General features: G+C 37.8%; 2 protein-coding genes across 2 annotated transcripts; one reads left to right on the top strand and one right to left on the bottom strand.

Annotated features, from left to right (window-relative positions):
* Positions 1 to 15122: 15122 nt before the first annotated feature.
* On the bottom strand, positions 15123 to 26787 carry LOC121388635 (E3 ubiquitin-protein ligase ZNRF2-like). Its single transcript, XM_041520057.1, has 4 exons — positions 26336 to 26787; positions 21319 to 21414; positions 18256 to 18361; positions 15123 to 16678 (listed from the first exon to the last, which is right to left on the bottom strand). Exons 1-4 carry the CDS (start codon positions 26637 to 26639, stop codon positions 16621 to 16623), a joined length of 564 nt encoding a protein of 187 aa, XP_041375991.1. The 5' UTR covers positions 26640 to 26787; the 3' UTR covers positions 15123 to 16620.
* A 2199-nt stretch (positions 26788 to 28986) lies between these two features.
* On the top strand, positions 28987 to 44873 carry LOC121388657 (putative sodium-coupled neutral amino acid transporter 7). Its single transcript, XM_041520096.1, has 9 exons — positions 28987 to 29172; positions 32299 to 32420; positions 33290 to 33488; positions 35555 to 35696; positions 36535 to 36627; positions 38467 to 38524; positions 39039 to 39298; positions 41718 to 41917; positions 43139 to 44873. Exons 1-9 carry the CDS (start codon positions 29064 to 29066, stop codon positions 43336 to 43338), a joined length of 1383 nt encoding a protein of 460 aa, XP_041376030.1. The 5' UTR covers positions 28987 to 29063; the 3' UTR covers positions 43339 to 44873.
* The last annotated feature ends 27216 nt before the right edge of the window (positions 44874 to 72089 follow it).

Here is a 72089-nt window from a genome sequence, read left to right as displayed (position 1 = left end):
CAGTATCTGGAGTAAAAATCCAATGCCTAGACTGGGATCTGAACCCAGTACCTACCAGCCTGTAGACCAATGGCCTAACCACGACACCACCGAGGACGGTAAACTTATGTGTGAATGCCGATTCACAGTTTGTGGATGATTTTTGGGGGGTTCATATACCCCGATGAATGTAAAAGAAATAACAAACAATTCTTAAATAGATAGATAATTTTTCCAGCTACCCCTGCGTGTGCTGTAACCTCACCGTGGTACAGGGGTGTAACAGTCTCTTCGAGAATGGCCAATACAGCACAAATTGAAGTTTAGAATAAAAGTCAGTATCTGTCTGTGATATTTGTATTTTTATTTTTGCACAGTTCTTTACACTGTTTTTATTTATATCTTGAATTTTTCTATTGATGTTGATCATCACCTTGTTTGTTTCCATTACCCTAGTTTGACACCCAATAGCTGATTTATTTTTCGTGCTGGGGTGTCGTTAAACATTCATTCATTCATTCATTCATTTTTCCAGCTAGGTCATAGCCCAATACCGTACTCTCCATGAAAGAATTGAATATAACTTACTGCTTTAACACACAGCCAATAATTAAAACTGCACATGCACATAGAATACAAAACAGCAGTCAATAATTCATATTTTCGTCATCTGTTATGGTATAGAATAATTTCACAGCCTGTAGTTATAGTGATGTAGTTTTTCATATAATACACACATGCTTCATGTGTGTACAGTAGTATCTTTGCATGCTTAAACAAATGTAACTTTATTAAATTAATGATTTTGTTAGTGTAACAGAGGCCCTAATTTTGGGATACTTTGGAATTTTTTTATTAAGATGTCAGATTTTTGGGGGGACAAGAATGTATTTATGAAATAGTGACTAAAATGCAAACCGTATACATGTGTAGGTGGTGGTGGTGGTGGTGGTATGTGTGTGTGTTGTGTGTGTGGCAGGGGTGGTGGTGGTGGTGGTGGTGGTGGTGGTGATGGTGGTGGGGTTTGTCATTTATATCATATCTATTTTGTTTCCAGTGACTTGTAATGTATGCAAATTTTCTCAAGTTAGTCACCGTCTGTGTATTGAAGACTGTTCTGGTGTAGAGAACTTGTGACGAGAATGGCTAGTTTGTGACTTCAGGGGGGGGGGGGGAATAACGAACATTCCTAGCCCTGATGTAGAGTTGAATTGTGGCAGCAACAATAGGTGACGGCCTATTTTCTAATGGGGGGGGGGGGGGGGGGGGGGGGGGGGAGGTTGGTGGCTTAGGAAGGAAGAAGGGATGTTTTATTTAACGACGCACTCAACACATTTTAATTACGGTTATATGGCATTAAACATATGGCTAAGGACCACTCAGATAACGAGAGAGGAAACCCACTGTCGCCACGCAATGGGCTACTCTTTCCGATTAGCAGCAAGGATCTCTTATATGCACCATACCACAGACAGCGTAGCACATATCACAGCCTTTGATATACCAGTCATGGTGCACTAGTTAGAATGAGAAATAGCTCATTGGGCTAACCGACAGGGATCAATCTCAAACCGACCATGCATCAAGCGAATGCTTTTCCACTAGGCTAGTCCTTCCACTGGTGGCTTAGGTGCACAAATCTACAACTTTATTTGATTTTCTTGGCTTCTACAACAAATATCCTTCAGTTATTGTTGGTTAATACTATGCCAATGATGTAAGCCTTTATTATGTTGTTCAAACAATCCTTGCTAACAATGACATACATACCGAAAATATACCTTAGGCTCTTGGGTGGTCAGAACAACAAACTTCATAAATTTCTTTCTCCATTTGCCAAGGAAACTTCTCACAAAATTTGGCTGGAATTGGTAAAAGTAGAGAAGTTGAAGATGTGAAATTTACACACAACTGACTGTTGGTCAAAGTAGATTTGGAGAAGATGAAGATGTGAAATTTACACACAACTGACTATTGGTCAAAGTAGATTTGGAGAAGTTGAAGATGTGAAATTTACACACAACTGACTGTTGGTCAAAGTAGATTTGGAGAAGATGAAGATGTGAAATTTACACACAACTGACTATTGGTCAAAGTAGATTTGGAGAAGTTGAAGATGTGAAATTTACACACAACTAACTGACTATTGGTCAAAGTAGATTGGGAGAAGTTGAAGATGTGAACTTTACACACAACTGACTATGACAGATCGCAATAGATCATGAACCTTCGGCTAAGGTGATCTAACAAGGCTGGATATTTTCAACTACACTGTACCATGTAATAAATCTTCAGCTTTTTTATGATGACTGAACTATGCAACAAACTGACAGTTAACTAAGAATGGTAGCCTACCCCTGGTACCAAAGCCTGCTTTTATGATCATGTCCTGGCTGCTTGTTATATGCACCAAATTTTTAAAATGTTATCTTTTACAGATTTTGCATTAGGTAACTGTTGAAAGGCTTGTTATAATTATTATAAATACTGCCAAGATTGAGTATGGTAAACAATGAACGTTCAAAATTGCACACAGCTGAAGTTGTAATACTCATCTCATTTAATGTTTCACAGTCTGGTTAAGGTCTGTGTCCATGTCCTGTTGCACACATTGTGAAACAGCAAGTAAACACAGTGTTCAGCTAATCAACTTACTCCACCTTCGCTGTGAACACTGCTAGATAGCGTTCACCATCTATCAATCACAGCTAATCACCTTACTCCACCTTGGCTGTAAACACTGGTGGAAAGTGTTTGCTGTCTATCAACTTACTCCACCTTGACAGTAAACCTGGTGGATAGCGTTCACTGTCTATCAATTTACTCCACCTTGACAGTAAACACTGGTGGATAGAGTTCGCTGTCTATCAACTTACTCCACCTTGACAGTAAACACTGGTGGATAGCGTTCACCATCTATCAATCACAGCTGATCAACTTACTCCACCTTGGCTGTAAACACTGGTTGATAGCGTTCACGGTCTATCAATCACAACTGATCAACTTACTCCACCTTGGCTGTAAACACTGGTGGGTAGCGTTCACGGTCTATCAATCACAGCTGATCAACTTACTCCACCTTGACAGTAAACACTGATGGATAGTGTTCGCTGTCTATCAATCAAGCTGATCAACTTACTCCACCTTGACAGTAAACACTGGTGGATAGTGTTCATGGTCTATCAATCACAGCTGATCAACTTACTCCACCTTGGCTGTAAACACTAGATAGTGTTCGCGGTCTATCAATCACAACTGATCAACTTACTCCACCTTGGCTGTAAACACTGGTGGGTAGCGTTCACGGTCTATCAATCACAGCTGATCAACTTACTCCACCTTGACAGTAAACACTGATGGATAGTGTTCGCTGTCTATCAATCAAGCTGATCAACTTACTCCACCTTGACAGTAAACACTGGTGGATAGTGTTCATGGTCTATCAATCACAGCTGATCAACTTACTCCACCTTGGCTGTAAACACTAGATAGTGTTCGCGGTCTATCAATCACAACTGATCAACTTACTCCACCTTGGCTGTAAACACTGGTGGGTAGCGTTCACGGTCTATCAATCACAGCTGATCAACTTACTCCACCTTGACAGTAAACACTGATGGATAGTGTTCGTTGTCTATCAATCAAGCTGATCAACTTACTCCACCTTGACAGTAAACACTGGTGGATAGTGTTCATGGTCTATCAATCACAGCTGATCAACTTACTCCACCTTGGCTGTAAACACTAGATAGTGTTCGCGGTCTATCAATCACAACTGATCAACTTACTCCACCTTGGCTGTAAACACTGGTGGGTAGCGTTCACGGTCTATCAATCACAGCTGATCAACTTACTCCACCTTGACAGTAAACACTGGTGGATAGTGTTCGCTGTCTATCAATCAAGCTGATCAACTTACTCCACCTTGACAGTAAACACTGGTGGATAGTGTTCATGGTCTATCAATCACAGCTGATCAACTTACTCCACCTTGGCTGTAAACACTAGATAGTGTTCGCGGTCTATCAATCACAACTGATCAACTTACTCCACCTTGGCTGTAAACACTGGTGGGTAGCGTTCACGGTCTATCAATCACAGCTGATCAACTTACTCCACCTTGACAGTAAACACTGATGGATAGTGTTCGCTGTCTATCAATCAAGCTGATCAACTTACTCCACCTTGACAGTAAACACTGGTGGATAGTGTTCATGGTCTATCAATCACAGCTGATCAACTTACTCCACCTTGGCTGTAAACACTAGATAGTGTTCGCGGTCTATCAATCACAACTGATCAACTTACTCCACCTTGGCTGTAAACACTGGTGGGTAGCGTTCACGGTCTATCAATCACAGCTGATCAACTTACTCCACCTTGACAGTAAACACTGGTGGATAGTGTTCGCTGTCTATCAATCAAGCTGATCAACTTACTCCACCTTGACAGTAAACACTGGTGGATAGTGTTCGCTGTCTATCAATCAAGCTGATCAACTTACTCCACCTTGACAGTAAACACTGATGGATAGTGTTCGCTGTCTATCAATCAAGCTGATCAACTTACTCCACCTTGACAGTAAACACTGGTGGATAGTGTTCGCTGTCTATCAATCAAGCTGATCAACTTACTCCACCTTGACAGTAAACACTGGTGGATAGTGTTCGCTGTCTATCAATCAAGCTGATCAACTTACTCCACCTTGACAGTAAACACTGATGGATAGTGTTCGCTGTCTATCAATCAAGCTGATCAACTTACTCCACCTTGACAGTAAACACTGGTGGATAGCGTTCACCATCTATCAATCACAGCTGATCAACTTACTCCACCTTGGCTGTAAACACTGGTTGATAGCGTTCACGGTCTATCAATCACAACTGATCAACTTACTCCACCTTGGCTGTAAACACTGGTGGGTAGCGTTCACGGTCTATCAATCACAGCTGATCAACTTACTCCACCTTGACAGTAAACACTGATGGATAGTGTTCGCTGTCTATCAATCAAGCTGATCAACTTACTCCACCTTGACAGTAAACACTGGTGGATAGTGTTCATGGTCTATCAATCACAGCTGATCAACTTACTCCACCTTGGCTGTAAACACTAGATAGTGTTCGCGGTCTATCAATCACAACTGATCAACTTACTCCACCTTGGCTGTAAACACTGGTGGGTAGCGTTCACGGTCTATCAATCACAGCTGATCAACTTACTCCACCTTGACAGTAAACACTGATGGATAGTGTTCGCTGTCTATCAATCAAGCTGATCAACTTACTCCACCTTGACAGTAAACACTGGTGGATAGTGTTCATGGTCTATCAATCACAGCTGATCAACTTACTCCACCTTGGCTGTAAACACTAGATAGTGTTCGCGGTCTATCAATCACAACTGATCAACTTACTCCACCTTGGCTGTAAACACTGGTGGGTAGCGTTCACGGTCTATCAATCACAGCTGATCAACTTACTCCACCTTGACAGTAAACACTGGTGGATAGTGTTCGCTGTCTATCAATCAAGCTGATCAACTTACTCCACCTTGACAGTAAACACTGGTGGATAGTGTTCGCTGTCTATCAATCAAGCTGATCAACTTACTCCACCTTGACAGTAAACACTGATGGATAGTGTTCGCTGTCTATCAATCAAGCTGATCAACTTACTCCACCTTGACAGTAAACACTGGTGGATAGTGTTCGCTGTCTATCAATCAAGCTGATCAACTTACTCCACCTTGACAGTAAACACTGGTGGATAGTGTTCGCTGTCTATCAATCAAGCTGATCAACTTACTCCACCTTGACAGTAAACACTGATGGATAGTGTTCGCTGTCTATCAATCAAGCTGATCAACTTACTCCACCTTGACAGTAAACACTGATGGATAGTGTTCGCTGTCTATCAATCAAGCTGATCAACTTACTCCACCTTGACAGTAAACACTGGTGGATAGTGTTCGCGGTCTATCAATCACAGCTGATCAACTTACTCCACCTTGGCTGTAAACACTAGCTGGTGAATAGCATTCACTGTCTATCAACTTACACCAACTTGGCTGTAAACACTGGTAGATAGTGTTCACGGTCTATCAATCACAGCTGATCAACTTACTCCACCATGGCTGTAAACACTGGTAGATAGCATTCACCATCTATCAATCACCTGACTCGAAACACAGGAATCCTATTGGCTGAACAAAGAGAGTATGCTAGGTGAAACACACTAAAATGGTACCCCACCCCAACCCCCACACATTCAAAGCATTTCTTGCTACAGTGGCAGGGCATTTTTGTAATGCCATGCTGTAGAGAAATTTTATTGTAAATTTCCCAACAGCAAATGAAGTGTTTTCCCCCAACACATTTTATGTAGGTTGAAAACAGTACAAAACACTTACATGTAAGTGGGAAAACAGTATGAAACACTTAAGTGGAAACAGACTTTTACAAAGAGAAATGCACATAAAGTCAACTCTTCACGTGGATATACATTGTATTTACAGCATCATAACATCACAGCATAACACAAATATTAGCTCGTACATTATTAATAATAATAATAACAAAACAAGAGATATAATTATTTACAAGACGATTTACTAATAATATTGTTGAAAGACATAGTTAAGTCACAGTTCTGGTTACCGACTGGCAATGACAACTGCTCAATTTTCTATCAATACAAGATTAATGTGACTAGCTAATAGCAAACTGCATGCAGACCTGGATTTCACCCTTATAAATTGGTCCATGACACAATGTGGTAATACCACTGAGACTAACAAATTGTAGGTAACTAATAACAATGTACTTATACAAGTTCAGAGTTAACACATTTGGTTTCCTAACAGTGGTGAACGAGGTCGAAAATATGTATCGTGAAAGCATCTTAACATATATAAACCTTGCACATTTCTTTTTCAGAGTTAACACATTTGGTTTTCTAAGACAGTGGTGAACGAGGTCAAAATATATATTGTTAAAGCATTATCACATATACAAACCTTGCAAATTTCTTTTTCAGTTAACACATTTGGTTTCCTAAGACAGCAGTGAACGAGGTCAAAAATATACATTGTGAAAGCATCTTAACATATATAAACCTTGTAAATTTCTTTTCTTTTAATATTTATTTTTTAAACAAGTCCACTGTCTATTTTAACTTCCACTAAAAAAATACATTTTTTTTTTTAATGTCAAGAGTCTGAAAAGGTCCATTTATTGTAAAATAAATCAATGACATTTTTTTTAAAGACCAATTTTTGCATGTGTATCTTAGTAATGAAAAACTATTGCTAACTCCCACTTGTAATATAATCTTTATGATAACACCCACTGGTATTTCTAGCATTACAAGTGTATCACTACGTTTCCTTGGTGACCTGAGGCCTAATTCACAAAGATCTCTTAGGCTCTGTTAAACAAAACATCCTCTTTGCAAGTCTTTCAGCATTGCACTGCGAGATCGCAAAGTTACCAGAGTTTAGTGAATCAGGCTCCAGGATGTATATCACAGGCATCTACCACTGACATAGCCAAGATGTTATACTAGAGGGAGGAAACCAATCACACTATCTAAGTGTTGTGTTGTGGCATGACACACACAATATAAAAGGTGGGGCTGAGGCTGGGGATTGTGGAGAAGTAGAGGTGTGATTGGGTGCTCAATGCCCGTCCCCACTCATGGCTATGCCAGTGCATTCTGTATCAGAACCAACATATTCACATTCCATCAGTTTTGAATTTTCAGTTTTTAGTATTTAACATACATCTTGAACAGACATACATGCATACTAAATATTAGCCACACATGTATATCACTGGAAATAAATATTGTCTACCAGTTAAATATTAGCCACACATGTATATCACTGGAAATAAGGAACAAAATATTGTCTTCCAGTTATACAGCTTAAAGAGTTACAATTTCATAAAAAACACTAATGGGGGGTGGGGGGTCAATTCAAATCAGCTGAAAGATAATTATAGTAATGGTCCTATCATGTACAAATTTGATTTCATTGAGATAAATTAACCAACTAATTTTATAATAGTGCCAAACCTAAGAACATCGATCATGAATTCCCATTTTTTACAATTGAAATTAAAAATCTTGAGGTAATGTAATTTTTGATTAATATGGTACATGATATATGGTGTATCATGTTAGAACAGTATACATCATTCTTAAAATGGGATTTCTGCAGTATGTGTCCAGTAAAAACAATCTAAATGTTAAAAATACATTACAACTCAAGCATACATATTACTTTGCACTGTAACCAACATCAAAACATTATTGCTATTCAAAGGCAAGATGATCTTGATCAACATTAAATACATACACTAACTATACTGCCAACTGAAATAGGACTGGCGAAGCAAAGGATCTAAACGATACGGCAACTTCCAACCATACAGATACTTCTACAGCTACAAGTCTAAACCAGATCACACAGAGGACGTAATCTTTATCCGATGTAGACAGGATCTGGGGCTTAATTCACAAAGGTCTCTAAAGCTGTATCCTAACCGGATGCGAGCGATTATTTTAGAAATCGTTGATTTCAATCACCGTATCCTAACCGCACACGTATGGCGCGACAAATAATTATGTCGCGTCGCACACGTGCGGTTAGGATACAGCTTTACGCTGTTAGACAACAAAGCATCCTCTTTGCAAGTCTTTTAGAACTGCCTGTGAGATCGCAAAGTTGCGAGAGTTTAGTGAATTAGGCCCCTGGTGTTTAGAGGGTAGTGTTTTAAAAGTTTATAAAATTCAACACCATTTAACTTGGCTGGTTTTGACAGGATTCCTGTTTATCAGGGTCTGGTTTAGACTGCATTCCAGTTGTTCAGGACTTGGTTTAGACAGGTTTTACTATATAACAATATTATCACTTCATTAAGCTTCTGGTTTATACAATAATACAAGTTTCTTTCTTATTCTCTAATATTACACGTTTTTGACAAGAACATTTAAAAAAATAGTAAAGACTGGTATAATATTGATTTAGTATTAAAAACTGAGATTGAACTTCAGAATTTGTTGCATAAGGTACTTTTGAAAAGCTATTGTCATGGGTAAAATGCTTACCTACAGAATTTAAAACCAGTAATGTCTAACAAATAAACACATTAAAAACCAAAAATTATTAGTGACGACAACTAACGGCAATCATTTTTATTCAGCGGCAAAAACCCCAAACTACCATTGGTAATAAAGTTTGTTTTGTTTAACGACACCACTAGAGGACATTGATTAATTAATCATCAGCTATTGGATGTCAAAACCATAGTAAAGTCTCCCCCCCCCCCCACCCTGCAATTCATAAAGCAGTAGAGCATTTGACGTCAGTGCTCCGCCATCAAGTTCAAGCCCTAGAAATTGAATGGCCAGACTGTGGGCGAGCTCTTTACTGTAAAGATGTTTGTGCTACTACAAACATTTGGCTGGTGTGACATGATACACCAGCCTTCAGGTCACGTCAAAAGGCTTACGGTTCAGAGCAAGCCGTTGTAGTGCACGCCTGTCATGGGCACAGGTTGTCCCAGGACAGGATCCACCGTTCAAATAACAAATTATAGTAACTCGCATTGACAGGTGTGAAATTTTTTATTTATTAATTTATTTATTTGTTGAATGTTTTACATTTTGTCTTGGAAGAGGATGAATATGCACAAATAGAGGATAAAGAATTTGAGTAATTCTATTACAATCTTGTACTTGAACAATTACAATAATTAATATATTACCACTGGCAAATCTACATCTATTATGTAGATTCTTGGAGTACAGAAGTCAGTGGCGTATCTCGGGTATATCAGGTATGGCACGTGCCCATCACACCACTTGAAGGGGGGGCGCCACTGAGCAGTTTCTATTGAAGTCGGACATTGTCTAAAAGATGGGTGTCAGATGTTTGGACAGGGGTGCAATTTCAGTGTTTGCCATACATCCTATTTTCCGTAGATACGCCACTGACAGAAGTAAATAGTTATCATGGGTCCTAGAGGGTATAACTTTGACGTAGGTCAGTAAGAAAATTTGGACAGGGAATCTTTAATGACCCTAGAAACTTCAAGAGCTGATTTTACCAATTCTAAACAAGGTGGGCCGAAGGACGAAAGGAATCGGAGTGCAATATTATATAAGTTAGAGATTTTTTTCTCATATTTTCTGCCTCCACCCCACTAGGTAGTGTCCTGATATTCATACATATTTGTCTATCTCATGGTCCATTCCTTGACGTGGTGAGGTAGTTTGCATGTCTCAATGACTCAGAGAACCATGCCAGCTGGAGCATCAGCTCCTGGTAGGGTCACCCAAGCTGGACTGGTCAAAGGGTAGAGACTAGACTGGACAGACAGAGGACGTGAGTCAAGAAAGACAACTGTCTAGGAGAAGCAAACTCCAAAATCAAAACTGGGCTGGAGAGGCTCAGAATCAGAGTAAGGAAACTCTCCCAGGAGAAGGAAAACTCCAAACTGAAACCAAGTCCACTGAAGTCAGAGTACAGAAGCTATGTATCAGCATTAGCATGGAAACCGAAAGAAAATGTCTGTACATGCACCAAGCTCTATGATCATCATTGATCATATATATATATTTGTGTAATCAGAGTCATCTGTAAACTCTTTACAACAACTTTATGTGTTTGTAATCTCTACATCCATGGCTGTTAGTAGCACAAGCAGCTGTCAGTGAGCAGACACTACATTACTAGTCACCACATTTAAACCTGAATACATGCATTACTGTGTGAAATAAAACTAAATAACAAGAGCTGGTGCCTCACACAATTAACACTTTCATGACATGCAACACCTGTTCCGACAACACCTGTTCCGACATCTATGCCAACATCGCCTGTTCCGACATCTATGCCAACAGATAAAGTTCTCTATACATGCATAATTTCAGATATTTACTACTGTTACCATATGGTACATGTGGTTCCATACAGATATGCATATATAAAATTATATATACCAAACCACAAAAGAAACACGTTAATTTAATCTTCTTGGTTTAAAACTATATACTTTGGTTTAAACAATATTTATTTCTGTTTATATTAACAGATGGGGTTGATCAACAGGCATAGCCTATATAAAGACCTTTCCCTACATGATACAACTGAAATATTAACTAGTCAACATGGACATTTTAGAATGTATTTACTTTGAAACACATTGGTTTTGTATCTATAAAAAGAAGGAAATGTTTTATTGAATGACGCACTCAACACATTTTATTTACAGTTACATGTCGTTGGACATATGGTTACGGATCACACAGATATTGAGAGAGGAAACCCACTGTCGCCACTTCATGGGCTACTCTTTTCAATTAGCAGCAAGGGATCTTTTATATGCACTATCCCAGACAGGATAGTACATACCTCAGCCTTTGTTACACCAGTTGTATCTATAACAACTAAGAATGTGTTGTGAACATCTTAGGCCAATATTGTCAGTCTTTTTATTGCATTGAGTTTATTATGACAAAATACTGTAGATCCTGACATTAATACAATCATAACATTAATGCGAAAAATGCTAGTTCATGTTATTCACATTAATAATATGACTCATTTATTTCTCTGTTTTGTCTGTTTGATGTTATTAAAACAAAATAGAGATTAAAATTATAATATATTTATAAAACACAACTGGAAAACAATTCTTTGTAGGCGAAACAGACAAATGGTTGAATAGTCCAGAAAGCTACGAGTTGATCTCACCAAAAACACTGGGAACTAAACAGGTTAATTGATGTGTATGCAGACTTGTTAGCGAGTTGATCTCATTAAAGATGCCAGTAACTCAAAATTTATACAGACGTATGTTGTTAGGAAAGTAATATTTCAAAACAGGGCTAGCTCTGGGTGAGCAAAACATTTTGCCAAATTATCTAAAGAAAATGCAAAACCTAGTTAGTAGTTATTTTTCTACAAATCAGCAATTATTACATGAAATTTGTTCGCCAAATTAAAATAAAATTTGCGAACTGTTCCTAAAATTCACAACTGGCGAATATGGCGAGTGGCAGAGCTTGCCCTCGCATTAATTTCATGTCGCATTTTAGTCTGCCCACCGTCGTTCACAATAATTTAGGGACGCGTTAATTTCAGGATCTACAGTATATATATATATATATATATATATATATATATATATATATATATATATATATATATATATATATAAAATATATAAAAATAAAAGGGACAGACCCTAGTTTCAACCCGTGAAAATTAACATTAAGTTTCATAAATCTACAAACCTGTAACACATTTGGATAAAGTCAGAATTGAGTGAAACACGAGTCTGTGATTTCAAAATGGTGAAATACCCTCTAAAAATAGACTAAAACTCGAATCCATAACTGTTATTTCTCAGACGCACATGCGTTTTAAAAAATATGAGAAATGCATTTTGTGATATTAAAAACACCAGGATGACCAAAAACACTTCGAATGTACGGAAATTGATAAGCTAAACCATAAAATCTAAATAAAGTATGATTTCAGTTATCAAAAACGGCTATAATAGTAAAAAAGATGCCTTAGTGTTTAAAAACTAGGGTATGTCCCTTTAAAATGTGTTTCTTTTGTTGTGGAGTATCTGTTACAATGTTCACAATACAGGTCAACAGCAGGTACTGACAGATACCGAAGAGTGCAATAAAATCTTCCCAAACATCACAGTAGGTATTTGTTATTTACATGTACATGTATGTGCTAATTTTAACCCCATTAAATGTTCAGTAAATCATTTGTTAGTACAATATTCTAACAGCTTAAAGAAGCTGACCTTAGGTATAGGGCAGTGTAAGATATTTTCGACTATTACAGGTTTTTTTTTTTACAATTATATGGACATTCCTGAGTTTGCTGCATTGTAAGATGTTTCCGACTATTAAAATACTTCTACGATTAAACTTACATATTAAATATATTTTCTTATTTAGAATATCAGTGTCTGTATATTCAATATATTCATCTTAATATTTGTAAGAAGCCCAAACTCGATTTTGTCTTCAAATAATTTTGTACGTACGAAAAAATCTTTTTTAGGAAATAAAATGAAATTTAACAGAGTACAAATACTAGAATGATCTGAAAAACGTTTAATATACAGCCACTAATATGTTATGCAGAAAAATATATTTGATATGTAATTACAGTCGTCAAAAGTCTCAGTTAGACGATATCATCTTAAGAATTGCAGCAAACTCAGGAATGTCCCTTTAACATACATGTACATATTAGCCTACTCACAATTTTTTACTGAACTAATAAATTCTGGCATATTCAATGAGTTTGTGGTTGTCCTAGTGTTTCTGGTAGCTCAAAATGAATTGTGTGTGAAAGAGAAAAGTTCAAGTTAAAGTTTGTTTTGTTTAACGACACCACTAGAGCACACTGATTTATTAATCATTGGCTATTGGATGTCAAACATTTGATTAATTTTGACATATAGCCTTAAAGAGGAAACCTGCTACATTTGTCCATTAATAGCAAGGTATCTTTTATATGCACAATTCTTTTTGTTGTTAACGACACCACTAGAGCACTCCGATTTATTAATCTTCGGCTATTGAATATCAAACATTTGGTAATTTTGAAATTTAGTCTTAAAGAGGAAACCTGCTACATTTGTCCATTAATAGCAAGGGATCTTTTACATGCACCATCCCACAGACAGGATAGCACATAACACAGCCTTTGATATACCAGTCGTGGTGCTCTGGCTGGAGTAAGGAAAACACCAGAACAGATACCTTGAGAACCACCCACTATAAACAGGTCTTGGTCTTGGATTCTGTGGTGACATATTCTACATTAATTATTGCAATAACTGAAAACAATAATTTTCCAAGCTTTTAAGATAATTTATTGGGATATGTGTAACATGATTATCTGCCATGATTAGATATCAATTATCAAAGGTTATTTGCCATGAATTATCAGGTAACTGACAAATATGTGATATCATCACGTTTCAGACATTATGTACATCACAGATCACAGGTGAACTGACAAGGTAACATACAGGTAGCAGCATCAAGTCAAAAAGGTAAAATAGTCACATTCATGTACCAGGTACTTGTGTTCTTTAACAACTGCTTTGTTTTCCAAATGTCTTGTTAATGAAACGGAATACGTAAATGTAGGATTGTACCGAAATTGAAAGACAATAACGAAAATTCAACCAATGCCATTATGGCCTGAATTAATATTTGTTAACTTGGTAATGTCACATACGGTACAACAGGCATGGCAGAAACAAGTAGAAATTTTGGGTGGGGTGGGCTGATTGAGATTGATGGCACAAAAAAAGGGGTTTCGGGGGTATGCTCCCCGTAAAAAATTTGAAAACTTAGATGTCTTGAAATGCAATTTCCTGCATTCTACAAGTAAAATTCATCTCTGCCTTAACATTTACTACCAATAATATTTTTGATTCAGAATTATCAGGGGGGCTAGAGTTTCCCCCAGCCCCGCTGTGCCTGTACAACTGAAAGCATTAAATGTTTGTACATATTACTGTAAATATTATCTACGATTCATGTAATAATTTTAAAACATGGTAAAATTAAACATTACTAAGAGACTGTACAAAATGATGGTCATTCAACTGATCAGTTCATAGCTGGCTAATTTAATGTAAACATCAGGTGATGTCTAAAAAAGGTATAATAAAAGTCCGTAACAATCTTTTTTAGTGTAAAATTTATTCTGTGAATTAGTGTTAATAAAAGAGCACTGGCTGCTCTCTGTACGGAGAGACTATGTGTATGTATGTGGTGAGTGGTTTTCTTCACCTCCGTAACACACTGAATGACAGTGGTTTTCTTCACCTCCATAACACACTGAAAGACAGTGGTTTCCTTCACCTCCGTAAAAAAACTGAATGACAGTGGTTTTGTTCACCTCCGTAACCCACTGAATGACAGTGGTTTTGTTCACCTCCATAACACACTGAATGACACAGTTGCAGTGTCTGGCATATAATTTCTGGTGTTTAACAAAAGGTTTTATATATATATATATATATATATATATATATATATATATATTCATTCATTCTGCCATTAGCATACAAGTGCTAACAGTTTGTCTGTTAAAAATAAAAAGTCTTTATTAATAGCACTATTCTACACATGGTTTTCATGAAACATCACACTCCTATTGTACATACAGTAGAGTTAATTTTTTAGTTGTACTGCTACAATAAAACATTTACAGCATTTCATTGTAAGTGATAAAACAATCAACAATAAACATATTACAATATGTACACCACAGAAGTACAACTAAACATATGGCAATATACATATATCTCAATATATTTAAATGATTATACACAGACACTCATTCTCCTCTCTCTCTCTCTCTCTCTCTCTCTCTCTCTCTCTCTCTCTCTCTCTCTCTCTCTCTCTCTCTCTCTCTCACAAAATCATATCAACCTTGTGCAAAGTACAAGCTAATATCCTTGTAGCCGACACAAAAGATGCCATTCATGAAGTCTATAAAAGTTCTCTATTGTCATCACGTAGTGATTATTAGCATTTCATGAACAGCCCAGCACTGAATAAAGAGTCACATTTATCACATTTCTACAGTGGCAACTTGAAAGAATGCAGCCATCTTGGGTTAATTGCTCCACTGCCAATGATTGAAGAAATAAAAAACCCACTCCTACACTACTTGTGGTATATGCATAGAGTTGTATTCCACACCTCACACAGGGCTAGCTCTGGCACTTGCCAAATTGGCCAATTGCGAATTTTGAAAGCAGTTGGCAAATTTTATTTTAGTTTGGTGAAATAATTTCATGTAATAATTGACTTTTTTTTGGAAAATAATTGACAATTTCTGCAGTTTTTTTAAGTTTATTAGACAATTTGGCAAATTGTTTTGCTCACCCAGAGCTAGCCCCGCTCACACCAAAATTGAAACTACCAGCAATCTGTACTTTTTTTAAGTTTAATAGACAATTTGGCGAATTGTTTTGCTCACCCAGAGCTAGCCCCTGTACTTTTTTTAATCCATGGAAGAAATTACATCTATTTAATTAAATCTGAGAAAAAATAATTTGTTACAATTTATGTTTTCTTTGCAGTATGTGATCATTTCTCAAACCGTGTGACTACATACATGCAAATAACTTGCTCCTGGGTCAGACCCCGTGTGTCATAGTGCTGAAATGAAAAACGATCACTTGCAAACACAATCAACAGCAACTTCTTAACTGATCATAGATAAAACCATATACACGTTCTCAGTGTTCAATTAGCAGCAAAGTGTCTTTTATAATATACATTCTTTCTTTTATCAAATTGACGATGTTACTGCAAGAAAACAGCATATTTTCGTATTTAATTCATGACCACATCCAATGCTATGCATATACCCTAGATAATGTAGGAGTGCTTCAGAAATAATAACGCCATTTGCCTCTCATCGCAAATAAAGGGCCATTCTTCAATAAAACATTCTGTCATTGCTCGGAAAGAAAACACAGCGTTTCTCAGCAAGGGAAAGCACTCTGGCCCTCTCTCTCAACAAAGGAAATAAGCACACTTCCCCCATTTGAGTGTTTGTGATCACAGTTTGCTATTCTGCGGGGTGCTCTGGACACGACCGATTCACCTCGAACCACTTGTCAATGCATCTGAAAATAACACCACCTCACAGCTCGTTACAACATACTTGCTGCAGTTTATACCGGGAACAAATTAAAAAGATCTTCTGTCCGACGCCCAGCGACTGGCCCTGCCAGAGATTGGACATGGGATGCACGTGCCTGAACCTCTTTTGGATATAGACGTGTTAATAAAAAAAAGTACAGTGAAGTAAAAAGATTCATGGATTTTATTGCTAAAACAATTACAAGCATAAATAGTTATTAGATTCCTTATTTTCATGAATTCCAGTTCATAAAAAAAACTAAATACCTTTTGCATATTTTATATTGTACAACTGTTTAAATTGTCATTCCTACATTCTTTTTGTTCTGTTTTTGTAATTCAACCAAAGTTACATTTTGAAAGAGCATCAATGATTTATTTTCAATATAGATAATGTATACAGAAACTGTATTGGGCTAATTAGAAACTACAATTGGGTTAATAATTCTCTGGTAGAAACTGTTAGAAAAGATGAACTACCGTATATCTTCGCCTGTAAGTCGATCTCGGCTATAAGTCGAGTCCCTAATTTCAAGCCCTGAAAACGTATTTTTTTATTGACCCGTTTATAAGTCGACCCATGAAAAACGACTTATATATATTGAAATATTTCTTATTTTCAGCACATGAGAACAATAAATTTGAACAAAAGAAAATTATTTTACAAACTTCGGTTTTCACGTTTTGTACATTGCAATATGATCAGACTATTCCAATCAAACTATCATTATTACATAGCATCAAAACGAAATATTCCCTTAGTAGAGAGTGAAAGCTGTTTGACTGTTACTGTATAGTACTGTACAGATGGTTTTGTGCACAGACAACACTTTATTTATAAACACTGACAACAGATCACTACGATAAAACTGAAAGTATCACGTTTTGCCGCCATATTAATACATGTAAGGAGGATAACTCTGGAAAGTACACTGGTTTTTTTGTACCAAATGATGTGTGTCCTATTGCTCTAGATAAGTGAACTGCAGAGATCAGTCTATTTTAAGGGAAAGCTTAGTATATTCATGAAGTTAATCACCGCCAAAACATTGTTTGAACAACCATTAATGCCAGTGACCAGATTTCAAAATAAACTCAGGCAACAGGTAGTTAGTATTGTTTACATTTTTTTACTATTAGTTATGACTGTTAATTTAACTAAGTGGACTGTTGTCTTGGCATGTGAGAGATCGTACGCCTTTTCGCATAACCAAAACCGTTCTAATGCCAAAAAAAATAGGTTATAAAAAATAAATGTGTCAAATTAACATATTTGAGTATAAATACATGGCATACTTCAGCAATAAAACTTGTAAAATAATCCCCAAAACAGTAATATTTTTTGGTGAAATTTTTTTACCCTCTTATAAGTCGACCCCCCAAGTTATAAAATAATTTTTGGGTGAAAAAAATTCGACTTATAGGCGAAGATATACGGTACCTTGGTTTTAAACTTCCAACAAACATTTTGCCAACCAATAATTGAACTGAACAAGTTTGCTGTAAAATTACATGTGCAATCATTTAAGATAATAGTAGATGAAACGTGCCCGATACGTACGATTTGTGATATATACACAAACAAGGTAGCCTTGCTATGACATTCCCTTTGTCAAGATCCTCAAAACAAATGACGCATTCACCTTTCTCTTCTTCCAAGATATCCTCTGAAACAGAAAAATATATTTATTTATTATATACATAGCTATGATGGGGTTCGAATTTCATGGCACCGACTGCAATTGCCGTAATTGCCCTCCTTACTTGCCGTTATGCCCCGAAAATCTTAGTGACGACAGCAAGAAAAATTCTGCGGTGCCGTACCTGGTTAGCCACTATGCCCTTACCATACATTCCATGTTGTACGCGTATCCTTCCTTGTCCCATAGCATTGCATACATGTGTAACTGACCATGTCAAATAAAAAGTGTAAAAACACCCATATTTCTAGGAAATGTTCTTTCTAGGAAATTTACTTTACAGCTTCTGCCAACAATCACCCAGCAGACTACGCTGCTGAAGACCACATCATGGACGCACCAGTATGTGTGATGACATGACCGTGAAATGAAGTCTATGCTTTATGTTAATTAGGCACTGCCTTTATAGTCTTCTTCTAATAACTTGATTGAAACAGTCCCGACATACTACCCAAACACTAAAAGAAACTAACCCCAATTCAATTGAAAGTGCAATTATCCCAAATAAAAATGAAACGTCAGATTATACAAAAATTATAATTAAATTATACTCCCGATATATTGCAAAGTCTACCGAATCCCACATGCATGCACCAGGATTCAGTTACGTATTTCTTTGCTGAACATCGAAATGCCCCGGCAAGGGAGAATTAGAAAAAGAAAAGAACAGGAGCTTAGCCTGGCAGCAGCCAAATGTGTGAAGCTGTCCAACTTGTTTAGGTATCATGGGTATGCGTGCTTCAACAAAACTTAGTGATAATATTAACTGTGGAATTGCAGAGCGCCCGACCAGAAGACATTCGAGCTACTGTCCAGTCAGTACAAATGCGTGACAATCACATCAACACATATGACCCTTTAAAGAATTAGAAGCCCAATTCATGTTAATATTAAACCAATAATTACTCCTATTTGCACTAAATAAAAGTAAATTGCCCCAGGTCAATAAGTTAAAGAAAGCAGAAATAATGGTCAAAAGTGATCAATCCAAACCAGTCTGCAACACTATTCACTAGTTGGTACCATACTTAACGTGTAAGTATTTCGTAAAGTGCTATGCTCAACTGTAAATAGTAATTCTAATTCAACAACTTTGTAAGAACTAATTTAATTGGATCTCTACTGTAGAACTACATTTTCAGGTGGAAAACCGGTATTTTTATTGGCCGCCACATATTTTCAAGTTGAAATATGTACATGTACATTTATCAACAAACTGCTAGGCATCAATGAAACTCACAATACTTTCTGCAAAGCTGTAAGTCCCTGTGCCACAATACGACATTACACTGGTCAGTATATGTGATTGAAAGGTGTAACATGTATATCTAGTTTACAGATACCCAAACAAAAGGGCACTTACCAGAATCAGCTCCAACTAATCAGTTTCTATTTCAACAATCCATAAAGATAATTTCAGGGCTTCTAGATTATGGTAGCCCCACTCCCATAGCTAGTGATATTCAATGTTGGGCCAGTGAATAACTGCTATTGCTATGCCCGATGGCTAGTGAAAGTTTTGAGTCGAATGCTGCAGTTAAGTCTATTTTGTAAGTATGAACATCCTGTCCACACCACCACCACTCAATGTTAGTGTTTTTAGCTCCATCTCCCTCTTTAGGTGACATATCCGATTATTACTATTAATTAGTACAATTGTATTCAATTAAAGTAAAGTAGGGCTAATTAATTTTTAATCATGGCTATTAAATTTGTAAAATCACTGATCCCATGGCTAGTGGATTTTATAAAAATTCTAGAATCCCTATATTTATTACCCACCTGGTGAACATCTGGGTGTGTCGTATATAGACAAATCCACATACCAGTTGCTTTGCCATACTATTTATTGCAAGAGTTTATAGTGCACAACAATATTATACCACAAGACCACCTAGCGGTTGAGTGGTATAAATGTTATGCACCATAAACACATGCAATAAATAACATGGAAAAACACTTGGTATGTGGTTCTGTATTTATTACATGTACATACCACCTGTCTATAATATGATTAAGAAAAGTTGAATTAAATAATACAACTTACTTTGACTGGAAAGTTGGAATGAATGACTGAATATTTAACGACACCCCTGCTCGGTCTGGCTGAACATGGCCCAGGTTAGTTTTCGAAGATTGCTCATTCGTAAACAGCGCATGGGATACTTTTGCCGATGTATTTTGTGCATTGGTTCAATGTTTGTATGGATATTACAGAAGTACATTTCCGCTACTGACAAAACGATTTATTGATTAAAAAGAGCAGGTAATTCAAGGTTAGGAACATAATATCAGTGAACTAACATAGAAATGTTTGATGTGTTACTAAAAGTGGCACACTACTGTCTATTGTTATTATGTAAGAACTGAGCAAACATGTTCCTTTCGGCTTTCTTCGTTGGCAATTTGGTTCATACAAATGGACCAACCACCACTTGGCTCCAGGCCAGACTATTCTCGATAAACCTCTATGTTTGCTATGTATGCTATGCTTTTGAAGCCAGTTTAAACTGAAGCTTGATAACCAGGCTATTTTATTTTATTTTTTTAATTCTGTAACGTTTTACTCACTGATTATTCAATTTAATAAATTTGTGGAAATATTTCATGGGAATCCAAATAGATTTGGATGTTTTATGCTTGTGTGAATCCTGGCACGAATCGGATTCGGAGATTCGCGCAAATTTTTATCCCCGACTACTTTATAACATCACGTTTTTAATCAAACATACAACTGTTTTGTTTCACTTTGCCTTTTTTTAAAATCAAACTTCTCCCCTTTCTTCTCAGAAGGGAGAAGTCACTTCTACTTTTTCAATTCTAGATTAGGGCCTGAGGTTTACACTGATCACTGAATCTTCAATACAGGTAGAAAGGTGTATGGTACACAAACGTTACAGATTTATACACAATATGATTCTTACCATTGTATGTTATTCTGGGTTTTGTGAGACACATTACAAGGTGACACTCAAGGTCCTCTGGAGGAATAAACTTCGAACACACGGGACACTTGATACCTGTATGAAAATTTTATATATATTTTACATGTACATTATTACAGGACACAATTTTATTCTTTGGATAATGCAATAAAAGAAAAACGGGGTAGCACTGTGATTTTTCTAAACAGCAATATTCTCAAACATATACAAAATGTTAGAACCCATTGAAATGTTTGTCTGTTTTGTGTGTGTGTGTGTGTGTGTGTGTGTGTGGGGGGTTGTGGGTGTTTTTTTTTTTTGGGGGGGGGGCAATTTGGTTTTGTTTTATTCACCAGTGGTTGGTTAACTTGCTCCAGTGCTTGGCTAAGTTCACCCCAATCTGTGTAGTCCATTTGCTCCAGTGCTTAGTCCACTCACCTCAAAATATGTAGTTTATTTGCCCCAGTGCTTGGTGAACTCACCCTTAGCACTTGGTCAATTTGTGTCAATTTGTTCCGTCAACTTGCCCCAATCCCACACTACATATATTACAAGTAATTAACGACAAAGGTATCATTTTTTACTCAGGTTCCTTGCAAGCAACCAGTGCACATTATAAACAGTAAACATTTTGTTCAGTATCGCGTCGCAATTCACTACGCAAATTTCAGAGATCGCAACAATTGTAAAACATTAAACAATTAACTGAAAAAATCGCTAATCAAGATATTGAAAACAAAATGTTCCCCGATAAATAACATTATTGTACTGCATTGATTTTGTACATCCATTTATCACAGTTGTTGTAGAGCCCACCAAACAAGATCACCTCAATCCAAATATTAATACAAGATCACTGAAACAGGATGTCTCTTAATGTACATGTATTCATTATTAAAATAAAATTATTAAAAGGTTCGTATCTGTGTGCAACCTACTTGTAATCATCACACAAAGATATCAAAATGCTTATCAAATTTTGTATTATTTTTGAGGAAATGGTAATGCCACGAGACATTCATTTTTTATTGAACATAGTGAAGCAGGATTGGGAAATTGGTAACTTAAGGGGTAAGTTGATAGTTCAGAATGGGAAGAGTTGGCTAACCACTGGTGTCAGCTAATAGGAGCCATGTTGGTTTTGGGGTGAACCGATGGTACGTTTCACCACCATGCCAGTTCACCCCAATAAAATGCTGGTACATGTACCAAAATTTTGCCCAGTTTGCCACAAAACCATTTCTAATTTCTAACTTTGATATACATGTATATCTTTTAACTCTCATAATTCAGTAACTGGCGCCTCAGTGAAAGTGTATTTTTGGTTCTGTGTTCACATGCATGAAAACAAACACCAGCAATATAGGTTACGTCAATTCCATTAAATCTAAAGTGGAGGAACAATTACAGTTACACACACATTTTCGCACACAACCTATCATAGATTTATAAAAATGAAACATCTGCGGGCATCCAATCTGATTAAAATTAGCACTACTGGTCTACCAGTAGATCTAACAGCATTGCATTGACTCCCATGTCCAGGTGACATTTCATCTATAAATATCAATTTAAATATCAACCAATTACAATTCGCCTTTTATAGCGTCATTCGGGAACATACAAATTCTAAAAATATTGAGCGAGACTATTTATGCAATAGGCAAACTTGTTGGTCTATTTCAACATTAAAAAAAGGGGAAAATTGCAATAAACTCTGGATTGTATACTTGAAACAAATTTTATATATACTTTGTAATTCATCAGAATCATTTTGTATAACCTCGGCATAATCCCGAATGTATTCAAATTCTTTTAAAATCACTGGCATGATTTTGCAAGTAAGGTTTTAATTGGTTGAATGAAAAGTCAACTGGACATGAGCTCCAACTGGGTGCTGTTAGATCCACAGGTAATAGTAATTAACCAGTGGAGCTAATTTTAATTAGATTGGTGGGCATCAAATAGACAATAACACCCACAAATCTAAATACTCCATATTGTTATGTCCATTGTATACTGAATAGTTTTTTTACGGAACTAACTGTATATGGTATTTCTTGAAAAAAATACCTGGCTACAATCTAACTGTTGACCTTGAACTGTCAACTTAGCCTGTTCCAATTGCTAATGACGTCACTTTCTAATGACATCATTAGCTTTCTGGGTGTTATTTTCATTTGATCCCACAAAAAGAATGTAATTAACAAATCATAATTAACAGAACACACTCGCCATCAGTTTACAATAATGCGTAACTGATCAATTTTTATAATCAATCACTGGAACATCACTACAATATACTGTGCAAAAAAATTAAAAAATTAAATAAAAATTAACTATCTATCCACCCCCCCCCAAATATATATATTTCGTTATTATGTGTTCTCCATAAACAAATTGTGTTGTCATGTCAATGATAGAGATTGCAGTTTAGTCTGTAAATTCTATAACTTAACAAGAGTATATTTTTTACTTAGAATAGTTTTGGAGACCTTGTGATCAAGAACTGCTGATCAATTTCTAGTATTTCCCTCTAGATTATCATTAAAATGTGATAAGCAGAGATCGTCTCCCATTTTATAAATCAATTCTGAGCCTTGAAAAGTTCTAAAAACAATTTTCCCTAGGGAACCTACCCCAGAAGCTTGGGTAGGGTTTTCCCTAGCTTATTTTAGAATGGTACAGCACCATGCCTCAATAGTCTAGCACCATCTTGTCGTAATCAGTGCCATGCTGCCCTGAGATTAAACAAGTATTTTTCAATGATTAATAAAAAAAATTGCCTTTATAAAACACTCAGAAAATGTATTATTAATTAATAAAATATCCCATTCATTTATTGAGCAAGCACATTAATTACATAAATATTTTAAAAAATTATGTTTTAATTAAAAGATTCATACAATAAAATTAACTATTATGATATCACAAGACACGAGGAGGGTATTCTTTTTATCATCCATTATCATTCTTTTCATTTGTGATAGTTGTCAACAATGTCAGTAATGTGGGTTGAGTGTCTGGTAGACTCGTTAACTAGCAGAACGGCAGTAGCGTGATGTCACTAATGGTAGGTTTAGCGCTGAAACAAACACAGTGACGTAACAAAACATTGTCTTGTGATTGAAATTTGACCAATCATGATTATAAGAAGCAATATCTCCTGCGGAAATATCGCAAATTATAGTGCCAGCAATATCTCCTACAAAAGCCTTTAATGGATAATAATATATTTTATATTTAAGAAGTTTCAAAATATATATGAGCCATCACATGCGAAAACCTACCATTTAGCATGACGTCAGAAACCTAGTAAACGTGGCTCAAAGTTTAACGTCACATGTAAATGTGGAAGTAAAGGTTTACATGCTGTTTGCGTCGTTTGTTTTGAAGAATTTAGAAGATGACATCTTCTTTACATGAAGATCAGTTTGAAGTAAACATATATATATATCTGCATGTACAATAGTGTTTGGTTACTATTTTGTACCTGAGAATATTGGTCGAGATTGTTAGCGATACCATCAGTACTTTGATACACATTTACAAGCATAGGGAGAAGTCCTATATATCAATATGGTATGCAAGTATCATGCGTTTTTATAACGTACATGATTATACATAACATAAAGTTCAGCAACTTTTCCAGAGTGGTAGACCCATGTAACCCGATACAATCATAATTTGATGTTTGGTCTAACTTATGAACTTATCAATTGCGAGCGCTAAAGGCGCAGAGCCATAGACGGGAGGGGGTTTCCCCAGATAGATAGATATATATATATATATCTATAGAACCCCTTGCCAAACAATGAGATGATGCCAGTTACTCGAGAATAATACACAAACTTTTGTTGTGAAATATACGTTAACAAGTTGCATTAAGATGTGGTATGCATGTAAAATGACTTGGTCACAGAGCCACGACAAGAAACTATTTGTTTTCAGTCGTACCAATGTATTTATAATAAATGATACATGGCATACTTCTCGCATCCCACAAACGGCATAACATACATGATGTCCTTTAATGGATCATTGGTTGGGATGGGAAATAAACAGGCCCACTGAGGAGGATCGAACATTCAGCAAATGGAACCTCGATCCCTGTCATTTGGCGCAAGGACTTTTTTTTAATGTAAAAACCAATTTATTTTGTTTTATTTTAGCAGAACTCTCAATCATGCGTGGGGGGGATCATCCAATACCCCAATCCTCCCTGACTGCGGGCCTGACATGGTACTTTAACTTAATGTTTGCTTCAAACATTCAAACAAAATACAGTATGACTGGTACCTTATGACTGTGCATAATAAACCCTCATGAGTTTATAATAAAGAGACCATCTTGAGTTTGTAGCTATATTATCGAGCCGTCGGCTAGTCTAATCTGCTATAAATAAAACTTACATCTTTCTTAGGTTAAATAGTCTTGCTTCGAATTTGTATTGTATATATGCAATACAGTTACATTTCTGACCATTCTCAGGTCGGTAGCAACCGATAAGTCTGAGGGGGGACTATAGCCCCACTTTTATAAACCTGGTTTAAAATATGGCTTTTGCCCCCCCTCCTCCACCAACTTGACTGTGTCCCTCCACTACAGATTGTGCCCTCCATCCCTCAATTCCAGATATCGTTCCTACGTGCCTGATTCTAATGTTGTATATACCATAGCTCAAATTTTTTATGTATCATTTACTTTTATTCCAAATACCGAACAAAATTTTAAATAACTTGATGGAAAGAAATCCCGACAAGAGTACTGAATGTATTTAGGTAGGACTTTCCTTTGGCACTGTCATGTATAAAGAACATTATAAAATTTTAATACTTATCATTAATAGTTAGGGTTAGTGACAGTGCCAAAGGAAAGTCCTTCCTGTATTTATCTGTATAATGCTTCATAAATATTTAAATAATGTTAAATACAATAAATATCTGCATACATACATGCACATACACATAATCATGAGAAACCTGCTGAATATACCAATACCCAGAGCAACACACACCTTGTAAGGCAAACAGATGAACAGGCAGGGAATGAGCGAATGTCCTCGACAAAGGCATATCGTCGGGTGTACTTGCTTCTGAATCGGGAGAATTACTCCGGTGCGCTCCACCATTAGCCGTGGGTATCCCTAGTGTAGGGGAGTGTCCTGCCTGAAAACTACCCAGGCTGCGGGCGCGCGTCCTCGCATTAGACGCCTCAGCTCGCGCAATTGCAATTCCTGCATTCCCACCGCTCGTTCCTGGACTACTGGTAGAGTAAGTCCTCATTCGAGGAGGATTGTTTGAACTCAATTTGAGTCCCATATTATCTATATAATCACGCAGTTAGCGTTTTTAAATTGCCATGTTCCCCCTTATTTCCGTAACTGCCACCAAGAGAATCAAAATGTAAACAAAGCGAACAACAACAATTCATTTTCTTCTTCCGCCATTTTCTTTCCTTGTTTGCGTAGGGAAACCAACACAAATCTGTAGCGAATACTAAAATGCAGACTTCTATTTTCTATACGTCCTATAAGAGACGAACGACTATACACAGTTACGGGACGTTTCGTACCCGATTTGTTTCGTCCCTGGATATTTCGTACTTACTACCGTTAAAAAAACAAACAACACACACACACACAAATGGCCCCAATATATATATATAGGATTGTAGGAAAAACGTCATGGAAAAAAAGTCAAACTATATTTTTTTTTTTAAAAGAAGAAGATATAAAACAATAAAATGGAACAAAAGTGTAAATATGTGTTTATTAATTTAAGCACAGCATGTGTCCTACTTCGTCTACCCTTATCTGAGTCATGTTTACGTTGTAATAAAATTCCTCCTGTGGTCCTTCTGGTACACTTCATTCCCAGTCTGGTGCTCGACGAGTAAGACGTGTCTGTTTCGCTTGTGTATACTGCACGTGCTTTCGTGTGCTGGACTTGGGAATCCTCCATTTTGTATTTTATACAGAGAGAGTAAGACATGCTATATATAACATCATGTCTTAATTAGTGAACTTAGTGTTGGCTGAAACGTACGTATCAAAATATATGGCTAAAACGGAACCCAAAAAATAAATAAAAAAATAATAATAATGTATGGCTAAAACGGTACCAGAAACATTTCAATTTGTGAGCAATAATATTTTCAATAAAACAATTTCAGCTACATTGATAATTTATTACTTTATTTTATTTTTATGCCCATGTTGGAGAGATAAAATATAAATAATAGCAACTAGCTAGCTGGACCTCCGCGAAATGTAGACAATCGTAATCAAGCTACCACTGCAACAAACAACCCATTGTTATGCGCAAATTGTATATCCTAGTGACCTGATAATACGTGCACATAGCACCGCCAAAATGGTCATACTAGCAACGAAAGTGTTATCAGACAAAGGGTATCAATTGGGTTATAGGGCTATAGCGAAAACGAAAGCGTGCCAAAACGCCCTCAGGCGAAAACGGAATCAAATTAGACAAAACGAAACCTAACGTTGGTTCAAACGGCCCCAAATCTATGGCTATATGGCTAAAACGGAGCCAGACATTTAAATATTTATGACTAAAATAGTACCAGGATCATTACAAGTTGTGAACCGTTCAACGATGATATCTTCAATCAACCAACAGCTATATTAACCAATTAAATTACTTTGCTTTATTTTTATGTCCATGCAGGGGAGAAAGAATAGTAGCTAGCTAGACGTCGGAGAAATGCAGACTGTTGTAATAAAGCTGCCACTGCAAACATTTGTTTTGTTATCTAAAATATACAGTCCATGTGTGTTTTTAGAAAACATGCGTTGTTTACAATTATTCAATATTTAATAAAGTTGCATAATAAATATATAGCTTTAATATATACATGTTGTACTTTGGAAAAAGCCTATTGTTACTGTTACTGTTATTGTTACCGCGGGAGCCTATTTTTGACGTCGCATCCCTTCCCTAGTAACATTCAAGGGGCCGCGGAACATGAAGTACGGGGCCCATGCCCCCTTGCCCCGCCCCCAATTTTATCTGTTATTTTGCTCTGAAGGCTGGAAATGCAGTGTTTGAATACATGGAATTTATTAAAATAAAAATCATCGGGGTGTGTGTGTGGGGGGGGGGGGTGGGCAGATGGATATGGGGGAACATGCCCCCATCCACCTCTAATAGGTTCAAACCCTTCGGGCCATCAAATTTCCACCCTCGGACCATGGTACTGAAAGTGCCCCCTCCCCACTATTAAATACATTCCGCGGGTTTTCTCTGATCACTAAGAGTCAGAATTACCAATAGCCGATGATTAATTAATCAATGTGCTCCAGTGGTGTCGTTAAACAAAATAATTTATACACTTTCCATCTGTGTCGACTCATCGTGGTAGCCATACATATACAAATTTGCATTTGGTTTATAGTACAAACTATTCTTGATGAGCGTAAAAACATGTGATCAAAATAAAGTCTGAACGTCATACAATATGATAAAGGTTATTTATTCAAAGCAGTTTAAATCTAATAGAATGAATAAAATAATATGCAATACTAATGGCATTATAATTACAATAACAGTTTAATTACGGTTTTATTATTTATTATTGTCACCCATTAATAACAATATAATTTTTTTTATTATCGAATGGTTTTTAGGTCACATGATGCAAACATGGCGGAAGCTGTATGTGAGAAACAGCTGACTTTTATATTTAATTTTTAACAAGATTGTAATAGATTGTTTCCAAACATGTCTATTCAGGCACGCGATGATGATGGATCTGATGAAGTTATTATTGAAGACGAGGAACAGATTCAGTTTTTGACCAAGTCTAGGTTGACACCGCAACATGTCAAAGGTAAATTGGTAAATATCGTCAACGTCCCTAACTGCGTTATGCTTCAAATTCCGTTCACTTTGTTTTCCCGCGCAATCAACACCCGATTTTGTTGTCATCGGCATGTCGTTCATTTATGTGCGTGTCACATGACCACACACGTGCCAGATCAACAAGGCCAAAGAATTTAATTTTTACGATTTTTAAGACCCCTGTTGTTAGAATTTGTTTTCAATTATTATATTCGATCTGCAAAAGGTATGCTACATTTGTGTGCCTCTATTATAGTGAATAGTATTGATAATCCATTCATAACAGTTGTAAATAATTTGGAGTATATCATTGTGTTAATTTTAATAAATTCATTAAATTTTTTATATTTAACAAACTATTCGCATGGTATGAACATAATGCCTATCAGTACTGACATCAAGTGTGAGTGATGTGTGTTGATAAAACGCGGACTGGACCAGAACGCTTGACAAACTGAATTTTTCCTTTAAATTTAAAAAAATAAATTAAGTGTTCAGCAACTGTGCATAATTAAGAAACATTTATTTTTTCATGTAGTTACCTTAAAAATGGAAAATGGTGAACAGGACATGCGCAGTATGATACTTTTTGCAAACGCATGCACCTGAACGCAGTTAGAAACGTCGCACCCTTTCCTGTTTACCTGAGGGTGTTTCACTTTTATTTATTAGAATGGATTTGTTTTACGTCCACATTGTTGATTTTATACGTCACTTGTTTCACATATTGTAGCTGAAAAATGTAGAATAGTATTTCCGTAAATATCGTATTCGTGTTTTTGTCGTTAGGTGAACGCTGTTTGGGACGTCGATGGTACTATACCATCCCATACTCCTAAAAAAAATATGGATTTTTTTGTTAATAATTTCAGTTTGGTTTGACATAAGATAAAAAGTAAAAGTGTTTTGGAAATAACAAAACATACTATTTTTGTGTGAAAGTTACAACACAATCGGCTCAGAGATGAATAACTTGCAGTACATTTCGTAATGCTAGCATAAAGAACACTATACATGTATTAATGTTTAATAATATTGTAATATACACCGTCTGCCCATCAGATGTATATATTATAACAAAAATATTATTAAGGACACTTGGTAAGTGATCAACATCAATTGGCAAATGAAATCAAGCCCCAAACCTTGAAATATTCTAATAAAAAAACCCAAAGCTTCTCAAAGTTCTTTTATATAAATTGACAAAATAAAAAAAAAAATATATATATATATACTGTCAGTCAGAAAAAGACAAATCGTCCGTCGGACTGGTAGTTGAATTTTTTAACTCATCTGTGAACTTTTTTACTCACATTTGGCAAGTGGAAGAGTACTTTCTGCACCCCTGTATATATCGTCTGATTGATCACGAAAATTAATCAATGGAAAAAAGTCTTATATATACCACTGGGGCATGAGTTGAGCAGAACCTTTTCCAATGGGTTTACTACAACATAATTGTATAACATAGCTTGAACTTTACATGTAGAAAGTAAAATATGATCTGCTGTTAATTTGTGAAGATAGCAGGCTAATAGAAATATGTTCTGCTAAGAAGAAAATATGACCTGCTGGAAATAAAGACATCACCGGCTTTGGGGAAACTTTGGAATAATGTGTGAAAATTTAGAACCTCTGACATGTATTTTAGGACATTTCGAGCCCTGAATACATGTAAGGCCAAAATATACATTTGCTGGTCTCTGGTCACCGCATGTGTGGATATTTACCCTCATGAGTTAACATTTAAAATAAAAATTGCTGTACCGGTAGTTATAACAGCGCCATCTATACCAGAAATATAATTCTGCATTACCTCATACAATAGTATTGTGACACACCATCTCTAAAAACAAGTTCTGTTGTTCTGAATGAGTAGCATGGCTTGTTTTTAAAACATTTGTGGGCAAAGTCGAGAAAGAAAGAAAGAAGTGTTTTTATTTAATGACGCACCCAACACATTTTATTTACGGTTATATGGCGTCAGACATATGGTTAAGGACCACACATATTTTTTTAGAGGAAACCCGCTGTCGCCACATAGGCTACTCTTTTACGACAGGCAGCAAGGGATCTTTTATTTGTGCTTCCCACAGGCAGGATAGCACAAACCATGGCCTTTGTTGAACCAGTTATGGATCACTGGTCGGTGCAAGTGGTTTACACCTACCCATTGAGCCTTGCGGAGCACTCACTCAGGGTTTGGAGTCGGTATCTGGATTAAAAATTCCATGCCTCGACTGGGATCCGAACCCAGTACCTACCAGCCTGTAGACCGATGGCCTAACCACGACGCCAACGGGCAAAGTCGAAGTCATAAAAGTTGCCTTGGCTACACATACATGTATGTATAGAAAATGTGAAGGAAAGCATTTATGGTACAATCTCAAATGATGGGACACCCTGGCTAATGAAGAGGGACCAAGGCAAGGAGGAAAAGTAAAAAGTAAAGTTTGTTTTATTTAATGACGCCACTAGAGCACATTGATTTTTATCTTATCATCAGCTATTGGACGTCAAACATATGGTCATTCTGACACTGTTTTTTAAAGGAAACCTGCTGTCGCCACATAGGCTACTCTTTTATGACAGGCAGCAAGGGATCTTTTATTTGCGCTTCCCACAGGCAGGATAGCACAAACCATGGCCTTTGTTGAACCAGTTATGGATCACTGGTCGGTGCAAGTGGTTTACACCTACCCACTGAACCTTGCGGAGCACTCACTCAGGGTTTGGAGTCGGTATCTGGATTAAAAATTCCATGCCTCGACTGGGATCCGAACCCAGTACCTACCAGCCTGTAGACCGATGGCCTAACCACGATGCCATCCGAGGCCGGTCAAGGCAAGGAGGAGGACATACAATAATCTATGTAGCAATTTAACAAAATATACCATCCTTTTCTCTGTAAGCCATGCTTTAAAAAAAAAGAAAAAAAAAGCCACATAAATTCTGAAACTTTAATATCACCAGAGACTTACTGGTGACACTGACTATATATTTGTTTTTTCACCTAATATATATAGACTTTTTTTTATTTATTTTTATTTTTTTTGCTTTGGAAAAGTGAATTTTGTTTTGTGTTCCTCACTTACAAGTATTTAAAACATTTCAGGGTCGTCGTGGTTTTCTTCAGCATTTCTGGTGGTGAATGCAGCTCTCGGTGCCGGGCTCCTCAACTTCCCAGCAGCCTATGACTTGGCAGGCGGGGTGGTTGTGGCTGTCACCATACAAACAGTGAGTCGGGTTAAGTCATACTTACTGGGATCAATACTAGGTGTACACTGATATTGTCATCTGTACACCAGTGTAGTGATTTTCACTTGTTGAAAACAGCGCTTCTAGATTATGGTAGCCCCACTCCCATGGCTAGTGATATTCAATGTTGGGCTAGTAAATAACTACTATTGCCATGCCCGACGGCTAGTGAAAAAAAAAATCAAATGTTACAGTTACATTTATTTTGTAAATATGAATATCCTGCATCACCCCAACCCCGCTCTATTTCCCTCTTTAGGTGACATATTTGATTATTGCTATTATTTAGTCAAATTGTACTAACTTAAAGTAAAGTAGGGCTAGTGAATTTTTAATCGTGGCTAGTACATTTTTAAAATCACTGATCCCATGGCTAGTGGATTTTTATAAAATTCTAGAAGCCCTGCTGAAAATGACAAGGACAACACTTAGTCGACTCCCATCCTCTAATTGTTTTTAAATCCAGACAAAGTATAACAACCCATATTCTCTCAACAGTAATTAACATTTAAGTGCTATAAACATTCCTTTTTTTTCCATCTTCATTTTTGATGAATCTAGGTTCTGTGTGTTCCTTGCAGATGGTGAACTCTGACTTATATGTTGACAGAAGGCACAGGACTGATTCAATGGTGCTTGTAGTTGTATGTGTGTCTGTATGTGTTAGAGAGGGGGAGGGAGGTAGGGAGAGAAACAGAGACAGAGAGAGAGGGACAGATTTAGCAATACATGTATCTCTTTCAAACTAATTTTATTTTGTTTGAATAACAATTATATAAAAGTAGCATTTTTAATTTGTGAGATTGTCTGAACACTTCAGTTATTACTGATGTTTCTGCATTTTGCAGATTTTTCTTGTGTTTATTGTGGCAGCCATCATGATCCTAGCTTACTGTTCGGACATCAAGCAATCGACTACATACCAGGATGTGGTGTATTCGGTGTGCGGCAAGTGGGCGCATACGGCCAGTGCTGTCACGTTGCTGATCTACTGCTACGGAACCTGCATCACGTTCCTCATCATCATCGGGGACCAGTGGGAGGAGTGTAAGTCGTGATGGATGAATGAATTGGTGAACAAATTAATGAATGGATGAAAGAATGGATGGATGAATGGGTGAATAAATTAATGAATGAAAGAATGGATGGATGAATGAATGGATGAACAGATGAACAAACTAATGAATAAAAGAATGAATAGATGAATGAATGAATGGATGAACAAATTAATGAATGAAAAAAGAAATGGATGAATGAACAAACTAATGAAAGAATGAATAAATAAATAAATTATTCCAATCTGTAAATACTTTTTTGTTATAAATGCATGGATTGGTCCAAATGATATGTGACTTAAAAATCCTGCATACAAGAAGCTCAGTTTTGTACTACATGTGTATGTGCTGTTGGCAGTGCTAAAAAAAACCCCTAAATATATCATATCAGCTCTTTTCTTTATTGTTTAAAATTAATAAAGTAACTTTATATTTTCTGTTAATTAATGTTGTATGTCCATCTGTCCCGCATACAGTTTTTCCTACATTTTTTTCCACTCTGCCTCAAGATATTGAGCTGAAATTTTGTGTATACTGTAACAGTTATAGATCGAGTTTTACTTTCATGGCAATTTACCCTTTTTTGACAGAGTTATGGCCCTTGAACTTCAGAGAATCAAACATTTGTTTTCTGGACTTTTTTCGCAGTGCTAAGCTGTAATTTTGTGTATAGATTTATTTTGTCCTGTTATAGATGAAGTTTGAATTTAATGGTGATTTACCACTTTTTCAGAGTTATGGCCCTTAAACTTAGGAGATACGAAAATGTGTTGGGCCCGGCAAGGGGCATGTATTGCTTTAGCAGTACTCTCAGAATGCTTGCTTTTATTGGAATTGAGTGTGTGGTGTGTGTGTGTATGGTGTTTGTGTGTGTATGTGTGTGTATTTTAACATTATTGTTAGATGCAGTGTATATTTAGAAAAAAAACCCATGAACAATTAAAGAAAAAGCAATAAAAAAATTAATGTATTACTATAACAGTACTTTAAAAAAATAATAACAGTAAGTAACCATTAAGTACATGTGTCAATTTTTGATTTGTGAAGAGATTGTTCTGAAATATAATTAAAAAAAAAAATCATGACAGACTGAGTCCACATTCTATAAAATTTGAAGAATCATAGTCACTTCGTACCTAAGTCATATCGTACCATCCATTTCATACAATACTGCCTGTTCATTTCATACCCCAGTCATTTCGTACCTTGGTCATTTCGTACTATTGCAAAAAGTAATTTCGTACCCTAGTCATTTCGTACCCTAGTCATTTCGTACCATTGTGAAAAGTAATTTCGTACCCCAGTCATTTCATACCCCAGTCATTTCGTACCTTAGTCATTTCATACCAGTATATAAAAAACGAATCAACTATAGCATAAAAGCAGTGGGTTTTTTAAACTTTATTTGGACAGTTTGAAATTCAAAACACGTTAGTGTGCAGCATATCGTTATTGATACCCATAATACATGTCAACAGTCCAGTGGTTTTCAGTTATGGTACTATTGGTCTGAAAATTATTCAATATTTTTTACAGCTTACAAAAGAAGATTTTGATGTAAATTATTGCACAGAGTATAGACCCTACACTAGGCCTACCATAACAAGGACAAAAATAGACAACCAATGAAACTATCGAAAAAAACATATGACGATACATAAACAGTTTAAGTAATATATTTATTTGTAATATTCTTTTTCTTATTTTTTTCAAATTGTTATGCTGTGGTACGATATGACTTTCAGTTATGGTACTAACTGACCAAGGTACATGTATGAAATGACTAGGGTAAGAAATGACTTTTTGCAATGGTACGAAATGACCAGGGTACAAATGACCAAGGTACGAAATGACCTTTTGCAATGGTACGAAATGACCAGGGTACGAAATGACCAAATTAGGTACAGAATGACTATGGTACAAAATGACCATGGTACAAAGTGACTAGCAACCAAATTTGACCATGAGCTCTATGTTACGTTCTGTTATTTGACTGAATGCTGTGACACGAATGTACAGTGAATCTGTAATACTGTAACAGTTTTATTTTTCTTGCAGTTTTCCTCTTTGTGGATAAGACAAAGTTTTGTAATGACCCTCCTATCTACATGGACCGTTCCTTCACTATCGTGGTTTCATCTCTCATACTCATACTGCCCATGTGCTTTCCAAAGAGAATAGATTTTCTCAAATATGCTAGGTAAAGTCACACATTATTTGCCAGCCGGATATATACACTGGTGGCACCTAAGTCTGTGCACCTAAGCATTTGTGTTATATTTTAAAGTTAAAATCTTTCTTTAAAAATATTTGTTTCACCGCCACAGTACAATGGAACAATAAACGTGTTACTACTGAAAGTTATTTTATTTTAATTCTATTTTAAACTGAAGTAATGAACACATTTATAGTGGCACCCCCCTTTATTTACTGGCCTGCATAACGACACACAAGTCTGCGCAGCAAACATTAAAACAACCACTTTTGTCGCTAATGTTCACAGAAACAACAATATATAATGGAACTGACTTTTTGTAAGTTTTAGACAACAAACGTTTCCTATTATAGTTTGTTTCAGGAAATTTTTATTATGCAAATGAGATAAATATAAAGGGTGTTCCATGCTCCTTAGTTTGGATAACAGAAAATGATAATATAAAAAAGTCCATGTCAAAATGTATGATCAGTATTCATTTATTTTGTCCTGTTATACATGTAGATAAAGTTTGACTTTAATGGTGTTTTACCCATTTTTCACAGAGTTATGACCCTTAAACTTAGTAGATACGAAAATTTGTTGTGCCTGGTAGCCGATGTACTTTTCGCGCTGGGGTGTCGTTAAAACATTCATTCATTAATTGCAGATCTTACAGTAAATGGTAAAAAGCATCATATCTTAGCATTTTTCACAAGTTTAGTGAAACTTGATTTGATTGTGTTGAGTATAGGCACACATCTATAGCAGTGATATGATCATGCTACTTCCTGATGGTAGTGTCAGACAGGTCAAAGGTTTAGTCTTTCTTATTCTCTTTCAGTTTTGTTGGTGTGATAGGCATCCTGTATGTAGTTTTGTTAGTAACAGTCAAGTATTTCAGCCCACACCCCACACCAAAACTGATAAAAACCAAGTAAGTATTTTTAAATATTAAACTTTAAGGGTTTACATGTGTTCTAGAATTTGTTTGCAATCACTTGCCTTTGGGCCAGTGGATTTGAAAATTCAATGGCCATGCTTAAAAATTCACTTGCCCAGTTTTAACTGTTAATAAATTAAGAACCAATATTTAATGAAAATAAATAACTTTTCTGTGTACAGCTAGTTTGTCATACTCATGTCTGATCAGTTTGTTTGTCATTTTACACAACAGATAGGCCAATTAGGCCAAATACTTTAAAGGTTGGTCTAGAAAAATATTCTAAAAATATTCATCAGTTTAGTAGTTATGTAGTTCAGTAATTAACAGTCGTAAACAAATGAATGCTCTGTCATTTATATATGAGTACATATAAATTATATAATATTTATTGAAATAATTTACAAGCGAATGGGAACTCCTCCCACCCGCCTCCCGAAAAAACCAACAACAACCCCCCCCCCCCCAAGGCCCCGTTCTACAAAGTGATCTTAGTGCTAAGATCATCTTAAGTGCATAAGGTGGCTGTGCACTTAAGATGATCTTAGCATTAAGATAGCTTCGTAAAAATGGGACTCAACTTTATTATTGAAAATTGTGCATATATTACAGTTTTGTGCATATATTACAGTTTTGTGCATATATTACATACTCTCACCTACAAATGAGTAATAAAGTGACAATCAACATTGGAACCAATGTTTTATTATGCAGGTACTTTGTTAAATTCATGATATAGTGTACTTTTTTTTTTTTTTTTTTTTTTTAAGTCTTGCAATTTTAGTGATATTTTAAAAATAAAATAAATAATTTACTCACTTAAAATTTCGCAAAAATAAATAGTGACATGAAAAGAGTGGTTACCATTTCAACTGGATTACAATTACAATTAGAGTAACAACTCTTTGGGTGCCAGTGTCAAAAAAATAGAAAAAAGTAGGGACAAAGGAACGTTTTGTGTTTATAATGTTTACACTTTATAATTTGAATAAAATAACACGATGTCATGAATGGGTTACAGATCATTGGTGGCAAACTATTTGAAGGAATGTTTTGTGTTTATAATGTTTACACTTTATAATTTGAATAAAATAACACGATGTCATGAATGGGTTACAGATCATTGGTGGCAAACTATTTGTTAGTAAAATGTTGCATGTGTATAAGCAAAAAAAAAAAAAATTGACTTGTTGATCTGTTTGCAGTTTTTCTTTTGTTTTCGTACAATTATACTTGTAGTCATGGTAGTGCTGGATTTTTTGTTTTTCATAAATTGCCATTGGGCTGGCTCAGAGTAATTATTTGGTGGCCCGAGTCTTAAAAACTACCGGCCTCGTGCATTGAGTCACCGTATTCTAGAACTCTGCCGTCTATTAGTAATTTCATGTAGGATTAGTAAAACATATCTTGTAGTGTTTTCCCTAGCTTGTTTTAGCACGGTGCAGCACCGTGCCTCAATAGTCTAGCACCATCTTGCCTTAATCAGCTCCATGCTGCCCTGAGATTAAACAAGCCTTTTTCAGTAATTAATTAAAACACCCAAAAAGGTATTATTGATGAATAAAATATGCCTTAAAATTATATCTTTTGCCATTCATTTATTAAAGCAAGTGCATAAATTACATTAATGTTTATTTCAATTAATTTGTGTGTATTTTTAATGAAATACAAGTGCCCCGAAAATGGTGAAAATGCTCCAAAAGTGTTTGGTCTACCATGCCTTGCCAAATTTCTAGGGAAATCACTATCTTGGTTTAATTCATATGATAAATTATGAAAATGTAATCCTTCAAACAATGCAGAATAATAAATTGGCATTTTGTTCCATTTCAGGCCAGATTCCTGGATGGATATATTTCTTGTTGTACCAGCAATATGCTTTGCTTATCAGGTTAGTAGTCTCATACAATTTTTAAAGATGTGTATACTGTAGTCTGGTTGCCACAATTACAGTCAAAAAAAATAAAAAAGAAGAGAAAAGAAATACAGAAAAAAAAGAAGAAAAAAAAAGAAATAAACCCCCCCACAAAAGCCCAACTGAACATGACATCATTATGATCAACAGTGTGATTTGTCCTCCAAGCACCATTCCTGTTTAAAAAAAAAAATATTGTTTATATATTGTTTTGGAAACAATTGACCTAAAATGTAAGACATTACATATTATGTAGGTTATAAATCAGTATCACAATAATGAGTGGCATTATGAGTGCGATTCTTCTCCACATTTCCCCTTTAATATCAATTATCTGAGGAGTGTAATTCCCCCATCAACATTTTGAAGAGTGTGCAACATTGTTTTTCAAGAAATGAAAATCTGCCTTTTAAAAATTTGTTATTGATTTTTATGTACAAATCTTGCTTTTAAAACAGATTAAATCTTTAAACTTTTTGTTTTCATCTAGTGCCATGTTAGCATCATTCCAATTTACTCCTGTATGGAGAAGCGTAACATCAAAGAGTTCTCAAAGACGGTTGCCTTGGCGATGGTTCTGTGTGTGTTCAGCTACACGGGCACGGCGGCGCTGGGCTACCTCCAGTTTGGTCATGGCATCGCCAGCGACATCCTCCTGTCCTTCGACCCAGACCCAGAGGTGCTGGTTGCAGTTGTCCTGATCGCAATCAAAACATACACAACATATCCCATACTGCTCTTCTGTGGAAGGTGAGATCAGCAAGTAACACATATTTATTTTGTTTAACGACTCCACTAGAGCACATTGAAATGCTCTTCTGTGGAAGGTGATATCAGCAAGTAACATATTTATTTTGTTTAATGACTCCACTAGAGCACTTCTTTTTTCTTCTACTTATTTTGGTGCTTATATCCAATTAAGGTTCAAGCATGCTGTCCTGGGCACACACCTCACATATCTGGGCTGTTTGTCCAAGACAGTGGGTTAGTTGTACGTTGGTTAGTGGTTAGTGAGAGAGAAGAGGGTGTAGTTGCCATACGCCTACCCATTGAGCCCTTAAGAACTCACTCTGGGATGGAGCTGGTACTGGGCTGTGAACTCTGTACCTAGCAGCGTTACGTCCAATGGCTTAACCACGACACCACTGAGGCCGATCACTGAAAAAGCAGAAATGGACTTTTTACATTCACTTTCACATAGACATGGATAGTCATGGGTCACTGGTTCAGGTCCATCAGATCTGGTTCAGATCTATCCAGACCTGCTTCAGATCTATCCAGACCTGGTTCAGATCCATCAGACCTGGTTCAGATCTATCCAGACCTGGTTCAGATCCATCAGACCTGGTTCAGATCTATCCAGACCTGGTTCAGATCTATCCAGACCTGGTTCAGATCCATCAGACCTGGTTCAGATCTATCCAGACCTGGTTCAGATCCATCAGACCTGGTTCAGATCCATCAGACCTGCTTCAAATCTATCCAGACCTGGTTCAGATCCATCAGACCTGCTTCAGATCTATCCAGACCTGGTTCAGATCCATCAGACCTGGTTCAGATCTATCCAGACCTGGTTCAGGTCCATCAGACCTGGTTCAGATCCATCAGACCTGCTTCAGATCTATCCAGACCTGGTTCAGATCTATCCAGACCTGGTTCAGATCCATCAGACCTGGTTCAGATCCATCAGACCTGGTTCAGATCCATCAGACCTGGTTCAGATCCATCAGACCTGGTTCAGATCTATCCAGACCTGGTTCAGATCTATCCAGACCTGGTTCAGATCCATCAGACCTGGTTCAGATCCATCACACCTGGTTCAGATCTATCCAGACCTGGTTCAGATCCATCAGATCTGGTTCAGATCTATCCAGACCTGGTTCAGGTCCATCAGACCTGGTTCAGATCCATCAGACCTGCTTCAGATCTATCCAGACCTGGTTCAGATCTATCCAGACCTGGTTCAGATCTATCCAGACCTGGTTCAGGTCCATCAGACCTGGTTCAGATCCATCAGACCTGCTTCAGATCTATCCAGACCTGGTTCAGATCTATCCAGACCTGGTTCAGATCTATCCAGACCTGGTTCAGATCCATCAGACCTGGTTCAGATCTATCCAGACCTGGTTCAGGTCCATCAGACCTGGTTCAGATCTATCCAGACCTGGTTCAGATCCATCAGACCTGGTTCAGATCTATCCAGACCTGGTTCAGATCAGACCTGGTTCATCTAGACCTGGTTCAGATCCATCAGACCTGGTTCAGATCCATCAGACCTGCTTCAGATTCCAGACCTGCTCAGATCTATCCAGACCTGGTTCAGATCTATCCAGATCTATCCAGACCTGCTTCAGATCTATCCAGACCTGGTTCAGATCTATCCAAACCTGCTTCAGATCTATCCAGACCTGGTTCAGATCCATCAGACCTGCTTCAGATCTATCCAGATCTGCTTCAGATCTATCCATACCTAGTTCAGAATCTATCCAGACCTGGTTCAGATCCATCAGACCTGGTTCAGATCCATCAGACCTGCTTCAGATCTATCCAGACCTGCTTCAGATCTATCCAGACCTGCTTCAGATCTATCCAGACCTGGTTCAGATCCATCAGACCTGCTTCAGATCTATCCAGACCTGCTTCAGATCTATCCAGACCTGGTTCAGATCTATCCAAACCTGCTTCAGATCTATCCAGACCTGGTTCAGATCCATCAGACCTGCTTCAGATCTATCCAGATCTGCTTCAGATCTATCCATACCTAGTTCAGAATCTATCCAGACCTAGTTCAGAATCTATCCATACCTGCTTCAGATCTATCCAGACCTGCTTCAGATCTATCCAGACCTGGTTCAGATCTATGCTTCAGATCTATCCAGACCTGCTTCAGATCTATCCAGACCTGCTTCAGATCTATCCACACCTGCTTCAGATCTATCCACACCTGCTTCAGAATTTACAGAAGTTTAAAATTTATGGAAATTGAAAATTTGTTGCTTCTTTCCCATTTAAAATAACACAAGAAAAAAAATCATCAATTTGTATCAAAATATTGCAATATTATTAGATTAAGCTGAAAATTTCAGGCATTGTTTGACTTGTTCACCCCATACTAGAAAATGTATTCATATTGACTTTATATTTACACTATTATTATTTCTAACTTCAGAGCTGCCTTTGATTCGGTGTACCTGACTCTGAGAAAGATCCCTCCAGAGGTCGCTGAGAGTCACGAACGTCCACGTCGCATTATTACCACCACCATCTGGTTTGCAACGACACTGGTTCTCGCTGTCTTCATTCCAAACATCGGCGTCGTCATTCAGATCCTGGGAGCCTTCGCGGCAATATTTATCTTCATCTATCCAGGTACACTGCAAGACTAAACTGAATATGTTACAATCGCTGACACCATCTTTGCATATTATTTATTATTATAATTATCATAATAATCATAATAATCATAATAATAACCTTATTTAATGAGTGTGACAGTTAAAGTTTGTATTTCTGAATGGCTTTAAGAAACCAGTAATTTTAAAGAAATGTTAAAGAATAAGTTTGTTTTTGTATAACGACACCACTAGAGCACATTGATTTATTAATCATCGGCTATTGGATGTCAAACATTTGGTAAGTTTTTACATGTAGTCTTAGAGAGGAAACCTGCTACATTTTTCCATCAGTAGCAAGGGATCTTTTATATGCACCATCCCACAGACAGGATAGCACATACCACAGCCTTTGATATACCAGTTGTGGTGCACTGGCTGGAACGAGAGGGTGACATGTTTGGCACAAACTAATCTTCCATCAGGCCCTCAGCAATACATTGAAACATTGGCAGAGAAAATACCTGTATGTTACTATTTGTATAATATGTCCAGTGTCCATCTGTATGTTCATCTGTTTTGAAAGATAATAACCATATACTGTTTTTGGGTGGTTTATTTATTTGTTGTTGGCTTCTTTTTTTAAGGTGAAGTTCTAAGAAATGTTAGTGACGCTTAATTAAAAATGATATAATCAGGCCCTAATCTATAAATGAAAAAGTAGAAGTCACTTCTCTCTTCCCAGAAGAAAGGGGAAAAGTTTGATAAAATAGGTGAAGTGAATATTTATCCATACATTTCTCCATGTTCAGCATTCATTCAGACAAATTCTTAATTGTACACTTGGTTCTAATTGTAATATTTTGATATAAAATACTACTTCTGATTAGAAAATAAACAAAACAATTGTATGTTTAATTAAAAATGTGATATTATTAAGTAGTTGATAATGTGTCGTTATGTTAAAATGACTGGTCACAGCAAACAGCGCAACATGCGTCGATGTACAAAACAAAACATGAATCGATAAGGTGACAAGTGATCTATAACACTAAACAAGTCGGGGTCTTGACGTCTGTTCTATGATTTCGTTTTTAAAATCGGAGTAGGTCCAAAATAGTATGGCGACTTTGACTTCTCACTACTGCTAATATAACGCTCATTTTGCCAGCAAGATTAAGCCCTGTATAATAAGTGTTTGTCCCAGTAACCAGTGTATGAAATAAAAGATGTAGTTCTTCATTATTTAATCTTTCAGGAATGTGCCTGTTGAAGATATGCTTAGACAGACTTGACGTCCAGTACTCACGGAGATTGAAGGGTCTGGCCATATTTTCTCTGGTCTTCATTGTACTGGGGTCTTTTATCTTTGGTCTGACGCTGAGCCAGGCTCTGATTCAAGACATTGGCACGGGTGGAGTCAAACCGGACAAGTCCGGCTACACGTGTGGCAGCTGATATAGCCACGGTTTATAGTTTGTTTGGCTGATTGAAACTTGAATGTGATTACAGAGTTTCTGACCGAAGTTCCAAGATTGCTCATAAATTTCATATCAAACTTGAACCCTCAACAGCATGTAGAAAAGTCAAAATGCACATTAGTCATTATGAAAAGATAACACCTGGAGGTTGTATGGATGGTTTTGTCAAAGAATGTTTTAGAAAAACGGCTACAAGCATGGTATGTAGCATGAAAAAAGATGACAATGGCTGGTGGTAGAAGAACACTCAAATTTTGTATGAGGAGGTGGGATTGTAGCGTTGGTCATTTCCCTCCCACCGTATTGTGTATTTTCTAAACAAGCCATCTCATAGTGAGTGAAACCAGGGCCCGTGCTTATAAAACATTAAAGAGTCCAGACTCAATCTCTAATGATGTCACACCCATACAATTTGTATGGCATTGTCATGATATTACTGTCTCAGACTCCATTAGAGTCTCGAGTCTAGACTCTAAACGTTTTATAAGCACCAGGCCAGGTAATGCTAATCAGACTGTGATGCTCGCTTGTAGATGTGATCAATGCATTCATTTAGTATTTGCTATCTTGTATTTTTATGATTCGCCACTTGCAGGCAAGTTGTGTTAGCTTCAACACAGTTTATAATGATAGAATTAATCTATGCAATGCAGAGACTCAGATGTGATTGGAGATACTGTGATAATGTTTAGTTTTAACTATTGTTCAGTGACTATTCTGTTCCAGGTACCTGCTGTTTGTGTAATATTTTTGTAATTTGTTAAGAAATGTCACGTAAATGGTTTTCTTTGATCAATATGTTTATCAGTATACAAGTTGTCCTATATATTTTCTTTATTGTGTTAGGAGCCTCCTTCAAGGTACTGTCAACACTGTGTTAAATAATATACATGTATTATCATGATATATATATATATTTATATCTTGATACAGGTTACCCATATTGCAATGTATTGAGATAAAAAAGTCTCATAATACTGATCTCCAGTATATAACTATAAGCTAGTAGAGCATAACAGCTTCTACTGTAGAAAAATTACATGTTAAACTGAGGCAAAATTAACAAACATAACGTATTATCTATTAGCAGTACTTGTGTTTGGTACCGTATCTGTTTCATACAGAAAATTACATAATGAGAGAATATGGATCAAGGTAAAATGAAATAAAATTATTTATGTATGTATTTTTGATAAAGATAATTATGAGGATTGTTTTTCAATTGTGGATTCTGCAGCCTAGTTTTTCACATAAACATAATTTTACAACTGAAAAACTATTGTTATAACGACAAAACAGTACATTCAATACAGCTCCAAATGTACATAAATCACTTTCTTTTGTCACTAGAATGACTCATTATCCATATAAACATAATGTTCTGTGTGAAATTGATATAGGATAATAAACGAGTTACCAATTATTATCAAATTTATGTCCCGAGTGAAATAAATTTCACTTGTCACGAGCTTTAGCAAGTGACAAGTGAAAATTATTTCACGAGGGACATAAATTTGATAATAACTGGTACCGAGTTTGTTATTCTATTTATTACCCCAACTATTTGGTTTTAATTTTGTTTAAAAACCTTTATTTTCAATATAGCCTACATCGGCTACATGTCCATGTAGGCGCCTATATAGAAACGACGTAAACTACTTTACTGTTCTAGGTATTGCTTTAACTTTATATTTTATTCACAGTTCACAGAAAATTCAAAGTTCTATATGTTCTGTAAAAAAAAATCTATATAATGAATTGCATTAAACTACCATTTTATTACAAATTTAACACTGAAACCAGAAAGATGTAAATGCAAGTGCTTTAAACTACATGACATCATTGTGTGTGCTTTGCCAAATCATGATGACATCATATTTAGTACCGACAAGGTGATTGGTTTGTTGGCGTCAAACCATCCAATAGTAGTTTACGTTAAACCAATGCATGAAAAATTATGATTTTAATTTTTCCCGTTATGAGTGCCTGCTGGGGTAATAAATACCAGATACGTTTGTTTGTACATTTATAATACTCAGGTTATTAGTCCCCTACAGATCCAACTGGAGGGGACTATAGGTTTCATCTCCATCTGTCTGTCTGTCTGTCTGTCTGTCTGTCCATCCATCTGTCCCACACACAGTTTTCCGGATGGGTTTTTTTCAGAATTCCTCAGGGTATTGAGCTGAAAGTTTGTGAATAGCTTTCATTATCTTGTATTGTTACAGATAATTATTTTACTTTCATGGCGATTTACCCATTTTTGACAGAGTTATGGCCCTTGAACTTAAGAGATATGAATTTTGTTTTCTTCGCATGTTTTTTTTTTTTTTTTCAATGCCTCAAGATATTGAACTGAAAATTTGTGTCTAGCTTAATCATATTCTGTTACACTTGAAGCTTGACTTTCATGGCAATTTACCTTTTTTTTTACAGAGTTGTGGCCATTGAATTTTTTTTCTCCACACTTGTTACCTGAAGATGTTGAGATGAAATTTTTTTTATAGCTTTATCATGTACTGTTACAGGTCTGGGCCCTGTTCCAATAAGTGATATTTGACCTAAGATCTCCTTAATAAGGCATAAGGCAGCTAAGGTGATCTTAGAGATACATGTAAGATCGTTAAACTTTTATGGCACTTTACCCTTTTTGTTTTTCCAGAGTTTTGGCCTTATGAATTATGAGAGTTATGAATTATGAGAGTTATGAATTATGAGAGTTATGAATTGCAGCTACGGTAGGGGACATGTATTGCTCTAGCAGTACTCTCAGAATGCTTGTTATTCTTCATGTACATTCCGTGTTTTAAATGAATGTGTTTGTCAGTGTTTTTAATTTCACATGAATCTGATCTGTAGCAAATGTACACACATTGAGACAGATGGACACATTTTTAGACATATAATGTACTATATTAGATGATAAAGTACCTGTAATATTATTTTTTTAACATCTTTTTACAATTCACTCGTGCCGTTTTATTTTAATAATTGTTTTTCTCTCAGGACAGGTTTTATTCATTCATTCAATAATATGTACTTATTCATATTGTGCTGATACAATTGGCAGCTCATTTTCTTAAAATACATTGTATGTAACCCCGTCTTATTTTTAAAAAAGCCATTTACTGTTGGTCTTAATTTGCTTGTTAAAAATGTTTGCAGTATTTTACTGGACTACAGCTTTTAGTTTTAAATCTGTCTCTTAAAAACTGATATCATCTATATGTCAGTAAATGATAAAATATTACTTTTGTTTATTATTTATTTTAACTGATAAAATGAATTGTTGTATTATTGTTATATCATTGTGCCAATATGTATAATTTTATATTTAGTGAAACATTCTTTTATCATGCATAGTAGTCCTAAGGAGATTGTATATGAGTTTTACTTGGTCAGAGTGTTCAGTGTAGGGGCAGGACGTAACCCAGTTCGCTTGATGCGCGGTCGGTTTGGGATCGATCCCCGTCGGTGGACCCACTGGACTATTTCTCATTCCAGCTAGTGCACCACGACTGGTATATCAAAGACCATGTTATGTGCTATCCTGTCTGTGGGATGGTGCATATAAAACATCCCTTGCTACTAATGGAAAAATGTAACAGGTTTCCGCTCTAAGACTATATGTCAAAATTACCAAATGTTTGGCATACAATAGCTGATGATTACTTAATCAATGTGCTCTAGTGGTGTCGTTAAACAAAACAAACTTTAAACTTTAAATAAAAAGTGTAAGACTAGCAAATCGCCATTAGAGCTATAACAGTATGGTGACACTGAATTGTATTTGTGTGTCGACAGCATGATACATAAGCGTACGAGATGGGAGTGAGTGGGGGAGCAAAAACTCAAATTCGGGCAAAAATTATAGATAGCAAAATGTGCCAACCAGAGACCATTTCACCATGTTTTTCCATCATTCTACCCTTCAGATTAGCTGTAACCCATGTAAAAATATGTAATGATTTGTTTGCATCATTATATAGCTGTTCGGCAGTAATGCTAATATGAATAAATGTTGTTATCCAGATTCGGCCATTTTCGTTTAATTCGGGCAAAAACCAGCCTGCCTGCCCCCCGCCCCCCGCTACAAAAATGGGAGCCTGTACGCCTATAGCATGATATTTTGATTTAGAGCAGCTGTGTCTCATGATCTATAATATACAACACATAAATGTTTAATAAATGTGGAAAGATTACCTGAAACATATTATTACACACTTGAAAAAAGAATAAATAAAACAGTAGTACCCATGTTCAGCTATATACATTCTCAAGCAGTTTTAGCTGTCTGTATCTGTAAGCTTGCCGCAACATTGCTATAATATCTTGTACAAGGCCTGTTCCACAAAGCGATCTTTGCCCCAAGATCACCTTAAGTACATAACTACTTCATGTACTTACGATGGTCTTTGCGCTATGATCACTTCGTGGAACAGGGCCCTGGAGTTCTTTTACGAAACTTACTAAACATGTATCTTAGGGTCTGCAACTTAAAAAGTTTAGGATCGATCCACGTCGGTAGCATCATTGGGCTATTTATCGTTCCAGCCAGTGCTCCACAACTGGTGTTACAAAGGCCATGGTATGTACTATCCTGTGTGGGATGGTGCATATAAAAGATCCCTTGCTGCTAATTGAAAAGAGTGGCGACAGCTGGTTTTCCCTCTATATCTATGTGGTCCTTAATCATATGTCTGACGCCATATATCCGTAAATAAAAATGAGTGTGTCATTAAATACAACATTTCCTACCTTTTTTCTAGTTTTAATACTGACTTTATGAACATCCCTACAGTGGATTGAAGGGATATTCTAATGTTTGTGTTAACTCAAGTTGGATTTTACTTGCCAGTAGCTTTGTACATATTTTAAAACAATTTTATCATCCAGTTAGAGCACCCTACAAACATTAGAAAGACCATACACACATTTGATATATCAATATTGTAAGAACGAATATATAATTAATATGTAATTTAAAGCCATATTCAGGCATGGTGGAACCAAGTAGACACTGGGGGTGGGGATTGGGGGCTGACTAGATCGAGGGTGCGCAGAATCCACCCCCCGCTCTGCTGTTCCAAATATTAAGGGGAAAGCCATGCCTGTCCTCGTAACTATCAAAAACATTATTGTAATTCATTAATTATTTCCATTTTTAGTTAGGCCTACGCTTGCTTTTTTTTTTTTATAGAAAGAGAAAAGTCTTGAAAGGCTGAGTGAGTGTGGTCGCTGTGTTTAAAAATCGTACATGTAGTTTCTTTGTTAACTTCAGGTACAAAATGAGAGTTTAGCGTCAGTAACATGATTATATATATATATATATATATGAAGTTTATGTCTGTGATAACAGCTGATTATGATTTTGTATAACACATTAAAATGACATGAAATTCAAACTTGTTTTGAAATATAAATACATGCGAATAAATGAATGAGCTTGCTTTCTCTTTGGACTTGCTGGTGTTGTTTTAAACATTAAGAATTATTTTAATGAAAACTGTGACTTCGGACAAAACTAGTTCTGGCTGTCAACTGTCATATATGAGAGAATGTTAAAGTTTGTTTTGTTTAACGACGCCACTAGAGCACTGATTTATTAATCATCAGCTAAACCTATTGGATATCAAACATTTGGTAATTTTGATATATTGTTTTAGAGAGGAAACTCGCTACATTTTTTCATTAGTGGCAGGAGATCTTTTATATGCACCATCCCACAGACAGGTTAGCACATACCACGGCTTTTGGTATACCAATCGTGATATACTAGCTGGAACGAGAAATAGCCAAATGGACCCACCGACGGGGATCGATCCTAGACTGACCACGCATCAGGCGAGCACTTTATCACTGGGCTACATCCCACCCGAGATACGAGAGAAGACCTCTGCATATCTGCAGTTGACCTGCTAAAATGTGGTCATGAGGTCTTATGTTTACCACTCGATATACTCGTTTAACTTCGTCCTAGATAAACCGGCCTCGGTGGCGTCGTGGTTAGCCATCGGTCTACAGGCTGGTAGGTACTGGGTTCGGATCCCAGTCGAGGCATGGGGTTTTTAATCCAGATACCGACTCCAAACCCTGAGTGAGTGCTCCGCAAGGCTCAATGGGTTGGCGTAAACCACTTGTACCGACCAGTGATCCATAACTGGTTCAACAAAGGCCATGGTTTGTGTTATCCTGCCTGTGGGAAGCGCAAATAAAAGATCCCTTGCTGCCTGTCGTAAAAGAGTAGCCTATGTGGCAACAGCGGGTTTCCTATCAAAATCTGTGTGGTCCTTAACCATATGTCTGACGCCATATAACCGTAAATAAAATGTGTTGAGTGCGTCGTTAAATAAAACATTTCTTTCTTTCGTCCTAGACAAAGGAATATCCAGAAATTTGGAATTAGGTATTTCCAGTTGTCTGGGAAAATTATTTACACCATTACAAACTAGACTATATGTATATGATTCCAAAAACCTCTTTTTTTTCCATTTCAAGCAGGCTTTTGACAAGACATTCGGACAACTGATCACTTGGTACGTTTAAATCCTCGCTTTTGGAAGATTTTCAATACACCTTTTTCACTTTGAAAAATTAAAGGGACATTCCTGAGTTTGCTACAATGTTTAAGATTTTATCGACTAACGGAGACTTTTTAACGGTTGTAATTACATATGAAATATATTTTTCTGCATAAAATATTAGTGGCTGTAAATTAAACATGTTTCTGATCGTTCTAATATTTGTACTGGGTTAAATTTCATTTTATTTCCTAAAATATAAATTTTTTTCGTACGTACGAAATTATTTGAAGACAAAATCCAGTATGGGCTTCTTACAAATATTAAAACGACCAGAAACACATTGAATATGCAGACACTGATATTCTAAACCAGAAAATGTATTTAATATGTAAGTTTAATCGTAGAAATTTTGTATTAGTCGAAAACATCTTTCAATACAGCAAGCTCAGGAATGTCCTTTTAACGTGTTTCTTTTTAAAACACACACACACACACACACACACACACACACACACACACACCGCAATACAGTGCTATAACCCACTACAGAGTGACTTTTGACAACTGGGCTTAACAGCCGTTAATTAAACACTGTATCAGGTTTACTATGTAATTGGCTCATCTTTTACGTAGATCTTCTTAAAGGTCATATGTCAAAGTTGATACAACAATATTTTGTTATTTTCACATTTATTTGTAATAAATAACTACAAATTAATCGATCCTATGCATTATTTTTCCATAATTAACTCTAGAATAGTAATTTTAAAACATTTTGTCAGTTGACCGCAAAACTTTTTGGGTAAACTTATAGTGTGTTTAATGTGTACGCATAAAACAGTGACGTCACTAGTTTATTCCTACATAATTTTTAAAATATTATTATTGTACTAGTAAATGGATTTTTTTGTTTTAGGCATATAGCTGAAGGTATAAACTTTATGTTTCAAAGCAAAAATTAGGAAATATATACTGATGGAAAGAAATAAGGGATCTCACAAATACAAACATCAAATAGAGAGTGCAACCCAAACCATAATTAATAGTATCAGGAAACTGACCGTGTTACTGGCAGTCAGTCCCACAGAATTGGCATTCAGTCACACATTACATCTTTGGGTTATATACACATATCACTACAGTAGTAATTCATTAAAATTTGGTTTCATTTCAAAGTGTTTCCTTAATTCTTTTTATCAGTATATTAGGCCTACTATTGTAACTTTGACATATCACCTTTTAAAACAAATAACGAGATGTGTGTTCAGGCATTTTAGATAATGAACAATAGGCCTCAGACTAGAGTTATCCACCCATTTGGTTGTCCAAAATACGGAAACTAATGCGAGAAAATATAGTTTTCTTGTGATGTGATTAATGGCTGGGGAGCTGCTTAGTATACTGGATTGTTACACTGGGTTTGACAGGTAAGAGGATGCAGTTAGTGAATATGTGCACTTGGTTTACACTGGATACTGCATAATGTCCCCCAGAGCACATTGAAGTCATGCAAAATTTGTGTAAAATGCAGAGAAATGGGTGTGATTCGGTCCCTTAGCCCACGTGTGTTTGTTTACATTGATATAACGCGGAAAAGAGCTGGACAACAGATGTCGTCCTTTCCAGTGTTCAATGGGCCCAGGCAGGTAATGTTTCCCGTGAAATGCTAATGGCCTGGTGAAATTAATAAAAGTGCTACAGCCACTGGGGCTACATGAGAATACATAGTGAAATTAATTGTGGTCTGAGGCCTGATATAGTAGGATGTTTGACACAGGGTGACACACTTTGATACCTAATTGTGAGGTAACTATGCCAGTTACAGCACTCAAAATGTACATGCTAATTGTCCAGATAGGTGGAAATCTGAAACTAATCAGTTTGGGTGGTGAATATTTTATTTTGTTTAATTAAATTAAATTTTATTATATTTATATTTTCAAAATTTGTAATTTCACAAATTATGACATAATTCAGCATGCATTGTACCCCTATCAGGTCATAGGTCATTCTTTTCAATCAGGCTGTATCCCTACACCCTATGAGAGCCTCACTTTGAAGGTTAAGGTCAAATAAGTCAATATGGAGGATTTCTTCAATGATGTTTGACACAGGGTGACACACTTTGATACCAAATTGTGAGGTAACTATGCCAGTTACAGCACTCAAAATATACATGATAATTGTGCAAATAGGTGGAAATCTGAAAGTTATCAGTTTGGGTGATGAATATTTTATTTCTTTAAATTAAATTAAATTTTATTATATTTATATTTTGAAATTTGTAATTTCACAAATTATAACATGATTTGACCTGCATTGTACCCGTATCAGGTCATAGGTCATTCTTTTCAATCAGAATGTATCCCTGCACCCTGTGAGGGCCTCACTTTGAGTAATTGAGCTAATTGAATAAGTGAAAATGGAGGCTTTTTTTCAAAAATACCAGAGGGTAATTTTTTCAAAATGTGATCCTAGGCCAAATGGTGAATGTATAATGTGGAATGGGCCTCCCAGACCAAATGGATATGGTGCTATTAAGTTCAAATCACCAATCACAGGCCAGTATCGTACAGTAAATGCTCACAGATTAAGTTTCATGGTCTTTAATAAGGAGATGGACCTAGATGGCAGTGACATCAGTCACCTGTGCCATAACCGTCTTTGTATGTTTAAAGATCACTTATCTGCTGAGCCACATGCAATTAACAGCTCGCGCATACAATGTGTGAACCGGGATGTCTGTCAGGGACATGGACAATACCCTCCCTGCCTCTTGCATCTCAGAATGCATAACATATAAGAATGTAAAACAATAACAAAGTTTAATTTAAAGAAATATTTTATGTCATAAAATCACATATAAATATCACATATAAATATCACATGATACATTTATTCAAAAGCATACATTTATTCACATTACTATTTTTTATTGTTTAAAGTCAGTCTTCAATATCTAGGGTTCATGTCCACAGCAGAAATGCTATCATGCAAACTGATAGTTCCTATATTATATGTATCACTTGAAAGTTTGTGACAAAAATTACTTTGAACAACTGTGGTCACAGGAGTTGTCTGTTCTTTGACTGTCAATATCTAATAATCCTTTCTTGTAGTCAGCTTGTTGATCTCTGTGCAAATGTTTATATCGTAAGTGATCTCTAATTTTACTTCCTTGCTGGACTAAGTGCCTTTTAATCACCTGTGGATTGTTTTGATATCTTTTTTGATAGTCCGACTCTTTGTCCATCTGACGCAGTGAACGCATCACCCGAGCTGACAGTTCGATGCCACAGTACTTGCACTTTTCTATCATCGATGTTCCCGGGGCGTTGTTCAGCCTGTGGATGGTGGATGCAGCTCTCCCAGTCATCGTTCGTGAATAGTTCACATTCTTAGGTAAGGAAACACTGAGAGAACGGTTCGCAGCCTCACATTTCTGTGTGTCTGTATACAGTTTCATTTGCTCTACAGCTGAAATACTTAGTTTAATCTTCAGAAGTTCCAGTACTAACATTTTGTCATTTTCATTCATATTCAGCTCTGTGATTCTGTGTGTACCCAGGAACATGGATCGGTGCCACCAGTTGTTCGTTATCCTCCACTGCAGACGACCGAGTACCGCGAACACTTTGAACAGTCACCACCGTAGCACGAAAGTGTCGATTGCAGGACCTTTGGTAAGTTTCGTTTCAGTACACCGATATTACCAGTGTGTAGTTTCATCAGTTCTTTAAGAATTAAACTGCACCTTGCTTTCATATCCTGGCTGAAAACCTTCTGTGCTTCACGCTTTTGTTCACGGGTGGACCCAGTAAACATGTCGGGATTGAAGTTAGCTTTGTAACACTTACGAAACTGACTCTGACCTAAGTGGGTTGGATCAGCTAGCCGCTGCACTTTCCACATTGGATGTAGAAGTTTCAAAGCACTATCAACTCCAGCAGATGATCTGGAATCTCCATCTGTTGTGACGTATTTTATGAGAATACCTTGTAGAGCCAAGTCTGTTCCGATATCTTTTCCCATCTCGTATTCCGACAGCGGAGCAAATGGCGGCAAGTTTGCTGTGCAGTCAGGATGACCACCGGGACACGTCACATGAATACCTTTGTTTCTTAACCAGGCTTCGGTCCAACAAAGTTTATTCTGGAAGCAGGCACTTACAATGAATTTTCTTTCAGTCATTGTTTCACACGCAAGTCCTATAGCTTGTGATGCATTCTGGCCCGGTTTCTTCCGACTTGTTATTGTCGTGGAGTTGTATCTCCCATCCATGGCTATGTTAATTTCATCACGTTCATTTCCACATTTCATGGTAATGTCTTTCAGTAGCTCAACTTTTTGTGCCATATCTTTTTCATTTAGATCTGTTACAGCCGTTGATACCTTGTATGATGTTCTCTGCATGCTGCTCCGACACGGCGGTGGAATGTCCATGCCTGCCAATAGCACTCTCGCTCTCGTATTGCCGACGGGAGTATCTTGGAGACCGATAGCAAGACCCACATTAGTTTTTGCTGCATTTGGGCCAGGTTTATTTGTCTTCACCTCATTGTACAATTTGCTTTCAGGAGCAGTGAAGTCACAATTCACACAGTGTAGTGTGATTTTCCAACAAAGACCCCACTTAACCTCTTTTAATATTTGCATTTCAGGCTCGTCGCACTCAGGGGAAGCTGTTGAGTGGTATCTGAAAGCTGCATTCCATGCATCTACCATTCTGTCATTGTCCATTATTCTCATGCCTTCTTTGTCTTTACACTGTTGTTCTTCTTTCATTTCAGACGCAGTACATGTACTCGTAATGGGACGTAGCAGGCTGTGACGCACCTTCGCAATCTGGAGTGGATATGGTGGCTGAAGTGGAACTCGACTTCGTGACCAAGGCAAACTCGTCTATATTCATCCGGACTACTGGTCGCAACTTCTCAGTGTGAGATTCTGGACTTGCATGTTCATGCAGCAGAGTTGCACCCTTATTCGAAGGTGCATGTCCCTTCTTGAACTGTGTCTTTCGTCTTGTATTGCCTTCCATGGATGTGACTCGTAGTGTATAAAACAGTGAAATACGGACGGACGGACAACTCATTTTACGTGCCCCTATCCACAAGGGTTCAGGCACGCCCACCACGGATTTAGCCTCTGACTTCGCCAGTGACTAACTCCGGAGCAGGGGGGGGGGGGGGGGGGGGTAAGTTTGAGGTGGGCGGAATTTGGAAAAAAGCCATTTAGTAAGGTCAACGCGAGCGCGGACCAAATAGCAGACACTTCGCAAACTTGAAGTACACCGAGTGGGAGCCGTGCTCTGATTGGCTGAATTTCGATTCCTCGGTGAAGCCTGTATTTTACCTAAGTCTACAAAGAGTAACTGCATCCAAATACATATCCGGACTCTAAAATTTAACCCAAAATAGTTAAGACTGCTCAGCCAAAAGGTTTTTAAGGTGATTTTGAGCAATTGAACGGGCGCCAAAGTAAAATGCGTTAGACTGCTTATAAAAAAATAAACATAAGAATTTTGAACTGCTTCCAAAACGTTTAAAGTCTAACTAACCCAAAAAAAGACGTTGATACCTGTCCTAGGAAAGGTTGGTGTCTAGGGGGATCCGATGTAGTCGGTGATCTCGAGATGCTGGAGGAACTGCCGGTAATCGGAGTCTGCTAAGGACTTGGTGATTGGACGGTAGTGTGGACCCGCGACGGTTTTGAGGACACGGTGTAATGTCGGGTTGTCCATCTCCGATAGCAGCAGACCTTGGTTGAATCTTCCGTTCCGGCGGATGGTTACGCACACAGCGCTTTGTCCCTCCCGCATCTTGAGTCGGTGCACCGCGAATTTCCCCTCGTTGAGTCCGTCTGGTAGAGGTTGGTATGACTGTTCTTTTGGACGACTCATCAGTAGACGTACATCCGTGAGATTCGTCTTGACCAGCTGTTGGTATCGCTGTTGGAGACGGCCGGCCTGCAGTGACCACTGCTCCACTGGTTCTGTCCCCGGCTGCGGCGGTTGAGAGGGGCGACTTGGCCTGGCTGGAGTGGCACTCGGGGGAGTGTTCGCCTTCCTCCTCTTCACAACGGGTTCTTTCCGGGCCTGCGCCTCAACGGGTGTCGTCGACTGGATCGGTGACACATCCGGAGGCGCTTGAGTAGGAACTGGTGCAGGTGGCCGATTGAACAGGGTGACACAGATGGCTGTGTCCAGCTCGTCCAGTTCGTCATCTTCCTGAGGGACGGAAGCCGAGACAGCCGGGGCCGGAACCTCTTCCATCTTGGTCGTCTTCCTCGGTTGAGTGGCGTTGGGCGGTCTAACAGAAGGAGTCGCCGCCGGCGGTTTAGCCACCGGTTTTGACCCCCCTGCGCCGCCGCTGGCGCACGTCTCCTTTTCCTCCACCTTCCTTTCTTCTGTATGCGATCTCCGTACACCAAGGTCACGGTTGCCCGTGACCCGGTGTACGAGACGCGATATTCGATCAGGCTTCCATACGTTGCAATTAGTCCCCCCAGGTGGGGGGGGTAATTGCACAGCGCACTCAACAACGTCTAGTTGGATAGGCTGCATATTTGAAACTGCAAGAATCGAATCAACAGTGAAATACTTATTGTGGTATGCATGTCCACCCTTATATATATGTTCATGTGTGATGTCACTTTCAGTTCTGATGCATTAAAACATTTCAGTGCAGTGGCAGTTCACAGCTTTTTTTTTGTTCACTGTGTATTCGGTACTGCATCTTTGCAGACTGGTGCCCTGTCCTCTGCATTCAGGTGTGACCTGTTACGGTGTGCAGACACCTTGCTAATTACCCTCACCAGAATGACACTCGAGCAGTCCTAATTTGTAATTGGCATATATTGACTGTGTGCAGTATTCAAAATTTTACAGTTTTAAAGATTAAATTTTGTTTAAAAAGAGAACTTTGTGGGAATTTTTTTTTTGAAAATGTATCAATTTAAATTAAATTGAATTTTTTTTTTTTTAAATCATATTCCTGCCAACTGCTATATTTCAATTGCAGAGAACACAATAAGGAGCAAGTTTCGTTTTGTTGTTCAGAAAAATGTCTGTAACTTAAAGTTATTGCATAATTACTAGTCCACTATTGGGAATAATTTGACGCAGATTGCCGCCTTTTGCGGCACAGGCAGTCCCCCATTTCACAGGCTCCAATAGCCATATTTGGTATCAAATATTCTTTTTATTGCCTGTATGCAACTTGACATATGTATTTAAATGCCATATGTGAGTTTGAGTGTCATGGTGAAAACAATTTTGGTCTGATAGGCCTCAGACAAGAGTTATCCACCCATTTGGTTGTCCAAAATACGGAAACTAATGCGAGAAAATATAGTTTTCTTGTGATGTGATTAATGGCTGGGGAGCTGCTTAGTATACTGGATTGTTACACTGGGTTTGACAGGTAAGAGGATGCAGTTAGTGAATATGTGCACTTGGTTTACACTGGATACTGCATAATGTCCCCCAGAGCACATTGAAGTCATGCAAAATTTGTGTAAAATGCAGAGAAATGGGTGTGATTCGGTCCCTTAGCCCACGTGTGTTTGTTTACATTGATATAACGCGGAAAAGAGCTGGACAACAGATGTCGTCCTTTCCAGTGTTCAATGGGCCCAGGCAGGTAATGTTTCCCGTGAAATGCTAATGGCCTGGTGAAATTAATAAAAGTGCTACAGCCACTGGGGCTACATGAGAATACATAGTGAAATTAATTGTGGTCTGAGGCCAATATATGAACAATGTATAATGCTAGGATAATCCAAGCGTACACATAAATAATACATGCAAAATTAACAAAACAAAAAATCTTTAGACAATATCCTGTTCTACGCGACAATAATAACCCAATGATCCCCAAAAGGAAACTGTAGTCCTATCTGTCATATCTTTCAGTATCGGTTCAGTTACATAATGCATCACCGGAAATGCATTAGTGGCAGCCCTTTAGCGCAGTTGCCAATGCTTCTTACAAAACTTGGGTGGCGGTTGCACTGGCGACGGCCATGATGGAATACGTGTATATGAAGCGCGTTATTAAACCGTTTTGTATGTCGTCTGCTGACGGATGTGCAATTTGAACATGTTTGGCTGCACGCAGGTCCATTCACGTGTTGGCAGATGGCGTCAAGTGGTGGAGCAGATCTAGACATACTTGTTAGCTTGATAATTATAACTGACATCGATGGTGTAGTGGTTAGAGTTGGCAGGTACTGGGTTCATATTCCGAAACCCAGGCCCCCTCCAGCCCTACCCCCCCCCCCCCATCCCAACCAGAACCCTCATGACTGGAATATCAACAGGTGTGTTATGAGCTGTCCTGTCTGTGAGAAAGTGCATTTAAAAGATCCCATGCTAATAATAGAAACATGTAACGGGGCTCATCTGAAGACTGTGGGGGCAGCACAACTGGAAAAAGGCCGTGGTGTGTGCTTTCCTGTCTGTGGGAAAGTGCATATAAAAGATCCGTTTCTGAATTAGGAAAAATGTAGCGGGCTTCCTCTGATGACTCATAAATTATAATAACCATATGTTTGATATCCAACAGTCGATGATTAATTAATCAATGTGCTCTAGTTTAACGACACGTTAAAGGGACATTCCTCAGTTTGCTGCTGTTTTTAAGATGTTATCGACTAACAGAGACTTTTAACGATTGTAATTACATATCAAACATATTTTTCTGCATAAAATATTAGTGACTGTGTACTAAACGTGTTACTGAAATCTGAAAGACAAAACCGTAATACGTGATCATGACCGTATCTCTGTTCAATGCAGAGTCGAATGGAGATTTGGCAAAACATCGGTTTATTCCATGCATCTCTATATATTATGCCTCGTCTATAGAAGGGAAGCCACCCCGAGGATATCATGTACTGGAGATTTTATCCCTCTTGCACCGCCACGAGGACTGCCACTAGTTGACTAAATCAAAACTACCACCGGACAAAGCTCAGTCGAATGAGTACAGTTGTGATGACATGCTCTATGAATCAGTGTAATAACAGTGGTGGTATCAGGTGTTCGCGAAAGTTAAGTATATCCTGCCTCACCGGTGGCACCACAGCTTTCAAGTCAGCCAATTATCTAAAATGATAAAAAGAAAATATTCACACTTTCAAAATATAGAATAGTATTAGTCATCAATAATAGTTTGTGACATCCAATAGCGGCTTTCCCTAGAGCGATAAGCCGACACGGCCCGTGCTCCCTTAGCCAGCCAAGTAAGCGCCTTCATGTCTAGTAAGCGCCTTAACTGCAGGACCGTGTCGGCTTAATTTGTAACATGTATACAAAACAATGGAGCTGTGATCCGTAACGTCATTCACCACACATTATCACACTTCCATTTGGTATCTCTGCAATTCTTTAGATGTTCACTTTGAGGTCCATTGATCGCACCGTTTTAATTGTCGGCGGGCTTGTGCTGGTCACGTGGTACAGGTGATCGGCTACTACTAATCCGCCAGATAACTGCTTGTTGTAATAATGTCTGTATGCTTGGGATTCCCGTGCCGAGCAATCAAGCTTCAAGGCCGATCAAAGAAGATGCCCATTGACAGAATCAACTGTACTATTTAACTCAATAAACAATAGGTGAAGCACTTTTTAATAGTACAGTTAAGTTGGCAATCAGTAATTTCTATCCTAACACCCCCTTCCCAAAACACACTGAAAACATCCAGGGCTCGCGCTGTCGGTAACCAATTTAGCCATCGGCTAATTAAAAATTATGTTTACAAAAAAATGGCTAATAAAATTTGCAAGTGGCTAAAATTTTGGCTGAGCCATTTTCTATCTTCTGATGTGAACAAACGGTTACATAATCTATTCGACACCTCAATACATAATAATACCAAATATTCAATTAGCGTAATAGCGATATCGCGATCGGTAACGAGAAACGGTGTTATCCAGAATACAGCGTATGCCTTATGATGTTTGCTAATTTTAATAATCAAGGTTTAATTTTAACGGCATGCATTCGACATGTATGGCAGCAATGTGACGGCGACTAAATTTCTGGAAGATATGTAACTTGCTATTTTAATTTTGTAAAGTCTTTGAACCATAGTAATAAAAACAAACCGACGGTGCATGTCAATTTGAATACACATGCCAGTTCAGGGCCGAAAGACATGTCGGCTATCCCAAGGGCTGAGTTCAGCCAGACCGAGCGGAAACAAAACTTTTGCTACACTGGTTTGTGCGCTTCACGTTAAACCAAATGGACACCAATCAAATAGTTCGCGAACGTTAGGAAGAACGTTCATTGGCTGAACTGAGGAAAGCTCTCGGCGTAATATACGTCACGCTTCAGAGTCAGCTGACACCCACGTGTCAAGAGATAGTGTTGCGGATATGAACAATACGATTACACAGGAGTAAATCTTGATGTAAATGTGTAGAAAAACAATAGTTGTTTGCATCAATGAATACCTAACTGCAGTTTCGTTATTTCCTTTGTCTTTGTTAATTTTGTACCTATGGTCGAGAGCACGCACTGAGATCGCGATCACGGGAAATGAACATGCAGTATTTATACAAATTGCAGTTAAAACGTACACTGAATTAGTTTACAATAATCATATTTGTTAGATAATGCTAGATATATATTTGTTAAACTGTGAGGTGACATTTAATAAGTTAGCTGGATTTTAAATTTTTTATTTTTATTTTATTAACATTTTGGGGTGTTTTTGGTTGTTTTTTTATAAATGGAATATACTGTGAAGTCAGCATTCTTAGCTTAGGTATTTTACAAGCAGAAATCACAACAAGCATTTAACACGACGCTGAAATCAACAGCAACAACATGGCGCAAATTATGAAATTGTTGGGGGTGGGGAATTGGTGGTTTAAAAAAAAAAAAAGTTTTAAACCCCCCCCCACCCCCCAAAAAAAAAAACCCACCCCCCAAAAACAACCCCAACATGATTTGATGGATTGAAGGCAAACACTTAATTGTTGTCAACCCACTACCCCACTTCTTTTGGCTTGATTTTTGTGTTATAATGATGCTAAATATGTAAGCGCCTTAAACAAATCCTGGGGAAAGCCGATGTGCATTTTTGTGCTGGGGTGTCGTTAAATATTCATTAATTCATTCATTTTGGTCAGTGATGCATCGTATTTTGTAGATGTAGCATCCAAATGTCACCATAAAACCTTTTGAATGCCCTCAGGAGTCCCTGGACATCATAACCCTGATGGAACAACTTCTGTGCCAGAATGATATGGCGCTGTTTAAAATCTGCATACGGGGAACATGCCCTATATTTTGTGATATGTAGACACCAAAAGCTGGAGCAGACGGTATATATTGCTCGACATAAAGGGGAATTTGTGGGTTGTCATGCCACGACCAGAAGCGGTCAGGCCCTATGGGCAACCTAGGGAGAAAGAAAGAAAGAAAGAAATGTTTTATTTAACGACGCACTCAACACATTTTATTTACGGTTATATGGCGTCAGACATATGGTTAAGGACCACACAGATTTTGAGAGGAAACCCGCTGTCGCCACATAGGCTACTCTTTTACGACAGGCAGCAAGGGATCTTTTATTTGCGCTTCCCACAGGAAGGATAGCACAAACCATGGCCTTTGTTGAACCAGTTATGGATCACTGGTCGGTGCAAGTGGTTTACACCTACCCATTGAGCCTTGCGGCGCACAACCTAGGGAGACACCCCAGCATAAAATAGGTATAATTAACGAGTTACTCTCGACTCACTAAAATCAAAACCTATGTTAACTCTTGATCTTTCTTTTTTGGCCGACCGCTCAAAATTGCGCCAAATTTCCGTAATCAAAATTGCGCATCTTTTCTCTTTGGCTTTTTTTGCTCCTTCAAAATTCCATAGCACCACTACCCACCCACCCGCCTGTTACCGACCACGGTCGGGCTGCTGGTGTTCCCTTGCACCTGCCAGTGCAGGCGGTCCCTCCTCCTTCCCATCCCCACCTTTCCTGTCATGGACAAGTGTGCCCAGAACAGGCGTACGCTACAACAGCTTGCTCTGAATGTGCACGTAAAGCCCTATGACCTGACTTGACCTGACCTGGGGAAATTGACTATTGATGGCGCGAACTCAAAGCTGACAGAATGGTCCACACAATGGATGATGTATTTCTCCTTTCTCTGTGGTGGTGCGTGATACGTGGGGCGGACACGCAGACACTTCAGCCGCCGGTTTTTCCTCCCTATCTCCTTCGTGGCGCCTCTGACGCACTCCTCACAAATTCAAAATGTCTCGGACTTATTTCAGTGGCGGATCCAGAAAATCCATTTAGTAGGGTAGGGCCCAATGACAGGCGAAATGCCAAGGGAACTTTGGGGGCGGTTTGGAGGGTGTGTGAAAATTAATATATAATAAAATTATAACTGTCGCAAAATTTAGGGGGGGGGGGGCGGGCCCCTTCCCCCTAGATCCGTCTCTGTATGTTGGTATCAGCCATAGTACACAAACAACAACCCGAGGCATCGTGGAGGAAATGGAGCATCGACCGGAACGAAAAATTTCCCAAAAGCGAAAGAAAAAAAACGACAGAAGAATCTAGACAGTTAAACATATGTAATTTTATTGCATCCAGTACCAATGTGTCAAGTAATCTCGAACTTGAAAGTTAAAGTTTGTTTTGTTTAACGACACCACTAGAGCACATTGACCCGTCAATCATCGGCTACTGGATGTCAATCACATAGTCTCAGAGAGAAACCCGCTGCGTTTATCGAACTTAAAAGATGCACGTGACCAGTAAAAGTAAGTGCTTCAGTTGTGTGTGGAAATTTGTAACACAACCAGCGTCCTATCATATCCAAAATAAGCCACGAAATGTTCCATTGTGTTTAGTTAATATTTCAGGACACGAGTTGTAATATTCACATTTATGGTTCATAGAATGGTTGATATAGTGTGTATTGTTCGCATGAGGTGTCTGCGTTGTTGGATCGAACCACCTCAGTGGATCCATTCAACTGATTGTTTTTTCTCGTTCCAACCGGTGCACCACAACTGGTCAAAGGGCATGTAGTAGTGCTTTCCTGTCTACGAGAACGTGCATATAAAAGATCCCTTACTACCAATGGAAAAATGTTGCGGGTTTCCTCTGATGACTACGATTTGGAATTACCAAATGTTTGATATCCAATAGGTTTCCTCTGATGACTACGATTTGCAATTACCAAATGTTTGATATCCAATAGCCGATGATGAATTAATCAATGTACTCTAGTAGTGTCAGTAAACAAAACAAGCCTTTTTTTCTACAACTGTCTCGGACCTATTGCAAATTTCCATCTGATTTGAAGCACAATGGTAGTGCTACGATCGTTTAGTGAGAAAGGACAGGAGATGTTGGTGACATGAGGACCAGTTGGCTTAACCCATGTTAATTTCGGTTATTGTTAGTGGGATATTTTATGTGGATTTATTTTGGTCAGCTCTGGCGTATGTTACTGTTACAAGACAATTTTTGTTTCTATTTAATTATAAACGTAACCAATACTTGAATAGCTTGACGTAGTCTGAGCCGATCTAAAGTTGTATATTGTCCACTGATTGAATTCAATCTTTGTATAACACGTGCACATAATTGGTCATATTAAATACAATAAACGTGACACACGCAAGCGCTTCAAAGGACTTTTTTGTTCCCACAGCTTCGCTCCGACTGACAGAAAGAAGAACGTGACTGCAGCCGCTGTTCCTAAATTAATAAAAGCTTTATTGAACACGAATTCCAGTGAAGTGCGTCTCTGCGCTTCAAGCGATCAAAGTATTTGGAACAAGTGCTTTCTAAAGAGCTCTCTTTCTAGCCTCGCCGATAAATTCTCCACTAGGATGCTGCGTATAATGCTCCCAAGACCAGTCATAGACATTTAATTAAAGTCCAGTAATATCGAGACATTCACGACAGTTAAATTTAACTGCTACGTCTGGGGTGACTCTTCAGTGAGACCAGACATTACAACAAAGGCAAAGTGACTTTGTGTTGGTTGAGAGAGAGAGAGAGAGAGAGAGAGCTTTATGAAGACAGAGGACAGACATTGGAATTCTTAATGGGATGAAGTGGGCGACGAAATGACATTTGCAAGTTAAGGAAATTTCGATGGCTGGCAAAAGGACAATTAAACAATAGGTTTCGAAGCATTTCCAAGCCCTACTTGAAACGGTTGAACCTGCTCGACTCCACCTTCCATGTTAAATTACAAAGTTGTTGGCAGTCCAGTGTTCTTAAAGTAGCAGAGATGGGAGAGCCAGGCGACAATGAACGGAATTCTGCTGCTGGTTGTGGACGTGATAAACAAGTTTATGAGGCGCTATGGGTCATAGGATCGATCACGCTCGATGAACTTGGGGTTTACCATGTCCCATCTAGTACCACCCTCTCTCTCTCTCTCTCTCTCTCTCTCTCTCTCTCTCTCTCTCTCTCTCTCTGTGTCTGTCTCTCTCTCTCTCTCTCTCTCTGTCTCTCTCTGTCTGTCTGTATGTCTCTGTCTCTGTCTCTCTCTCTCTCTCTCTCTCTCTCTCTCTCTCTCTCTCTCTCTCTCTCTCCCTCGCCCCTCACGAAAATAAATTAAAATTAAATATGTTAATTAAATACCACGGAGGTAAAGCTATATATTATCAAACTTAGAACTATTTATGTTTTAGTGATTGGTAAAAGTGCTTGTTTATAGAGATGGGTATGTTCTGTTACAACAGGCTGCATATTTCGAGTATTTCCAGATATATTTATGTAGCAAAACATTCCATTTTGTCACCTAATTTAAAAATAAATATCATTACCATCAATTATATGCAAGGCAATGTGAACTTCTAGCCTTTGTAAAAACGCCCTAAACATTGAATATATTGCCCCATTAGTGTATGTCGCTAGATTCATCATAATAGGCAATTAGTTATAATTACCATATTTACGATCGCAGCTTCACTTAGGATGATTGGATATAACTGCTAGCCTGCTACTTTCCCACCAATGTTCACCGATTCTTGTCCTAATTACCCCTTTAGGCGATGCTGAATCGGGTGGCTCGTTTTTGTTGTCAGTTATTCCACTACTGTTGTCTTCAGATATACTAAGATTAGTTTTAACTGAAAACAGAGGAACGATTATCTATAGGCATAGTAGTGCGATGGTGAAGAAACTGAGGTGATAACAAATTGACTGATTTGTGTGTCTTGTAATGCGTTTTCAGTAACATTAATTTTGGATGCAACCAAGAGAATTAAGGCTAAAACTCCCTCTGGCATTACAAGCTGCAAGCTCACCTGTACAAACCACGAGCCAAAAATGCACATTACGCAGGATTTAAGCTAGACGATAAAATTACTAACAGTTTGGCGAATTTGATCAGAAAATGTGTAGCCAAATTTCTTTCAATTAGCAAATAGCACGCGAATTCCGTATTAGTTGTTTTGGTCAATTAAGAATGAAATATTCGCCAAATTCAAGTTCTATTCGCATTTAAAGATTTGGCGAATGGTAGATTAAACTCTAGTTATGTCAAAGGAATTCCAAACATCATAAAGCACGTACCGTACACAACGTGTGAAGCAAAAGCCACATTAGTCGTACCAACTTGTCGCATGCGAGTTGTCGGCCCAACAAAAATCGGAACGTTCTGATTTAGTTGTTTTCACAAATACGATTCAATCACGTAACAAATCGCACAGTGATAATGCCCCTTATAATTATATATGTCCCGATCAAGTTACGATATTGTCCTTGGTTCGAGTGTAACTGTATGTGTGATGTGGTGGTGGTGGTGGTGGTGGTGGTGTGTGTGTGCGTACGTGTTCTATTTTGTGTGTCTCCCTTTCTCCCGCTCCATACCACAATTTGTGACCTTGAAGTCAATGTATAGATAATAACAGAAACTGTCCGTCATATCCGTATGATAGTAAAGGTCTTTAGTATGCATACAGCGCTGTTGGTGACAGAACAGCTAGAGCGGCCACGTCCAGCACTGTAGGATACTTTCATATGTTGGTGACAGAACAGCTAGTGCGGCCACGTCCAGCCTTGGAGGATACTTTCTTATGTTGGAGACAGAACAGCTAGTGCGGCCACGTGCATCCTTGGAGGATACTTTCTTATGTTGGAGACAGAACAGCTAGTGCGGCCACGTGCAGCCTTGGAGGATACTTTCTTATGTTAGAGACAGAACAGCTAGTGCGGCCACGTGCATCCTTGGATGATACTTTCTTATGTTGGAGACAGAACAGCTAGTGCGGCCACGTGCAGCCTTGGAGGATACTTTCTTATGTTGGAGACAGAACAGCTAGTGCGGCCACGTGCAGCCTTGGAGGATACTTTCTTATGTTGGTGACAGAACAGCTAGTGCGGCCACGTGCAGCCTTGGAGGATACTTTCTTATGTTGGAGACAGAACAGCTAGTGCGGCCACGTTCAGCCTTGGAGGATACTTTCTTATGTTGGTGACAGAACAGCTAGTGCGGCCACGTCCAGCACTGTAGGATACTTTCTTATGTTGGTGACAGAACAGCTAGTGCGGCCACGTCCAGCCTTGGAAGATTCTTTCTTATGTTGGTAACAGAACAGCTAGTGCGGCCACGTGCATCCTTGGATGATTCTTTCTTATGTTGGTAACAGAACAGCTAGTGCGGCCACGTGCATCCTTGGATGATTCTTTCTTATGTTGGTAACAGAACAGCTAGTGCGGCCACGTGCATCCTTGGATGATTCTTTCTTATGTTGGTAACAGAACAGCTAGTGCGGCCACGTGCAGCCTTGGGGGATACTTTCTTATGTTGCTTTCTTATGACATTATAAATACACGAGAGATACACGAGGACAGTATAAATACACGAGAGATACACGAAAACAGTATAAATACACAAGAGATAGACGAGGACAGTATAAATACACAAGAGATACACGAGGACAGTATACATACACAGGAGATACACGAGGAGGGTATAAATACGCGATAGATACACGAGGACAGTATAAATACACGATAGATACACGAGGACAGTATAAATACACGAGTGATACACGAGGACATTATTAATATACGAGAGGTACACGAAGACATTATAAATACACGGGAGATACACGAGGACATTTTAAATACACGAGAGGTACACAAGGACAGGATAAATACACGAGAACATTATAAATACACGATAGGTACACGAGAACAATACAAATACACGATAGATACACGAGGACAGTATAAATACACAAGAGATACACGAGGATCGTATAAATACACGAGAGATACACGAGAACATTATAAATACACGAAGACAGTATAAATACACGATACACAAGGACAGTATAAATACACGAGATGCTATTGTATCTGATGTTACGTCCATGTCACAAACTCGTTCTCAGCTAATCCTTGCTTGAACGAGGCACTGCGTCGGTCGATGCTGTCGGTGATTGTATACGTTTGAAACACTCCGAGACTTCTTAAGAGATTACTCGATTAATCGACGAACAAAAAATACGAGTTCCTGGAAAATAACCAAATCTTCCCAATTGATTAGTTCTTCCCTAGTTCCCACATTGTCACTTTACATAAATTAGTGATGTTTGGTTCATATATATATATATAACAGTGTTTATTGAAAGATATATTAGTAGTTGTCACCACCCACGCCAACGTGGGCGTTTCTGATATACTGGACATCCAGACTATCTACTATCAGTTTACTGGAATAACATCACTTGACAACAAATCTTTATTATATAAAACATCTGTACAGCTTTATTCATATACTAGGTTTTTATTTTTATACCCCTTGATTATGTTATATTTAGAAGCATTTCAAGGTAATTGGGTTCACATCCTTCGATTGTAATCTCCAGATCTTACTGTGACATTCAGAGACTGTTATCTTCATTTGCTTAGACGTGTTGTCATATTCTCAGGATGCTATTTTGAAATCTCCATTCTTGTACCTGACGACTGTTATCCTATTATCTCTAGACCTCTGTCTATGATAGGCCAGTCATTGTAGAAGGTTTTCAATCCTGCTTCATATCTCAATTCTGTGTTAGTCATATATTGTTAGCACTGATCATTCCATGTTGCTAGTGTGGGCGGGACGTAACCCAGTGGTAAAGCGCAAGCCTGATGCGCGGTCGGTTTAGGATCGATTCCTGTCGGTGGCCACATTGAGCTATTTGTCGTTCCAGCCAGTACTCCACGACTGGTGTAACAAAGGCCATGGTATGTACTATCCTGTCTGTGAGATGGTGCATATAAAAGATCCCTTGCTGCTAATCAAAACGAGTAGCGCATGAAGTGTCGATAGCGGGTTTTCTCTTTCAATATATGTGTGGTCCTTAACCATATGTCTGACGCCATATAACCGTAAATAAAATGTGTTGAGTTCGTCGTTAAATAAAACATTCCCTTCCTTCCTTCCTTGATAGGCCAATCATTGCAGTAGGTCTTGAATCCCGACACTTGTCACTTTATATTTGCTATATTTACACTGTCTCCTATCTCAATTCTGTGTTAATAAAATATTATTAGCACTGATCATTCCATGTTGCTAGTGTGGGCGGAACGTAGCCCAGTGGTAAAGCGCAAGCCTGATGCATGGTCAGTTTAGGATCGATCTCCTGTCGGTGGGCCCATTTGGGTTATTTCTCGTTCAACCAATGCACCACGACTGGTATATCAAAGGTCGTGGTATGTGTTATTCTGTCTGTGGGATGGGTTGTATAAAAGATCCCATGCTACTAATAGAACAATGTAGCGAGTTTTCCCTCTAAGACGATATGTGAAAATTAGTATATGTTTGGCATCCAAAAACCGATGATAAATAGATCAGTGTGCTCTAACTCTGGTGTCGTTAAACAAAACATTTAAAAAAAAAATATTGCTAGTGTTTCAAAGTTAAAGGGTTTATTTTTGTTTAACAACACCACTAGAGCACATTGATTTATTAATCATCGGCTATTGGATGTCAAACATTTGGTAATTTTGACATAGTCTAACATTCATCTAAACGGATAGGAAGTGCTTCCATTAGTAGAAACGGACTGGTGCTTCGGACCGACAAGAATGACAAACCAGATTTTTATTTTATTTTATTTTTTTTTTTTTTTTTTAAATATTGGTAGTATTTGAAAAGTTAAAAAGTTTGCTTTTGTTTACCGACACCACCAGAGCACATTGATTTATTAATCATCGGCTATTGGATGTGAAACATTTGATAATTTTAACAAATAGTCTTAGAGAGGAAACCCGCTAATTTTTTCCATTAGTAGCAAGGGATCTTTTATATGGACCATCGCACAGACAGGATAACACATTCCACGGCCTTTGACATATCAGCAGTGTGCACTGGCTGAAACGAGAAATAGCCCACTGGGCGCACCGACGGGGATCGATCCCAGACCGACCGCGTATCAAGCCAGCGCTTTGCCACTGGGCTACGTCCCGACCCTGCTAGTGTTTCAACATCAAAGCCCTAGGCAGATATCTTCAAATCCCTAGCTAGCAATATATATTTTTTTACCCATATTTATATTTCATATTTATATTTTGCATTATTCCTGATTACATACAAAAAAACCTAATATTGGAATTAAATGTGGACAATCAGTCGCGTTATGAAATCGATCTAGCTATTACAACAACCGGTATGTGAAGAGCGTGGACTTTTAACATGTCGATCCACTTGCAGCTGCTTATAACGGCGGATAAAGGCCAGGGTTAACGTAATTATGATACCTTCGCCATTTCTGGTTGAAATATGACGAAACGCAAGGCAGACATATGTTGCCAAGGCAATAACCATTTAGCTTTAATCAGAGAAATGACTGCATCAAGAGCTGCCAATCTTAGCCTGCTCCCCATACCACAGACAGTAATGTTCTTAGTAATTACGTTTTAATATCGCTCATTCCGTTGTGCTACAACGTTGAAGCCCATTAATAACATAGTAATTCACCATAGGCAATAAGCAACCATGTCGTTAATGGATGCCATATGGTTTACACCTAATGGTATAGTGTCATTAAATAACCATTTTCATGTCTTGTCTTTCTTTTACAAAATTATCTAACATTTAGTTAAAAACCCCAAAGAAGAATAACAAACTTAACATACCTCCTCTCTCTCTCTCTCTCTCTCTCTCTCTCTCTCTCTCTCTCTCTCTCTCTCTCTCTCTCTCTCTCTCTCTCTCTCTCTCTCTCTCTCTCTCTCTCTCTCTCTCATTGGTTTTGTATATAAAAATAATAAAGCAACAAAATATAAGTTAGGGTACTGTCTGTCTGTCTGTCTGTCTCTCTCTCTCTCTCTCTCTCTCTCTCTCTCTCTCTCTCTCTCTCTCTCTCTCTCTCTCTCTCTCTCTCTCTCTCTCCAGTAGCTTATGCGTTTTAAGTTTTTTTAATCCAGACCCTTATTTTCAGTACAAACAATCCATGTCAAAGGTAAACATGGATTGTGTATATAACAATAATAAAGCAACACAATATAAGTTAGGGTACTGGCAGTCTCTCTCTGCCTCTGTCTGTCTGTCTCTGTCTCTCTCTGTCTGCCTCTCTGTCTGTCTGTCTCTGTCTGTCTGTCTCTATTTGTATGTATGTATGTATGTCTGTCGGTCTGTTTGTGTCTGTCTCTCTGTGTATGTCTGTCTGTGTATCTCTCTCTGTCTATCTATCTATGTCTGTCTCTCTCTTTATATCTCTCTCTCTGTCTCTGTGTCTCTCTGTGTGTGTCTCTCGCTATGTGTCTCTCTGTGTGCGTCTCTCACTCTCTCTCCCTCTCTCTCTATATATGTCTCTCTCTCTGTCTCTGTGTCTCTCTGTGTGTGTGTCTCTCTCTCTCTCTGTGTCTCTCGCTCTCTCTCTCTCTCTCTCTCTCTCTCTCTCTCTCTCTCTCTCTCTCTCTCTCTTACCCTCTCTCTCCAAAACATAGATCAAAATACACTGATGGGTCGTTAAACAACTAAACATTTTTTTATTCTGTTTGTTCCGTAGAAATCCGTTAACAGACGGAAAATACATCATAATATAGATAATTGCAGGCAACGTAAATAACCTGTACCACGCACTCTTCACTAATTTCACCAGTGAGATCACTGTGTTATTTCTTTCTTTTCAATGTAACGGCGGGACACTCCGAGTCACCATGGCATGAAGTCTATTTCTGACTGGTGACTATCAGTGTTCATTGCTATAAAATATATAGATCTACAGAAACCATAAATGTGATATTCGGTGAAAAGTCATATTTTATCAATATTTTAGTTACAGTGAAAATATAGAAATCATATTTATATTTTTGTGAACAAATTCATGATTCAGTTACCCCCCCCCCCCACCCTTGTAACTTATTATTGAGGTCAGTGCAGACACGGCGGGGTGGGGGGTGGGGGTTGAATTAAAAATATTATTGGTAGTAAATCTTAAGGCAGGGATGAATTTTATTTCTAGAATGCAGGAAATTGTATTTCAGGACATCTAGCTTTCAAATTTTTTTTACGGAGAAGCATACCCCTGAACCCCTTAAAAATTTGCTTTGTGCCCTCAATCACAGTCAGATCCCAGTGGACCAGTAGAGCTAATTTTAATCAGATTGATTGTTGAAGGACTATAGTTCGATTCGTGATTTTTTTCTGGACGATCGCTTTGTCAGATATGTTTTCACGGCAGTATTATTAAATAATTATTAATTTAATAATTGAATAATGGTAATTCTTGTTTATATTTCTTTTTAAAAGTCCGTGGTCAAGTAAATTTTCAGCAAAACAGGAATAAATATATCATGGCGTTACGCGTAATAAATACACCATTTCATGGCGTTATTTCGAAAGACATAGCTAGGCATACGATTACAGTGTTCCCGTTTAGGGGTGGGGTGGGGGTGATTTTGGCCCGAATTCCCGATTGTGGATAACAACAGTTATTTATATTTTCATTACTACCAAACATACAGAGCTGCCAACGAATCGCTACACGTTTTTACATAGATTACAACTAAAAATTAAATATTTATGTTTGTTTGACGACCCCACTAGAGCACATTGATTTATTAATCATCGGCTATTGGATGTCAACATTTTTGTAATTTTTACATATATTCTTAGAAAGGAAACCAGCTACATTTTTTTATTACTAGCAAGGGATCTTTTATATGCACCATCCCATATACAGGATAGCACATACCACGGTCTTCGAAATACC

This window comes from Gigantopelta aegis, chromosome 14 (genome assembly GCF_016097555.1).
Source record: "Gigantopelta aegis isolate Gae_Host chromosome 14, Gae_host_genome, whole genome shotgun sequence".
NCBI classification, from domain to species: domain Eukaryota; kingdom Metazoa; phylum Mollusca; class Gastropoda; order Neomphalida; family Peltospiridae; genus Gigantopelta; species Gigantopelta aegis.
This window is presented reverse-complemented; position numbering and strand designations above follow the sequence as displayed.

What these genes read in the sequence shown, in the direction of transcription:
- LOC121388635 (XM_041520057.1), bottom strand. Translation starts at nt 26,639, where the DNA reads ATGGGACTCAAATTGAGTTCAAACAATCCTCCTCGAATGAGGACTTAC. An exon ending in ACCCAGAATAACATACAATG is followed by an intron (nt 18,362 to 21,318) that starts GTAAGAATCATA and finishes TTTCTGTTTCAG; the next exon opens with AGGATATCTTGGAAGAAGAG. An exon ending in TTGTGTATATATCACAAATC is followed by an intron (nt 16,679 to 18,255) that starts GTACGTATCGGG and finishes TGTTATTTTCAG; the next exon opens with ATGCATTGACAAGTGGTTCG.
- LOC121388657 (XM_041520096.1), top strand. Translation starts at nt 29,064, where the DNA reads ATGTCTATTCAGGCACGCGATGATGATGGATCTGATGAAGTTATTATT. An exon ending in GATTTTCTCAAATATGCTAG is followed by an intron (nt 35,697 to 36,534) that starts GTAAAGTCACAC and finishes ATTCTCTTTCAG; the next exon opens with TTTTGTTGGTGTGATAGGCA. An exon ending in ATACTGCTCTTCTGTGGAAG is followed by an intron (nt 39,299 to 41,717) that starts GTGAGATCAGCA and finishes TTCTAACTTCAG; the next exon opens with AGCTGCCTTTGATTCGGTGT.